This window comes from Apteryx rowi, unplaced genomic scaffold (assembly GCF_003343035.1).
Source record: "Apteryx rowi isolate R43461 unplaced genomic scaffold, aptRow1 scaffold_263, whole genome shotgun sequence".
Taxonomy (NCBI): domain Eukaryota; kingdom Metazoa; phylum Chordata; class Aves; order Apterygiformes; family Apterygidae; genus Apteryx; species Apteryx rowi.
Genome location: NW_020449008.1, coordinates 822,790 through 894,878, shown reverse-complemented (window position 1 = coordinate 894,878; position 72,089 = coordinate 822,790). Strand labels below are relative to the sequence as shown.

Genomic DNA, 72,089 nt, shown 5'->3' with positions numbered 1-72,089 from the left:
AAAGGAGAGACCCTCAAATTGATCCCTGTTTTCCAACCCAGTGAGGGAAAGACAGGGAGCTCTCAGTCGCTCTGCTTGATAACAGCACAGTAGCCAGGCTGGGCATACAGCCCATGACACATCACAACATGACTGTTTCTTACTAATGGCAGGAGGGAGAAAGGAGAGGGGGAGGAAGAAGAGAGAATTGTCACGTCGGAGAAAGACCTCAAATTCACAGGAAATCAGCCTTTGCTAGCTCGACTGCTTACAGAATAACTGGCCTAAAACTGAACTGCAAGTGTTTTATATGACAGATAAACATTTTCAGACAAAAAACACCTGTTTTGCTTTTGCTTATATTTACTGTGTTATTGTATAAAATGCAATGTGCTCAGGAAGAAATTGCTCTAAAAACACTCTGAATTTTATTTTTTGTAGTAAATGCATGCAATTCAAGAGCAGTGCCCTATGCTGTTATGTATTACTAGCATTGTCCAACTATTCAGAGTTACCCTCAGATCTTGRTTTTAAAGCATAAATGAAGTACCAAGCCAGTTAACAGCAAGATGCTGCCATACTACAAAGTTTAAATACCTGACATTCTGCTATGTTTAAACCCTACAAGAGTCATTCCAAGCGTATGCAAGTGTGGTATTCTTACCAAGTTATGACAAAAAACCCCCACAAAACCTGCAGTATTTTCTCAGCCTCCTATACACTAAAATCATATGACAATCATTGCAAAGGTCAAACGGATGTAGCAAATCCTTTCTCCTTTCCTCAAAACATGAACAAATACAGCATCACTTGTATGTTTCTGTAGTCTGAACTAAGCCTTTTAAAATAACATTGTTGTCTGGCGACAAGAACTCAATAGGCAGATCAGCCTGGATCCACCTAAACCTTGGATTGAGTCCAATGTCCTGTTTTCATAACACCTTTAATCTGAAAGAGTTTAAAGGGGCATACAAGATTTAGAAACGCAAATAAAGAAAAATCTTTATACAGTTCTAGTCATTTCTGGTTTTAATTTTAGCATGAAGAAGAAAATACATTTCATGGCTATCCTTGACCTTTTTGCACTTCCAATCAGCCTTGAGAACAGCCTGTAATAAGCCAATATTAAGGTTGCTTTTGAATTTTACTTCAATACTTTTCCCTTTTTCTTGCCTAAGGAGCACCAAAGTTGGAAGGAAAGCAAAAGTAAATTAATGCAACATCATAACAAAAAGTAATTAATGCTACTGCCTTGACATGACATGCAGATAGGCTTCCAGACCTGTTATTCAGAATACCTGCAACATATTACACTGTTTAAGTTTTCTGCAAGATGTTGCCCTTTTAATGGGAGAGCAGGTAAAACCCAGTATAGTAATGAAGTATTAAGAGGTTTTGTAACCAGTAATTCCTGGTAAGCAATGGAAGACACTATCACATTGATACTTCACCTTTAAGAAATAACCTTTCTTACACTGAATACAAAGGACAATAGCAGAAGACATTAAAAGGCTGATTTATATCTAACTGAATATGGAACTTTAATCCAGTTTTAAGGCAGACCTATCTACTGCAAAAATACACAGATATACAATATAGTCTCTTACAAGATTTTTTTTAATTGAACAAGTATTTAAGTTACCCTTTGTATAAATTTATGCTGGTGAAGAAGCACCACTATCTCTGTCTTACTTAAACATCCATCCTTAAAATCTCTCACTATTTTGCTAGCTTAGACTACCTTCTTTTAATTACTGCATCAGTAATTAGAGAAATTTAAGGGGGCATGTGTGCATTTCAGGGTGGGGAAGAAGTGTATAGAACAGATTTTCTATTTCCAACACATACAGTGTTCCCTTATCCTTTTGAAAGGCTGTAATATACAGCTGCAGTACTAAAAGCTCTGATAAACGTATTAATTTTATACTAGGAAAACAAAAAAAAGCAAGCACACTGTCTTTCAAATTTGTAGAATAGCTAGAGCTACTTTTAGATCTTAACAATAGAATAGAGACTTACCACACCTCTAAATGATGGTGGAATTAGGCCACAATAAATAGGAACAAATGAACTACAGATTAAAGCCTGTGAAGAAATGAGACCATATAAATTAAAGGGTAACCGTTCTATTATTGAAGTATCATCTATCTATGCTTTCCCATTTAAAAACTAATGGTCTTGAGAAAACACACTGTCAACATAACATTAATTCAAAAATGAACTCTGGAACTGTTTCAGATCTACACCTCTCTTCCCTGTCCCAAAATACTCCATTCTAGCACTTCACAGTATTATCTTCAGATGTTAGCAAAAACTGATCAAGCAAATAAAAACCTAAGTGTCTTTTAAATAGAAAGCAAAAAAAAAAGTTAATATCAATCATTATTTTAACATGGGGTAGGGTATTCCATTTTTTTTTTTTTTTAATATATAACCACACTCCATCTGAGTAAAAACAGATGAGACTCACTAAAAGACCATTTTAAGTAATGCTAATTAGCATGTCATTACAAAGGAGAAGTTCATAATCATTCCCTCAAGCTATACATTTTTTGAGTAACTAAAGTAACTAACTGGGGACACAGATCTTGGAACTCTGGGATCATATCACACTATCTTTTCTACTGATATTAAGAGTCTTAAAAACTATTTTTGATTGTTTCCTGATCGTTGTTCTTATAAGAATAACCTTAAAAATTATTTTATTCATAAAGATATAGTTTCATTACATATACAGCACATTAAAGGAGAAGTTTACCCTTTATAAAATTGAACCCTCACACCTACTCACTGACAGTTCACAGAGATATGTTAGCTGGGAAAACTAGTAAGTGAATCCAGCATAATGAAGCTTATCTTTAAAATACTGTGAAAGTCACAATATTCTAAAGTGTTTAAAAAGAAAATCCAATGGATGATAGTAAACAGACTTAAGATGACAGAATCTTTAAAAAGTTGTCATATACTGATATTGGAAATAAACATACCTGGACAACTTCTTCTTTAGAGTTAAAATTAGATATCAATGCGTTTTTACCATCTGACACTCTGGTTAGTGAAATGCACAGCCGGCCTGATGACAACTGATGAGTGTTTTCTGGAAGATTTCTCATTAGTCCATCTCTTATTATCTTTATCACATTAAAGGAAGGATGAAGGGGACCAAGATTTCGCTTTCTAGCTTCTTTAGCTAATGCTAGAACATCTGCACAAGCTTCGGCTGAAAGTAAAAAGCACATCATTAAGAACAGAAGACACTTCAGAGTGTCTTTAGACATTCTTAGACATTACTTTAGAAACAAAACAAAAAAACCTACACACTCCCAGTATGAGAACATCTCTAGAGCTCCAGTTTTTCTCTCCGATTACCAGCATAAAAATTCAAAAACTTTTTAACAGATTAAGAAACAAAACAAAAACCTTTAGATTTTCAAGCAGTTAGAACTCATTTTGGTGAAGATCCAGCCACTAAGTTGCTTACTTAAATTCATATGCTTATGATACATATATGTGACTGTAGGTGTAAAATATCTATATAAGATGCTTTCATTATCAAGCATTAATTCCAGAAGCATGTTCTTTAAGGAAAAAGATGAATAACCTCCAAAAGCATGAATCATCCATGCATGAATGTGTTCCATATGCAACATCCAAGAAACCTACAGCGTATAATAAACAGATTTAAGGCCCACAATATCTCTACTGAAGAAGCAAAGCACTTGGGTTTATCACAACTAGTGACACTTGTTGGATTTTAACCAACCTTAGGTTTTCAAGGCACTGTAGGATATACTCATCTTCATTTATATATAACCACAATAAAGGAAACAGACATTAAATAGGAACTTATTATGGTAGGGAACTTTAAGAAGAATATCCGTAACTTTTTTATGGGGGTGGGTGTGGGAGGAGAAGAGGGTGTTTTTGTTTTTTTGTTTCTTTTAAGTAGCATTCAGGGAACAAGGAAGAGGTCTAACACCTCTCACCCAAGTTTTCACATATATAGGTCTTTGATTATATGTTTGTTACAAATTGAGGGGAAAAAATTCGCTCCAGTTATATCATCATTAGCTTTAGGAGCTAGATCAAACCACTACAGAATAAATGGTTGTTCAGAATAGTTTAATTGCTCTTCAGGAACACCCAAACCATTTTAACAACCACACACCTAGTCAAAGTTAAGAATAACATCTCATCCACCTGCAATGTTTTGTTTAAATATTTAAAATTACTTTATCTCATCTCTCCAGGACATACTTTGGGGATATTGCCTAATAAACAGGTCTGCTTGATGGGGGAGCAGGGAGAGGGAAGGAAGGTCAAAGTAACAGGTCATTATCCAGACCGATATGCTGCAAGGTCATCCAAAAATATGTTCAGAACTTGCATATTTTAACTTACATAGCTGATTTCTAGAATAAATAGGATTCAGCTTACCAAACTAAACATGAACTAGTGGCACTGCACTGGAAATGACTTTGCTTAAACCTGGGAGTTGGGATTAATTTCTCAAAATACTATCTTTCTACAATGTTATTTTTTACTTAAGTGGCATTATCTAAAACTTTCTTTTCTTCCCTCACTTAACCAACATTCTGTGTTTAAAAGAGTATCTCCAAATAAATCCAAGGTATCAGACACGCTCCATTTTCACCATATAGGATTTTTTTCATTCTACCCTTGAGGAGTGAAGTCTTGGGCCATGACTACACTGACACCAATGGCCTCATCCTGCTTCCCACCCCAGAAAACAAAAAATTTAGATGCAGTTCACTGTTCAAGATCAAATATATATTTATGCTAGTAAAACATATTTTATGTATAGCTGAAAAAAAGGCACAAGTCACATTCTAGTAAGTGAAAAAGTTATTTTCAAAAGCAGCTACATAGACAATTCTAGCAATTCTRTTACTGTGCATTCAGATACAAGTCTTTTATATATTTTTTAATATATATAAAATAATTTAGCAATGTTCAATCTTCTCAAATGTCTAAAGATATAAATCAGGCCCATCTCAGAATTTTCAGGTGTTTGAGATATTAAATTACCAGAACTCTGGCCAGGAACAGCAGTCTTACTAAATACAGGATTTTCTTTTTGCAAAAATAAGTATATTTTTGAAAACTTCTGCACCAGCTACATAAGTTGCAGTCACTAGAAAACAGAACAAGAAACACTCAGTACATGGACACCTGACCAAACAAAACACACTGTCTCAGTTCCCTGCCAAAATTTAACCCTGTTTTTCTGGCTAGAATCCTTTGAAATTTAAGGGCAAGGTATGCTTAAGTATGAAACATGTTAACAACTTCACTCATCTGCACTGCAGTCCTATTTCTAAACAAAAGGAAATAAAGTAGGCCAACGTCCTCTACCTCTCCTGTGGTATGACTATTTATCTCCCTGTAAACAAAGTCAGGCAAGTATCAGTTCACTTTATTTACCCAATTAAATAGCTACAAAACTGATGACCTCTAACAACTTAGATTTGAACTTCCCTTCTATCAACTTCCTTTCAGAAAATAACTGCCTATCAAAGTGAGGTCTGATTTCACATCTGTTCCACACATAAGAATTTCTACTTCTCCCTCTCCTGTACTTCTAAAATCTAAAACTCAGGAGAAAAAAAAAATTTGGAATTACATGTAAGGTTTCCTTTGGGGAAAAAAGTTTTTTAAAAAAATTCAAGTCTGCATATTTTGTTTATTGTAATCTATTCTAAATATTAGAAGTATTCTCAAGCAGGAAAAAAAATGTTGTGTTCTTTGAGAGTATGTGACGTTACAACACTGAGAATTTAAAGCTTTATTAATTCAACAGTTGAAAGTATTCCACCTTCCTTTGCTTCTCCCTCCTCCACTCAACAGGACCAAAACAAAGAGTTACAACTAAGAGGGGTCTATTTGGAAATGGAATTTTGCCCTTCCATAGCAACGGAAAGGGACTGAGGGCTAGAGCTCAAGTCAGAGCAGAATTTTAGGCAGACCTTGGCAAATCTGTTTTATTTCTTGAAACACAACAGAGCTAAAGAGATTAATGTTCGCACTAAACTATTAGGTTTTCCATAGAATAAAACCTTAAGTTATATTTATCCCCACCACACACCCTTGTGCTTTTCAGTGTGACTTTAGAATGGATGAGCGCAGCACCAAAAAAATATCTTATCTCCCAGACATCTATAGGGAAGAGTGTATCTTAACAGTTTGAGTTTGGAGTAGCCTGGAACACGCATCATCCTCAAAAGAATGGCCACCTCTAAGCTTCTCCCTTCCCCTTCTCCTGAACTGAATGAAGGAAGTGTCTTCTTCCATCTAGAAAAGCACAATTTCTTTCTACTCAATGGCTAAAGTTCACATGAAGTCAAACCTGGAATTCTAGGCAGTGTAAGTTTACCCATCCAACAGGTAAGGAGAAGCACAAAAAAAGTGCTTTGCTTAAAACATCTAGCTACAAACCTCGAATAGATGAAATACTTAAGTCAATTTTAGTTAAAAAAATCTATACATATATATACATACATATGCACAATTTTGTGGGAGAAAAAAAATAAACTAAAAACTTTCTTCATGAAAAACATGAGATGAGACTCATGACCACAACTGTAGACTTAAGAAAATAACAAATACTGAATATTAATTATATCAATGTAAAGGAGTTGTACAATACCCAGGAACTAATGAAATATATCAAATTATTATACCACATAATGTTTCTTTAGAGCTTATTTATGATCCTCTGCTTTTATAAAAGTATTCTACTAACTCATAGAAAACTAACAGATAAAAAGATATGGACTTAACATGGGAATACCTTCTTTCTTTGATGACTTTACAATGATTCACAGGTTTCAGGAAGCAGCTGGTTTAAAAATCTCTTCTAACAGAGAAATAATTACAAGTTTTGCCCCCCCCTTTTCTTTTTCTAAGTTTCCAGAAGGAAAGCATTTGCCCATAAAATACAATATTTTGGGTAGTGATCACACACTCACTAGTAAATCTATTATTTACAGAAAAGCAAAAATCCCAGCTGGCATATAGAGAAAGAGTTGGAGTAATTTGAAGTCTGCAGACTTATTTAAAATTCTGAAAACTTAAAAAGCTGTTCATGTCACATACTCTCAGGTAAACAATATATACTTTTTCTGCTTAAGAAAACTTTGAATATTTAAAGCAGCTTCCAAGTCTTCTTAAATCATCTACAATTATTTAAGTCTAAAACTGGCTATATACTAAACAGTTACGATAGCTAAATATGCTTTAAAAGCCCGTATTAGGCTCATAATGACTCAAATAAGTGTATTATTTTAGTACATTTTAATAAACTCAAATTAAAAAGTCTAAGCAGTACAGACTTATTCCTAATGCTTTGAAGAAATTAAGAAAGCAAAGTGATAGAGATCAGTGGCTATGCAGCAGGGACTAGCATTTGACAGCATTACTCTCTTGCAGGTACAGAGAACTTTTCTTCATCTCATTTTAGTCAATGAGTAGTTCACTCAGAAGTTAAAAACAAACAAAACACTCCCTAAATTCGAAATAAGCTGTGTATTTTTCTCTCCTGATCAATGAATAAAGTAAAATCTGAATTTACAAGATCCTCTAGTTCTAAATCTGTCACGGGCACTGTGAAGAAAAACAATCAGTTTGAGTCACTAACTAGCCAAGCCTTTGTTCAGTGGATCTGTTTGATTTATAAGGCAAATCATTTCTATGTTTCTACACATATCTTGTACTCTGTTTTAACTATTCTAGTCACTGTCCTAAACGGCTGCATATTTTACTTGTATCAAACTGCTTTAATGCCTAACATGTCTAATTTATTAGATAAATGTATACTCTGGTTCTCTCAAGTCCTAAATAGGTGAAAGTAAGGTATACTTTTCCTATTGCTAGACAATAAATGCTTATTTCACCACAGAGACTATATTTAGTTCAAAAGTGACATCTTTCATAAAAAAAAAGTATAAATACAAAGCAAGATTAAATCTATTACCTAAACTATGATTAAAATCAATGATTTAAATCAATTCATTCTGTTTCTAATCATAGACCTAAGTGACCTATGGAATATACACTGTGCACAGATTAAAGAGGAAAAGCATGTTAAAGCTAACCTAAGCCCTAACTTTAACTCTCTAAACCCTACCCCAAGAAAGGAGAAGCTTTAGAGAAAGCAACTTAAAGCTAACTGAGACTGGGTGTGCAAAGATGACTACAGAAGAGATGCATTTATTATTTCTCAATGAAGCATAAGCATCTTATCTCAAACTGACAGCGTTAGTTTGCCTGCTTTGAAGGGTAAGATTCAGCCATTTCCTGCTCTCCCTACAGTTTTCAATTCCTCTACTTTGCATGTAAGTAAGAGCAATCAATWGTCATCAACCCAGTCTTGTAATCCTGAAGCCAGGAGGAAGGAGAGCTCCTCGTATGGACACACATATCTATCTTTGTACCTGGTAGTAAACCCAGAACATTTGACTACACAAGCGTTGAAATTTGGTGAGGTACAGTACTGACAAAATCACGTCTTGAGCCTGCAAGGTTGCTAAATATCCATCCAAGCTCAAGGCATACTAACTTCACCACCTGTCTCTTCCTCTCCCTTAAGCAGACACTCGTGTTTTACTCAGGCGTAAGACGGGCACGGGATAAGGATGAAACATAAGCAAATAAAAAAAAAAGTCCAGCAGCTACAGCCTAAGACCATGCCACCCTCTCAAGCGTAACTTCAGAAAAAAAGTCACGTTCTCCATTACGGCGGTAGTTTGAAAGCAAAGAAAAACAAAAATACCGGTCATCCCTGCAGCCGCCTCAGCCCAACACACACCAGCGCCGCAACCGTCACCCTCCCGCGCTCGCGCTCCCCTCACGCAGCAGTAACCACCGCAACCGTCGCCCCCCCGCGCTCGCGCTCCCCTCACACAGCAACCGCCGCCCGCAGCTCCCGCCGGAGGAGGAGGAAGAGGAGGGCGAGGCCGCTCACCCAGAGAGCCGCCGCCGACGAGTACGGCGCCGGCCAGCGCCCCGGCTGAGGCCCCGTAGATGTGCCGGGCGTCGCGGATGATGTGCGGGGCGTGCTCCTGCAGGCAGGTGGCCGCGCCGATGTGGTAAACGCCCAGGAAGCCGCAGCCGGCGAAGGAGACGCTCCAGCCGTGCTCGCGGTCCAGCATCGTCGCCGGCGGGGGGGGGAGGAGGCGAAGCGCCCGCGCGAGGGCGCGGCGCGGGCCGACGGGCGGAGGGAAGAGCGGAGCTGCCGCAGGTCGCGGGCGAGGTGCGCCAGCCGCTGCCGGCCAACCGACCGACGTCGCGACAGCGGCGCAGGCCGTTCGGCCGCTTACATGTCGGCCACGCCCAGCACCGCGAGCGTGCGAATGAGCCAATCCCACGAAGCCGCTGGCCACGCCCCCTCCCGCGTTGTGACGGCACAAGGCGCCCCAACCAATCGAAGGGGAGATGCAAACGAGACCCCTCCCCCGGGAAAGCCGCGGGGCTCGGTCGGGCAGGGGGCGCGGAGCGGCAGCGGCAGCGGCGGCGGGGTCGGCTAGGCTGGTGGCGCGGCCGCAGCGGCGCGGGGCTGCGCGCACCCGCAGCCGCCGGGAGGCTCTGGGGAAGGGCCCTGGCGGCGGGCCCAGGCCTCAGCGCGCTCCCGCGGCCCCGGAGCGGCCCCAGGGGCTCCCCCCGGTGCAGCCCGCGCTCGGTTAGAGGAATTTCTGACAACAGTGTTGCGATAACACTAAAATACATCCTTTAGTCGTATAGTAATACATAAAGGTAATATTGACTTTTGCATTTTACTTGTTTAGTGGTGACTGGCTGCTTAGACTTACACCTTAGACTGGAAAACACTCTACCACATGTAGCCCACACATGCTGTGAAAACAGGAAAGTGCATATTTAGCAATTATCCTGATTATCCAAGGCTATCCGAGGTTTAAAAAGTAATCCTGTAATAAACTTCATAAAGAGAAGAAATTTCATGACACTACAATGCTCATAAAAGGAAGATTATTCTATAATATGCTTTTCCTAAGTATTTCAAAATATTAACTTACACTATTTCTGTGTTCAGTGGGCATGTTTAATCAACATTTTGCAAACAGAAATAACAAGCAGAGCAGTTAAATGCTGTTCAAAGTCTAAGTATACACAATGGCATTTAATAGAGTTTTGAAAGTACCCAGTTGACTAAGTTAGCAAAATCAGGAGCCAGGTATCGATAGACTTTTGGAGGTCTCGTAATGGCATCTTTAAGCACCTGAACACCTTTACAAATCTGTCAGCACACTGACAGCTTGGTTGGCAGTAGCTGATTAATTTGATCACTTGCAGTCATCTTTACAGAATTCATACTGCTCAATGCAGTGCCACCTGATGTTTAAGCTAGCCCATATGTTTATTAGCACAGCACTGTGCAGCAATCTATCTGTGGCTACATAATATGCCTGCATTACAGTGGTGCTGTGTTTGTGTTAAGCAACACTGATTCTTGTCTGCATCCGTGTAGCCATACCATCATGCTTTCAAGTCTGTAGGCTAGTTTTTTCACAGGTAGCTCAGGTATTTCTACAGAGTGCTGCATCACAGGCCATAGATATGCCCTAAGCATTTCCCTACTGACATCCTCTAGAAGTTCTCAAAAGCCATCTGAACACTTCCAGGCAGGACTTAGCTCTCCGTAAAATGTACTGGTTTCCTCTAAAAACTGTGAGGAACTGGCAGTGGTACCTAACCCTGTCCCCATCTCCAGTTCTCTAGTCACCCTTCTGTTGCTGTGCCATGCACGTATTCATTCCTGTCATTTAGGCTTGTCATTTACAGAAGTGGAAGGTGTGAAACCAAACCCATTTCAGTTCACAGAGAAGGAGGGAGCTGAAAAAGAGATGAAGCCACATCCCACACTTCTTGATGAAGCCTATTTCATTAAAAAGGTGAGTGTGGCAACTACCTTCTTTCCATTCTCTTCTAAAGGAAAGGGCCAGCTCCACTGTATTCTCCATTATACCCATGTGCCCTCTCACACTCCGCACTTAGAGCTTAAGTAGAAGAGTGCCATTTCTTAATCCAGGCTCTTGGGAAAGGGACATTGAGGCACTCAGAAAGGGACAGTTCTGAACATCTGCAGAAATTTCAGAGAGAGACAGTTAAATAGCAGCTGAGCAGGGGATTTTAGGAACACTGTCCTGTAAATTAGTTTATCAGATTCAAACTCCTCAATTTTTCATGTAGAGATAATCCCATTTTAACAATAATTTTTATCCCTAAACTGTCACTGGAAGGCTGTTCCTGAACCTCATTTTTTTAATAGAAAGAATCTTCTCATTTTTACACTTAATCATATCTGACCAGTTCGTATCCATCTGCTCTTGTGCTAACTTTGTCCTGTTACTTTAGCAGCTCCTTGGTTTCACCAGCACATTCAGAGCTGTCAGCCGTATTCCCTGCCAGCCCTCATTCTGTGATACTCTGCTAGCTGAGCTCTTTAGTTTCCTCTCACAAGGAAGGTGCTACAAATGTTCCCTGATCAACACTAACCAGTGTTCCAGAAAAGGTTTCACCAGAGCCAAACACAATCTTTACTGGGGAAGATGAATCACTAATTCTGATGACTCAGAAGAAACAGGTTCTTCCCCACCTCATCTTAGATTAATTTTTTAAAAATATATTATTATCCCCAGTGCACAACACCAGGTTTGCTGCCAACACTGTACTCCCCTTCCTGCTTGATACCTACTCTTTTCTCAATACCAGTTTCTATCCCCTTAAGCTGCTCCCTAGCAGATCTTAGAGTTTCTCTAGTGCACATCCCCCTCTGTCTTCCCCATCTTAGTAAATAGCTTCTCAGGCAGAATATCAGCTGAAGCACAGACAGGATGGATCTCATTTCACTTGCCAGGAAAATCAGCTGTCTCATCAAAAAGGTAGATTAGTTTGACACACTATACCTTTGGCTAATCACCGTCTGTCTCACCTCCCTTTTATCTCCAGGCTTATGAAGATAATTATCCTTCCTCTCAAAACCTGTTCTAATCCCTTCCTTTTTTTTAATTCACATTTTTGCTTATGCACTTAATTCCAACTACAGGTTTGTCTGCACGGTACATAGCTGTTTAAGGTAAAGATCACTGAGCCAGCTCTAAAAAAGCCATCTAAGTTAGCTGATGCAATTTCATCACACCCACTACCAACCAACCCTATTGCAGTTATACAATATGCAATTTCAAGATCATCTCATTTATCTCAAGTATCACTACATATACTGTGCTGCAATCTGTGTTGCAGACATATTGTAAATCCTTTCTTGAATCCACTCCATAATCATTTCTCAATAACTACAGGGAAATGAAATGATGACCTCAAAGGCCAGGTAATGGAAATCAAGTGTAGCTTGACTGTGGTAAAACCTCCCAGTAAATCTGAATGCATCTTATAAAGTTCTGTAAACAGCTGTCAACCCAACCCCATGTCTGGCATGTATAGGTGTGCCATCTGTCCATCATTTAGTTACTGAAAGCTTCTCCCTTAATCCTTTCTATTTAGCTACCATGTTAATTATGATATAGGTGTGTTATTTTCTTAAGATATTGATTAAATCAAATCTACTATTGTAAAAGAACAGAGAAAATGATAGGGCATTTGTAAAGTGCTTTTAACTCCGTAGAAGAAAGGTATGTTTTAAGCACTAAATTTAATGAAGGCATACAATTGATAGAAAAAGGAACCACATACAATGGAGTACAAATAGGAACCCTACTGAAAAGGTAACTAATGATCAAGTCCAAGATCTTGGCCAGCTTTGAAGATCTGATGAGACCATTTCTCCAGAGAGGGCAGGATATGAGCTCAAGGAAGTGAGTGGTAAGCTCTGCTTGGAAACAGCGAACATTTTCAAACTTTGACTTTGAGGAACTCATGAATAATCATTGATCTCTCACATAGCACTTTTCATAAAGCATTTCACAAGGAAATGACATATCATGATATCCATTTTCACAGGAGAGGGGGAAAGTGACCCAGTAGCGAAGTCTGCCCAGCATCACTCAGTGAGGCCAGTTTCAAAGTTGGGAAGAGAAACCTAACTTCTTGAGTGCTAGATCAGATCAATAGCTTAGCACTTCTCCAAAAGGATAGCAAAGTACTCACTCTAGGATTCCTGGAGTTCACAAAATTCCCTTAACTTGCTAGTACAGTCTGTCGCGTGCGCATGAGGGAAAGGGAGACATTGGATTGGGCTGGCCTTATCAACTGATGATCTATCCACTAATTAGAAAATCAAATAAAATTGAAAATTATCTGTGCCCAAATTTTTTCTGGGAACACTATATTGTGAAAACTTTCTGAAGAAACACAAAGCTGACACAATTTAGGTGCCTTTGGTGAACAACCCAACCTTTTCTCATGATAGGAAGTTTCATTCTCATGTTCCTAAAAGGATTCAAAGAGCAAAACCAAAGAATGGGTTACATGCCCTTTGAGATTTCTAATGTGGGATGCTGTAGGTTCACCTCTCATTTCTACACATGGATAGACAATTACTGGCATCAGTGGAGAAAGAATATGATATCTTTGTTATTCAGGTTACTCCCATTTATGTACCTCTGAAGATGACAATTTGGAAGAGAAATTAATCATAATCAGTAACAGAAATGAATATTGCTCCTTTATTATTATTATCTTGTATTACTTCAGCACACACTAGAGGAATTCCTACTAGACCCATCACCAAAAGACCAAAGCCCTGACTATTCAACATGCATGAGGAACCACAGGGCAGGGAAGTAAAAGTGTTGGGTTACAGAGAGAGGTAGGCTGAGGACAAATACTAATCATGAGCTGGGCAAGGAATCTCTTTTCATTCCTTGCACTGGTACTCTACCTGCACATTGCACTGTTCTCTCTTCACCTACTTCTGCCATGAGCAGAGACAGAGAAAGAATATTTAAACTTTCCTGGCCAAAATGAGTTCTTGCAGTTTTTCCATCTGATTGCAAGACTTTGGGAGCTCCAATTCAAATGCCCTCACTACACTCTATATTAACCTTTACAGTAAAGCTATAATTGGCACAAAAGTTGTTCTTATTCCATTACTGGCTTCCAGTGGTATTAACCAATGACACAGGCAGTTTATGTGGGAATTTTTTTTTCCTCATCACATGTTATATCATGACCTATTAAGCTTGCAGTGGTCTCAAGTTAACTACTCTCAGGTTTCATTGGCAAGAGATTGAAAGTAGGTCATTTCTAATGAAAGACACTGACCTGCTTTCCTCTTGGGCCTRATCTTGTCAACCTTTGAGCAAGATTTTGGGGTTTAGGTCAATATTTTGGTGATTACATACCTGAGAGATTATGGTARGGCTTAATGAAACAGTAGAAGTGCAAGAGGATGATCTCAGAAATGGTTTGTAGAGGGCTAATGCAGCAGAGGCTGATAGTTTCTGAGTCATTCTAGTGCAGTTTCTAGACTTCACAGCATAATTGTAATGATTGCTTTGAACTAAGCTAAGAGAACTGTTCTCCTCTGAGTTTTAGTTGTGACTGTGGGCACATTTTGGCAAAAGGAAATCAATTATAATGATTTGGATAAGTTCAGAGCAATACAAAACCTAAAAGCACATAGGTAATGCAACCTTTGGAGTTTTCTCTGGGCTCCTGCCATAATCTCTTTTAAGAAGTTAAAAAGCACAGTCTTATCAAACAAACAAAAAAAAACCCACAACAACAAACAAAAAACCCCACCAGCCATTTCACATACCTATTGTTAGGATCCAACACTGTAAGCTGTTCTGTAGAGGTAGACCCCTCTTTTATCAATATTATCACTGAAGCACAGTGATAGTAGGGCCAGCTTCTGAAAATCTCTTTACAACCTGTTTTGTGCTGAATGCTTTCAGAAAGTTGGGAATTTAATTTTGGAAGCTACATCAGAAGTACTTCCTTTGGTTACTGTGGCTGCTATTGTGTAAACTATTTTGTAACTATTGCTGAATCTCAAAATATGTAGGAGTTCCTCAAATCTAAGAATATCCCATATTCTAAAAATTATCTGTTGAAATGTTAATTCTACTGCCAACCCTCAACCCTCAGTTACTCAAAGTGGTATGGGAGGAGAGATGTGGTAATCTGAACTTAAAAAAAGATAATACAAAACATGTGTTAACTAACCTATAAAACTTATTCAGCACATTCACCTTTGCCAAACTTTTGTAAACAGGCCTCTCTTAGTAACAGAAGCAGTTTTAAATGACAGCAGGCAAACAGCAGTGTGGTGCAAGGGGCGTATGTTACACATCATGTGCTCTGCATCACTATGCTCCTAGGGAAGCAAGGGTCTAGTTAATCCATAGCACATATAACCTACCCACTGTAACCTACTCACCAATAATCAGGAGCTGGCTATAGGCAGATACACAATTACCTCCCTTATGCTAAAGAAATGCAAAACAGTGACTGAGTTCTGTGACTAGGGCCTTGCTTGTTGTGTTTATTTGAAAAATTGGTAAAATACTCCAGCACTTATATTCTCATTCTTGAGAGTGGGTGGAAACCAGTTTAACTGGTTCTGGTAGGAGAAACAATGAATTTTCATATCTTGAATTTTTCGATGGTGATCTGTGTTTTTCATCCTCAGATAAATAAATCTTGAGAGTTACAATTTCCTTCTCAGTTCTGATATCACAATTGCTGCCTTTACTCTTCATAATTTCATAACTATTCCATAAAACAAATAGCTTAAAACTATTTTACATTAACATGATCTATTTTTTTCTGCTACATTTTCATGGCATTTTTGTTTCATAACTTTGTGGCCTGATATGTATGTGGCAATAATTTATTGCAAAAGACCCTTTGCAAACTAAGTTTTTTCAGTTAGTTACTTTAAAATGTCTTGGAATTCCTTAAGGCAGGAAACTAAGAAAATACTCTATAGCTAAGTGAAACTAAGAGGAATTCAGTTAGCCACTAGAAATATTTTTCAAAACTTGTCTTGCAGGACGCAAGTTTGTAATAGGCTATTAAAACATCTGTTTTCTGTCTTAGACTATGGTATTTCTGTTACCTATAATACTATATCCAGTAACTGCTGGGTGGCAAATAATGTTATGTCTTATAGACCTAATATCTTGGCATTAAAAGGCCTAATAATCAGTACTACTGAGACAGATTCTGCCTTTCAGGTGAGGCAAAGTCTCTTCTGTGGTCTTGGCCTAAGAAAAAACTTCAAACCTGTTACTGCTCTAAGGAGCAATATTTTTCTTCCTGAGTCTAAAATTAGTAAAATTCAGGGAATAATTCCACAGACAGATATGTAGATAAGGAAACATTTCTCAGGTAGAATGCTAACAGTTACCATGCATTTTGAATCTTGTATTGCAGTACAGTCATTAATCAACTAAGAAATACTCATGAAAATTATCATTTTCACCTACTTAGAGAGGTTTCCATTCTGTAGAGAAATTGTGGCTACAGAAACAGCTGATCCTGGGAAATTTCTGCTCATGTAAATAGTAACCAGCAACCTGCTTAGCATGCAACAGCCCCTTCTTAACATTCTTAACATTTGAGAATGTGGTAAGAAATTTTGGGGAGAGGATTAGAGAGCTGAACATAGGTGAAGATGTTGTCAGCAGAGTGTGTGGGTGAGATATAAACATATGCACTATGCATAAACATATACCCTTGTTATGATAGTTCTGGATCGTATGATTTATTTAAATATCAGAGATTTGAAATTTTAGGAGTTTTTTTCCTTCCGGTTAGAGAAAAATGAAAGAACATGGTACCAGACAGATGAACCTAGCAGATAGCTAAACCAAACCACAGGCTGGCCGACAGAGCCCTGTCACGTTAGCACAACAGGAGCAGAAACTTTGCAAGCACCACAGAAGGTTGCCCGAGGGAGTTCAGAGGGTTTTATTCTTTCAAAGCAAAAATTCCTAGTGACCTGGGCAGCAATGCCAGCCTGAGCAGTCACTGCCTGCCCTCTACCACCCTTCACTGTAGTCATACAAGCATCTGCGCATCATGGACTGGCTGGAGAAACTATTCTGATGAGAAATAACTGTTTCTCTTCTGAGTTGTTTCTCAGCTTAAGCAATAGTGCTGCTGAACAGCCAAACAGCCATGGTCTCAGTGTGGACACAAGAATAGAGGGCTTCTTCTTTTTGTTTATGGAGGAAGGATGTTATTCAAGGTCAGTGAGGAAGGCATCTAAGCCATGCATCACATTAGCTTAAAGTAAACATCCATCCTCAGCATTCTCCTATTAGTTATTTTAAGCAGCTAATTGTGCAATGCCCTGGTTATTGTGAATCCCATTTTGAAGGATACCTAATTCTTCCCAAGTGCTGCATAGGAAATTCAGGCATAGCCTTAACTCAAAGCTGTAAATTTTATCCCAGGGGATCAAGCATTTCAAGGTAGCTGTTGAAATGGCAAATATAACAACACCTACTTCCTTTTGTAGGTCTACTTCCCATTTCATTTCTACCTAGCTGACACTAGATGAGATCTAATTGTTTAGCTGTGTAAAAAGCAAATGATGTATACAGCAGAAAATGAGACTCTTAAGCTCGCAGCTTGATATAGAATCCTATGGAAGTTCACAATCAGTAAGAATATTACACAAAACTTCCAGTGTGACTGGTAGTGTAAGTGCCATTATAAATCAGCAACTGCCTATCCATTGGTATTAGCATTTAAAAATAAACGCCAGGCCCAGATATTCAATTGCTGCATATCAATGTATTCACATTTCAAACCTGCTGGTGAACTTGCATTTAGTTTTAGAAATCAGCAAACTGTTCTGCTTGAGAACACCTTTACTTTTTGAATGACCCTCATCTTTACTTCAGTGATGCTTTTCAGTGAGGAAAATAGTGTAAAATTTGTACCAGAAGGACAAAATGTTCTTCTATATCCATAAAATGGGACAGCAGTGATTAACCTAAAGGTGACATACTGCTTGTTTGATATGGCTGCTGGAGAACTCCAGTTGAGGTTGAGAGATGACTAGAAGAGGGGCTGCAGGTAGTTGTGGTATGGTTTGAAGTGAGGAGGGAGCTGTGATCCTGAGCAAGTGTGCTGCCCTGGGTGGTGAATGATAGGATGGGGACTACTGCCACTCCACTCCCACTAAAATATTCCCAGGGAAAGGGGCTGTAGCTCCATTTTCCCTCAAAGAAAACAGTAAGAAGGAAGAGACCAGAGGAGAAGGTGGGCAAGACTGAGAGCAGAAATGACACACATACATTATATGTAGTCATACCAGTTGTTCTCTTCCAAATTCACAATGCTAGGAAGTTGCCCAATGTTCACAGTCAATGATTAGGATCCTATTGTGCTCAAACCAATACAACACCTTACCCATATTGAAACAGTTGTACAACAGGGACTTTTCTCCTCCAGATAGTATTTAGCCTAATGCTCCAATCTTACAGTAACAGTTGAACTCAGTGAAAGTCTTTTCTTTGACTAGAGACCCTGGAGCACATCCTTTAAGCATGGGTATAAAACTTTGGAAGATCAAGGCCTAGGTTTCACAGGACAAGGTGTAGGAATATATCTTAAGAAAGTGAGCATTTGTCAAGACTTGCCACTTCTCTCACTAATGCATAATCTTATAAGTAGCCCTGCAGAACAAGTTAGACAGATTTGAGAGCATATAAGATGACAACTAAAAGATGGTCAGATTTCTTCTCCAGCCATTTATGTTTGTGAAGTGTAACTAAGGTTACTACTCTGGGTAGAGACAATATGCATAAGCAATGGTTGCATAGTCTGTGTCAGCAGAGAAACTTCTGTCAGCCTCCACAGGAACAAGTTAAAACATTTAGAACAATTTTGAGACCAAAACTAGATAAATTATGGAACTTACCAACATACATCTGCTATAATAGCTATATCTCATTTCCTAAGTTAACCAAATCATTTTGTAGCTAAATCATGTACCTGATCCAGAACTTTATGATGTTTTGTCTAGAGGGAATTAATTTAAGAATTAGTTTTATAGATCAGTGCCAACCACTATAGATTTTTTAAAGAAAAAGTTGCATAAAAGTTCTGATTGTACGTTCGCTGTTTTTCTACTTCCAAGTCAGTCATTTCAACCCTAAATTCATACTGCAAGGCTCATTGTATAGTGTTAAGTGAACAGCCTATGGCAAAACACATTTTATAATACAGATTTTACTTTGATCTATTTCTCTAATGTCAAATTCTGAGCATGTACCTTTATCAAACATAGTTTTGGCTAAATTCCTCAAGACTAAGGCAAATTTCCTAAACAGGCAGTGTCAGTGCACATATTGTGCTGATGCTCTGCTAAATTTCTGCTTCAGTGCAGCATCCGATCTTCCTTGAAATATTGGCCAATTTGGTTAGCTAAACTCAGTTACAGACAAAAGTAAATAGTTTGCTGGGTTAGAAAGTTGAAATGGCTTAGCAAAAAAAACCCAGATGAGTACCAGAGCTGGTCTTCCCTTCTTGGCAGGAGCAAACTGTCAGCTTGGCTCAGCCTGTAACATAACTTCACCTTAGGAAAGGGGTCAGTGCAGCAAGGCTGTGGATGGCAGACTCTGCTGATGCACGTTTTCAATAATCTCATGTTGTGACTTGTGGGTGGCTCCTCCTTCCCTCCCTTGGGCCATGTGAGGGGGAAGAGAGAGCATGGTGCCAGCTGAAGCTGGTTAGCGGGTCAGACAGCTGTGTCTGGCATGGGAAATGAGTGACCTTCACCTCCTCTTCACCTCCCTCTTCCTCCCCACAAAAAAATGTCAGGCAAACCAGACAGCTATTATATCCGCCTTCAATTCTTTTGAAAGCTAAGGAGTCTTTTGCACTTTCTCTGTCTCTGCCACAACAAAAGAAGTGTGTGCATGTGGGGGGGCCTTTCTTTGGTCCCTACCCCTCCCCAGATCTGCCCTCTGTTTACCTCAGGCACATAGATGCTCTCCTATGTACTTCTGGGGCTTGGATGTATGTGTTCTGAGGAACACTGAAGTGGACCACTTTGGTAAATTGGGATGGATTGGGGGGGGGGGAGGAAAACGATTTTGTGCCTTCCTAGTACATGTAAAAGGATTTAAGGTACAAGAAAAGGCAAAAATTGCTGTTTTATACAAAACTTAAAATGGTTAAAATTTAAACAGTCTAAGCCACTGTGCCATCCCCTCCTTCCTTCCCAGCTGCTGAGAGTTGGCTTAATAAAGGGAATTTGGCCATGGAGTGATATGTCAGTTATGTTGTGAAACAACCATACTCTGGTCTCAATTCCCAGTTGGTACCTCCAGAGAAGCTCCTAAGTTTAACTTTACCCCAATGATAAATCTGGTCCTGACTTGTCAGGTGGAGTGAATGATATTGCTTTAAAAAGAGGAGTAAATACAATGACAGTCCTGTCTTTAACCAAATATCACAACAGGGCTTTGTTCAACCCTAGAAAAAGGTGTGTTTTGCTTCAGTCGATTTGAAAAGCACAGATTAAAGCTTAATCTCACTGAAGTCAAGTTCTGAATAAGAAAATTCCCTACTTCTACCCACCCCTCTTCCAGGCAGCTCTGTATCTGTGTGGCAGTCTGCTTCCCACGGACTTCCCACTTCTTGTGGCATGCACACACACCCAGGAAAAGCACACAGTCAGAGAAATCCTTTACTCCACATCTAGCTGACCTCTACTTCTCATCTCAGCAAAAGATAGCATTCAGAGTAAGAAGCTGCAGTCTTGATAACCAGATGGAGATTAATCCCTTCTTTGCCACCTCAAAAAAAGAGATAATATGCATCTCATTGCACAATGAAGATAATGCTGATTATTCCCAGGAACTGGCAAAAATACCATACAGCAAGAGCATAGGAAGCTCATAAGGACAGCAACACATGCCAGGGTGAGGATTCACTCCCCTATAAAAGGCTCGTACATCTTTCTTCCTACCACAGCAAACTATTTTCATTACAGCTTTGGCCCTGCAGGAATGTTCTCTGTTAAAACACTGTCACCATCAACTGTTTGTTTCCTCATTTCTGGATGCTATGTGAAAAGGGTGAGCTAATTCTGGACTCAGCTGAAGAGACAGCACTGCTTTTTTCCCCAGCCACTCAGCAGTACAAGGGAAGATTAACTGGGAGACTAGGAGGAAGAAAAAGTACAGGTAGTTGGGATAAGCCATCTTATCTTTAGATGACCTCTTTAAATCTCTTTTGTTGCCAACATCAACATAAGCATATTCAGAAAACAAAACCCAACCCACTCGCTAGCTTTCATCATCTTGCATTCAAGTTGCCAGGCAGAACTAGAAGCTTAGCATGATTTCATTGAGTTATTTCAAAGTTCAGCTAGTTCCAAAAAATCATACTTTACACAAGAATTTTTAGTATATCATCAGGGTAACCTGTCTTTCTGGCATAATTAAGGCACACATTTTGATATCTCTTTACACATAGAAGACTTCCACTATGGCTTTTTGTACCTCCATTGTACCATCAAAAATAACACATTTATCTACAGAAGAACAGCATAAGTAGTGAAATACAATTTTATAACTTTCATTGCATCATAATTTTATAAGCTAAAGTGTTACTCAGTCACAAATTAATTCCTTCTGAACATTCAAATACCTGTATAAAATCTGCATGAAGATCTGCACAGCTTTGGCTGATTGGTAGCATAAATGCTTTAAATACACAAACACATATATACACCTAGTCACACACTTTAACCCTTTGCTATACAGTCAAGCATATAGGAGACTACTGCAGCCTAGAGCAGGTGTTTCCATATCCAAACCTCTATAGACAGACATTTCATAGTTGCATTTCCCATCAAATAGTTACTAAGGTTGAGGTATGCTTAGTAACATTGTAATTAACATTATAACAGAGAACAACTGAAGTAAGGGTCCCCACTTTTATCTGCTATCTAGACATGAGATATACTTTCCTAAAGAGGTGCTTCACAGCTGTGTGCTCTACGGAAGTCAAAGTCAAGTCATACCTTGCTGCATATAGGGTACAAGGAAGCTGGCTTAGGGGCATATCTAGTTGGACAAAGCTAGACAAGGGATGGGGTAAAGGACAGAGCAAGACTAGAAGTGGGGCAGACTGGGACAGAACACACCAGTATTAGGAGCAGCGTGCTTTGTAGACACTCAGCTCTGCCCTAGGCCCCTCCAGGCTTACAAAGCCTGTTGTAAGAGATAAGCCAAGCTGATTCCTCATGACCTCCAAAAGCTGTAAAAGCTGCAGCACGTGCTGGGGAGTCATCAGCTACTCTCTTATTAAAACAATTCCTAGAAGAGACAGCAACACTGGCTGGGCTTATGTTACCGGAACTATCATCTTGCAAGCCTTAGGACTGCTAACACTTGTGCTTCTGCCTGTCCTTGAATGCGGCTTTTTCCTGCCCCTTTGCCTTTGCCTTTTTACCCTTTGTAGACAGCAGACTCCTTGCTCTGCTGCTGTCACACCAGGAAGCAGTCAGATCTTTCTCCAGCACATGCTGTGGTTCTCTGTCCCTGTTAATCTGGACAAGAGGCTTTTCCAAGAGGAAATGATGATAAACATGGTACATTTTCCTGTTGTCAGGTGCAAGCAAACTATTTTCTTCACATAAAACATCTATTGGCAATGGGTAAGCTATGAAAGCTGACCCTTAAAGTCAATACTCCAGGAACCGTCTGCCCCATTGAAAACTGAAAATACTGAGGAAAAAAAAATTAACATGGATGCCTTCTTAAAGAGGCCTTAGGAGGTTTATTCAAGTTTATGGATAGAACATATTTTCATGGAGGTCACCACTGATGGGTGAGACAGACTTGCCAAAATTGAATGAACTGTCTGGTAACAACCAGTGGGCACAGACCAAATCCCTTCAAGACACAAATCACTCTGCCTGGAACCATTTCTAAAATAAATGCTCACACACATTCTCTTCCCACTTGGGCCTCAGGCAAAATATACAGAGAAGGCCATGTTCAGCTCGAGCTACCAAGTCAGTGGAGTGAACATTCTGTAACATTAAGATGTATTTTTTTAGTATAGGAAAAAAAAAAAAAGGCCAGTAGTTCTTACTACTTTTGAAGTTCAGGCTGCACAGAGCACCACTGCTATCCGTGCACACAGATCCACACGGCTGTTGCATTGGGGCCTCAGTTTGAAGGGGTCTCCAATACCATCAGACAAGTCTACAGTTACTGAACTTCAGTCCCAACCTTCTGCTTAATCTAACACCATTATTCCTTTTTCCTTCCTGAGGAATCAAATCAGATCAAAGCTGTCCTCAAAATATATGAAGTCTGCTGACTGAAGCAATAACATACCACTTCCTAGCTCTGAAGAAAGCATGAATACTTCAGATTCAGCTGCCTAAGAAACATCCACAGAAAAGGTGAAAAAAGGAAAAGAAAACTCTCCCCAGATATCATTGTGCCCTTCCAGCTGCAGCTGAGAAGCTGACTCCTCAGAGACACAATTCACCTTTAAGAAAGCAAAAAAACAACCAAAGGACCACTTGGCTGTTTTTAATATAAACCAAAGGACATTAGTTCAGTATTGTCATCATGGTCCCCATGTACTAACAGCCAAATATTCAACTCCTAAATCTTTTTATTTTCCCAGAACAGAAACACACGAATGCTGTTTACAATTCTGCCAAGTTCTCTGTTCACTCTGATATATTGTGGCCCATTAGTAGTGCACAGACTCTAGGTCAAATAAACAGTGCCCTGCAGTACCAATAGGAAATAGTTTTGTGTTGTATTGTTCTTAATACATACATATTTGGTTTTTTTTCTTGTAAAGAAAAATTTCTCATTCTGTATATAAATGACTCATTCATTCACTGATATTCTGCCAACCGGAAGCCTGACTCTGAAAACCATTCTCATTTAAACACTTACTGTCAATATCCTCTCACCATTCATTTCCTTCTCTCAGTAAAAACTCTGAATTCATACAGACACTGAACTTATCCCCTCTTCATGTTCTGTTTTGAAAGATGAAAGGGCAGCTTCACGAGCAGTTGAAATATCACAACTGAGAAGATAGCACAGCAACAAATAAACAAGAATAAACAGCTGAGGATGGGGAAAAGAAGGGGATGCGGAATTAACTGATCAAGAAAATTTATGGTGGAACTGCACTCTGAAACTGCTCTTTCATATGCTAAGCTTTTTGTGTGATTAGGGGCATGTGCTGCTTTTGCTTCAAAACAGGAATGGTTAAGTTTAATGCAGGCAAATTAGCGGTGTTAATACAGCTATGAAGAGACAGCCTAATTCTATTTAAAGATTTTATTTTTTGTTTAAGAAAAAATCCTGATGTCAACGAATGTTGAATTTGCAGTTTCCTATTTCCTAGAAGTTAAATTTTCATACACGATCATCTTTTAGGTGGAGAGTTAAGCAAACAATAACAATGACAAAGTTAGATCCTTAGAACACTGCACAGCTTGTCAAGGCAACCAAGCCTGTCAAATGCTCATTTGAGAACTGGAAAAGAGTATAATACAGAGGAGGACCATCTAAGATGACCTTTAAATCTGAAAGCATTTCTTAAAACAAAAAAACAAAAAAAAATCAAAAAAGATTATAGAGCAGAGAAGAACACTGCACTGCAATAAAAGCTGTTTTCAAAAGTTCCTTGAGGCATACATCTCAAGCATACATGAATCAGGCAGTTCAATCCACACAGCAATAAAGCAAAAAAATATCATTGTGCTTTTGAATAAAGCCTTTAGAAAAAATAAAAAATCCTAGCTGCAGCTGATAAGATTCAGTTACAATCTGAGTATTTCGTTTGACTTCTACTCTGTTCTCATTATTTTAATAGTTTGATTTCTCTATGTATGTAACAGCAGATTCAAAGGACCATAGAATGTTATTTCTGTACCAGTGATTATTCAGCAATGCAACATCATGCATAGAAAATAACTCTTGTTTTTCTCATTCTAACCACTTTACCCTTCTTTTTAGAGAATGAACATAGAGCAGATCTAAGACTTGCTTTGGGGCAATCACTTCTTGCAGACCATAAGAAATTACATCTAAAACAAACCTTTGTTTGTTGAGGCTTTGCACTTAAATATAGATTTGTTATGCTCTGATGGGGGATGTATTAGTAGACATTTACAGGAGGAAGACACAGTGCCCAAATATTTAGCCGATATAAATTGTCTCAGATCAGATAAAGTAAATGAAGTTATAGTATTTATGAGTAAATATCCAAAAAAATAGTCCAGTAACTATTGTTTTGCTTAATCCTAGTGTTTTCCTTTGTAATGCCAATAGGCATTACAAAGAATCTAGAAAGGCAGTGCAGCACAGATTAATGCAGTCCTATTCCCAAAGCTGAGTTTACAGTCTCAGGAGCTAAAGGCACCTACATAGGCAACTGGAGTTCTGGATTCTCAATTCCAAAGACATATTTATTAAGTCAAATTTTTCTTTTTTTTTTTCTTTCTTATTCTTTCTTTTTTCATTTGCATGTAACTTAATGCTGATTTATGCAAAGTGAGAGAAAAGAAAACAGGTCCAAGAGAACTAGAAATGGGTTTAGCCTGTTGTGCAAGAATGGACACTCCCTTTCAGATCAGATTTTCAAAATCTGGCAGGCTCAATTTCTTGCTAACTGAATGCATAAAGATGTTCTGATGGCCCCTTCAACAAGTTACTGGCTTTTGAAAATGCAACAGTATAATTAAAGGATAGTTTAAACAAGAGTTACAAAGGTATGATATGTGGAACTGGTGTGGAAAACAGACTATTACAGTTAAAATTCTATCCTTTCTTCTGTTTATTTGCTTTCCTCATTTATGTTATTTACTTAGACTAAGAGACATTATCTTTTAACAAAAAGACATGTAAATCCATATTTAATCCAAGGCTGCTTCATCCCTGTGACAGAGAAAAGATGAAAAGCAATGCAGTTTATGCTCAGTATGTCTCTAGTGTTGAGGGATGGCATCTGGTAGTCACAGCTGCAACCCTCAGCTGGAAACCATCCCCTTGAAAGAAAAAGAAAAGGATCTGAAGTTGCAATCACTGCATTTTCAGTCTGGGAATGCAAATTGCATTGTCTGAAATTGCAATGTATGAAATTGTACACATTTATTTTTAAGAACTGCCTGGAGTTACATTGCTATTGAATGTATTTTCTGCCATTGGAAATATTACTACCAGACGAAATATGAGTAGTGGATACATGCTTATGATATTTACATTCAGAAAGGTATTAATTTTGAAACACAGTGAATCTGACTCTGGTAATGACTATCCTAGAGCAAACCAAAAGCAGTGAAATCACTGAAGACCAAGTACCTGCTATTTAAACTGCATAACTATGAGCCTGGCCACAAGTTCATTCTGTAAGTCTACAGAGCAGTTCAGTGACTCGTTTGCCTCTCCACCCCATTTTGCTGGAGATCACTGCTCCCACTGAGTCGGTGAAAAGGAAAGGGAACATACCCTACTTGCTTCAGTGCAAAGTCACCCATTTTAGCTTAACCTCCTAGAGAAGAGCAACCGAGCTAGCCTAGATGACCTAGCAGTAAAGCAGATCACGCAGTGAGTGTACATTGTGACTGGGGAAACCTCTGGCTGGTGAAGCAGGGACACGCACCCAAACCATGACAACTTTCCATCATTTGGAAGTGAGGGCTCTTTCTTTAGGTGGTTGTTTACCCATTCCTGACATGACCATGATTCTGGTCAGGGACATAGTTTCTTTTGAAAACTAAATTTGACAAAAGTAATGCAGGCTACTTGTTAAGCACAACATGTAATAAATATTATACAGTAACACTTCAGAATCTGCACAGGCTGCCTAGGCTTTCATTGTGTTTCAAGGTGTACATACATAAATAGTTTAGGAAACATTAATATTGTCTGAGCATATGGCCTGCCATTATGAATAAGAAGCAAGTTTAAACTTGATAGTGGACTTGGACCTGCGTGTGAAAGGTAGAATAGACTTACCCAAAGAGTGTTTCTCACCCAATGGTGTACCACCATAACTGAAGCCTTTACATCCTTCCTTACAAAGGAAGGCCTTAATTGTATCCAGAATATCTCCTTCAGCTTAAACGTCTGAGGAGGAGAGGAAAAAGAGAAAAACAAACAAACAAACAAACTGTACTTTGGAAGATTATTGTTGAGCAAGAGAATAGCAAGAATTTAAGCTATTTCACTATTGTTAAAATTTTAGAGTCTGTGTGTTTTTCTTTTTTAAGAACTTTCTTAAGAACTTTCTTAAGAACTGTCATAAAGTGCAAGATGTTTGGGACATCAATGACAGTTGCACTGCACTACCTAATACCAATGTGAACTTCACAGCTGCAGTATTAAAAATTAAAGTGCTGTGTCTTGGTATTTAGAGATTTATGGAACAAATTTCCCCGTAGCAAGCTAGCTTGAACAACTTGGATTGAGAAGCTTATTGCACATTCTCCCATTTCTCTGGCTCTGACAGATCCCTAAGGGAACAGCAAGACCCTTGCAATTGCTTTTGCAGTTAGAAGAAAACCTCTTCAAATCACCCACCACAGCCTCCACAGTGAAAGTACTCCTGCCACTGCCCTGCAGAACATCCATCACTGTTTTGGTACTATTGGCTTGGAGTTAAATTGTCCAGGAGGCTTTTATCTGTACTGACAGCAACTAGAAGCCCTTAGTGTTCATCTGCATACCTTTTTTTATTTTCTTTTTTTTTTTTTTTAGGACTGGCTTCTACCTCATCACTTTGTGAGGATTTCTAATAAGTATCCAAAGAAATCTCCTTTACTACCTGTCTCAAAGTAGTGGCAAGGAAATTCAGTGACAGCTGAACCCTGCTTTCAAGCTCCCTGTTTAATGCTTTGCAGAGTACAGCATCACTCAGTCCATTAAACTATAAGGAAATAGGAACACAGACCCAAAATGAAGTAAACTAAAATGAAACTGAACAGAAAAGAAGGCCTCTTCATTGATTATGAATGGGACTGTATTCACTAGGACGCAGTGCAATTCAAGAGAGTCAGCACAAGGAACTCTGAACCATGATTTTAAAGGACAAATAAGAGAACTAGAAAAAGAGCGTTGCTTGTAGGGCCCTAGAGCTGTGTACTCAATCCCATCCTGCTCAGAATTATGTCACAAAACCGAACAATGGCCAGTGCTTGTTTCCCTGCATATATTCCCCTGATGCTCTGTTTGCCCAGTACCAGAGAAAGAAACCAAAGACTCCTGGGACACAGTTATGAAGTTCTTCCACAAAATCAGAAGCATTTTTCCTCCTCCTAGCCCCAAGAATTTTCAAGTCTATAGAAACCACAGGGACCATGGAAGGTCCTTCATTCTTGCCTATTCTATAATCTGATGAGTAGGCCACAGTCCAGGGAGATGGATGGTGTGGATCTGAACCTTTCTTACAAATGTGTTTTCCATCTTGTTTGCCCAAGGGCTTGTTCAGGTTCCTTCAGTATAAACACAAGAAAGGCTAATCTGCAGTAAAAGGAGACCTATTTCTTAGGCTTAATATAATAGGTTTAGATGGCATCAGAACAAAGGCAGACTCAAACATCATTCCAGGAGCAGTAGGCAGGAGTTCCTGCACAAGCCACATAATATTCTGGACATAAACAGAACAGCTTGCAGTACTAGGTCAAAAACTCCCAAACCTGTCAATGCAGAACTTCTTGGCCAATAGGTTCTTTTTAACAGCCTCTTTCCCTAACAATTGTCCTCTCTGTGTCAGTGGTTGATACAAATTTCACTTCCTCAAAATCATTTCCACAGAAGGCTTTAATTATGAGCTCTTTGCAGCTGCCTCTCTACCAAAAGGGAGTTTTTGCTCAAGCTTTCCTATGCTGCAGAGGTAGCTTCCCTGTACCTTAATTTTTCCTATTAAGCTGATGCACCTTTCCTGTCTTACATGAACTATACTAAACATGGGCATCAGGTGGGCCCTAAGTGACTGCATGCTGTTCATCTCACTAGGTGGTCACACATGCATGTCCTGGTGACAGAGATACTTGTGTGAATTTTAGAGGGAGGGTCAAAACTAAGCAACAAAAGACAAATAAGAGGAGGAAGAAGTTGTCATAATATTCTTGAAGTCATTGTTACTCTGCTGTGTAGCTGAAGATTGAACAGCTAGAAAGTACAGTGAGTTAGAGTTTGTGGTGCATGGAACACAGCACTGACTATGTGGTAAACATAYGCTCACTTTCAGCTGAGGAGGCTGCTATAAATGAGATGGCTATGGAAAATTCACCATCAAGACTCCTGAGACGCCATAAGACAATGACATTCTTTACATTTCATAAGTAGGGAAAGAGAGGTTGAAGAACTTGAGCAGAGAGGTTAGAGTAAAACTGGGATTAGAAACCAACTTTCACAGTCACTTGCTAGAACTGCAGGACAACACTATCTCCAATTTAGTCACTTTTTCTCATCTGGAATATATCTGATTTATATTGCTTCTCTTTTTAGAGACTAAGCCTATATCCTTAATTCCTATAAACAGTCCTACGGAAGTCAGTAACATAAGAGTCAGGATCAAGCATTTAAATTGTGCTCTTACTGTCTTTTACACAGCACTTATACTTTCTTAGCACTCAGTACCTAAACAACAATAAAGTTAACTATGAATAACACCAGGTTGCTATATTCCAAAGGCACTAAATTATATTTAGCAAACAGGTAGGCCTAACTACTGAAGGTATAATGTACAGTGTAAGAAAAACATACAAAGCTATTTGCCAGTCTAATTAATGAGTCTGGTTAAGACAAGAATCACAATTACACCTGAAAATATGACATATTCTTGAAACATTGTGACTTCTATAGTCATTACATGTGACTTCTATAGTCATTACAGGTCCACCCACAGAAGATGCCTGCAGCCATTTGCAGAAGACACATTATATCTGAACTATTCACAGATGCTTTCATGATGTAGCTGATGACGCATACAGTATTATGATGACACCTCCACCTGCCAGCAGATACTGCGCCACAGTCCTTGTGACTGGTTATCTGAGAAAAAGTATGGCTAGTTCTAAGTATTAGGATGGAGCTGAAGATGGTTTGGAACTAAAATCCCCATATTTTGCCAATAGTCTACACATGGAACTGGCAGCTGAAAGATGAACTATTTCATTCCCAAATACAGCAAGCAATCTAAACAGCACCAGTAAGACATATTCAGCCTGCTCTTCCATCTGTGTACACTTCAGAACCTGCAGGCAGAATGGTCTTGAAGCCTGGCATATAGTAATGCACTGTAATAATGTGGTTTCTTAGTTTCCATCACATATACCTGCACATGAGGCCACTATGAATTGACACTCCTATTCCCACTGAACAGTCATGGTGTCCATCCCTTACACAGAGTCAAGGTTCAGTCGGCTCTTTCACAGTCATTTGTGGGTATCCATGTGTTATTTTCCCAGTGCCTTGCACAATCTATGCAGGCACTGACGCAGGCATTGCGCAGGTCTTCCTGTTCCGTGGTGAGCAGATTCTTTGTGGTAGGAAAGAGGAAGGGCCTGGCTTCTCCTTCCTGCTCCACACCGAGCTTCAGGGAACTCGGCACACAGAGCAGCATGCAGGATCAAAAAGGAGGCATGTCATGAAGACTGTTACAGTGGTTGTTGCCACTCACACAAGCAGCCTTAGTGAGCTATAGGGAAAGCCCATAACCTAGCCTACAATTTCAAGTGCTAACAGCCATGCTGTCTGTGCTCCCTTTACATAAATAAGAAATGTAACTCATAAGAAAATCATATCTCCATCCTTTCAGCAGTATATGTCTGCTACTGTGCCAATGTCAGGGATAATCATGAGGGATATATACTTTGCCCTGTGTCTACCAAGCAGGAATATTATGGTCCACACCTGAGACTTGTAATCTCTACAGTCTGTGCTGTAGGGAAGACATTCAGTGCTTAGAGTAACTCTCCTCCCCAAGTCATCTGCCATCCAACTTTCTCTGCCTTTCCAACTGCTATGTTTTTCTGCTGCTGAGTTTAGTTTTTCCTCAGTGTCAGCAGTAATAGGTAGGTCTCCAGGATATTTGCCACTACAGAACTGGTCATCCTGGATTGCCTATGTTACACAAAAAGAAAAATTCCCCTAAAATCCCTCCTTCTCCACCACACAGGTAGGAACCCAATGAGCAAGTAAAACACAGTCCAGGATAGGAAATTTAGACTCAGACAACAAAAAACACCCAAAGCTTCCTCTGAGGATGTGAAAGAAGCATTCTAGTTATATGATGAACCATATATAGCACTATCTATTTCGTCCTGAGAGTGTGGCATGTTCAGTTGAGGGCTGTGTTGGATGGCAGTACAGTTGTATTTAATATTCCCAGTAACATGTATCAGGCCCCACCTGTCCCAAGGATGTTGGCCAAGCATAAGGAAGAAAGGTTGCACCAATGRTAGCCTGAGATTTGTAAGCATTATGTTCAGCTTCCTACTGCAGCACAAACAGGCTTTATACATGATACACACCTTTTATAGCTATTAAGTATCTCAAATGAAATCAAGAGAGTCCTTACCCCAGGGTTGGTCCAGAAGGCAAAAAGCAGAAATATTTGTGGGAACCATGCAAGTGCCATGCATAGATAAAGGTTTTATCATCCTTCCTGAAGTGCATGTTTTGAGGCTCAGGTGATATAACTCACCACACCAGACTGTGATGGAATCCTTTTGAGAATGAGTCTAACCTTGACAACAGTCATGATTATGTCTTCACCTGTGGACAAAATCTGAAGTAGAACAATAGCATGGTAAAGAAGAGTCAGGACAGAAACCAACAGTGACTATTTTCTTGATCATCATAGTTTGTATAATACAAACCTGTTTTGAATTAGTAGGTGACTAGCTAAGTGCATATGTAAGTAATAAATACATATATGTATGAACATACAGAACAATTATGTCAGTTGTGTCACTAATGACACTAGTTCCATCAGTTCCCACTTAAGTTTGCATATTTTAATGCTTTTATTATTTACACATCAATGCAACAAAGTACTTATGTACATGGTCATTTTAAGTATGTGAATAGCTGCAGCAGTGTTGATGGGGTTCATGTAATTCAAGCCCTGCAGGCTTCAATGTCTGCACCTTAAGCCCTAGCTGACACCCAAGTAGTTTAGTTTGAGATCACACTGCCACTTAAAGCTGCTCTTACTATCTTGTAGGCCCTTGGTGTGGTCACCAACTCACTGCCTTCCATCTTCCCCCCTTGATTTCTCTGTTTTATGTTTCTGGGACCTCTGATGCTCCTGACTGCAGCAGGCTCAGTGCCATACTATTGCCCACTATCACAGGTAACTTGACACATCCATTTCAGCATCCAGATCCTTCCATCTGGTACCTAGTAAGCAACTCCCTTCTTCCTATACTGGTCTACCATCACTGCATTTCTTCTTTGATGAGCTGGTGTCTTCTCTGCCATACTGGCTTGCTCTCCTCAATGGCATAGATCATTTCTTTATTTTTGTGCTTGACCCTCAGTCTCTCTAATCCCTTCCTTCTGCCCTTTCCTCTCCCAGAAATTCATTAGTACATGTATTCTGCATCACAGCTGTACATATCCACTCTCTTTTCTGTGCTGATGTCTGGTAGCCTTTGTAATGAATGTGTAGTGTAGACTCTGTTGTATTGCACCCATCTGAACTCATATGAGACTGCCTAGGATGATTTATTTAGTACCTTCTGAGGTAACTGTCCTTAAACCGTGATTAGATCATCAACATTTCTTTGGATGGTTAAAGCAACTCTGGACACTTCTGAAGTCCAGATGAGCAGCTCCCTTCTTTGTTATGACCTTTTGTTGCTATCTACATCCTCATTGTGAAAGTGACTGCACAGCCAGAAAAAACTAAAAAGGAGAGCACAAGCTGCCATCTCCTTCAACACATCTCTTGAACTTTCAAGTCTAGGACCCAGACTTACAAAGCTCTAAGTGCTAAGAGATGCTGATCAGGTATCTGAGTGGATTTACAAAAGTGCCTAAAGGGTAGGCATTGCACAGTGCAGTGTAGAGTCCCTAGGCCTATACCACTCCAAGCCTTTAAATCCACACACAGTTGCTCAGCAGCAGGCAGAAGGCTGAGCTGCTGTCTGTAAGCACTGTAGCTTCCATATCACCACACAAATCTGGCTACACAACTTCTTGAGCCTGGCTTGTGTGGAGTCAGCTCAAAGGTGTCTTTTCACATACACATGCTCCAAGCAAGTTATACAGTTAACCACACATTACATTCTGCAGCTGTTTGAACAGCTGAAAATTGATAATGAAAGCATGTATTTCAGAAGGTCCATTCAGGAACTCAGAGTCTTGAGTGATTATCCATCCTAATGTCTCCATGCATATATATATATATGAATATGAGAAGTTACTAATATATTTAGAAGAACATATAAGACAATTTTGTCACTAACTCTCATCAAGGACAACTGTACCATGCTGTTTCTAGAGCAGCTTGTTTTGAGAAATAATATCTCCAGACAAATTCAGAGGCATTCTGAAAGGAAAATAACTCATCTCAGCTCTAAAGCAGCCATATCCAGTTCATCTCACATTTGGCTGCAATTTCTGTTGTGTAACAACCATAACAATTGCAAAAGCTCCTGTAGAGATGATTTGTTTGAGGTACTTGATCACTGAGATGTTCAGATCAGGTCCCTCAAAAACAAGCCAACTGTATATGAGATAGTATATGCAAACCTTAGCTTGGAGGGATAATGAAATTAGTATATCTGAAGGTTATTCAGTTGTCTGCCTCACCTAATACACAGAATTAACATATAGTTATTGTAAGAATACAGTGAAAGACACACTAATTGCCACCTTGAATTGCTTGTCTGTCTCCCAATGCCCTGATCCTATTTAAGAGACCATTTAAATTAATCTCAATGCCATTTGGCTTCAACTTTAATAATAACCCAAATAATTAGCATAATATTACTAATTATTAATAAGCATCATTAATATCATTGCTATATATCACTATTAAATTTTAGTTTTTCCCCCATGAACAGACAAGTGTGATTTAACTATCTTTGTCCCCCTTTAAAATGAAGGGTGACTGAACCTAACAGTAGCAAGGTAACTCATCCAAGTTCGTCTGTGAAAGTAGCAAGAGAGTCTGTGATGGAACCCAGGTACACTAAGCCCCAGGCCAACAATCCATCTGTAAGGCCACATTGCTTCTGCGAGCACTTCCATAGCAACCTAGAGCAAATTAAGTCAGCATTTTTCTTTTCCTAATGGCTCAGTCCCAGACATAAACAGTCATGCTACAAAATTATCCCTGGTGGCCTTTTTTGAATACAAGTTGCTCTTAAAAATAGTCACAAGTTGAAATTCTAGGAGGATGGAACAGAGCTGAAAACGTGCTGGTGGCTAAAGTAATCTGCAGTCCACTGGGAACACTTACAGTGTGGCTAGCTGAGTGATGCAAGCTATCCCCTGCTCTCTTGTCTGGAATTATCATTGCAAAATTTGTGTGGAGGATTACAAAACTGCAATTCTGACCTTTCAGGAAAGCAAAGTCATTAATTTCCAGCACCAAATTGTCTGCTGCTCATCTCCCTCTCATGTGACCTTTGCTTTGACTCACCTGAAATATTGGCATTTTCACTWTTGAAGGTGATACCATAGCTTACTGGTTATTTTTAGTCATTTGCCTTTTGTGTCCCTGCCCTCATTTCATGCTTAATCCATAGGATGTATCAGCAAAGTGAGCAAGTCTATCCTTGCACTGCTCAGTCTGGTGCTAAGGCAAGCTCACCTTGTCTAAAAGTTTCTCCCTACACAGCCTGCTGGGAAATGTAGTGCTAAGAATAAAAGTGATGCATGAAATCTCCATGCACTCATGATCCAAGTGTGTTAATTTGAAACTTTGTATGTTACAATTTCAGAAGCACTGTAAATTCATGAAAAATATTATATGGTGATGTCCTGCCTCTGGAAGTTGGAACATGGGTCTTTACACTGCTACTGAATTTAATGCTGACTGGTCTTCTGAGGTCTGGGACACTGAGCAACAGGGTCTTTCAAGTACCAGTTACGAGCACTTGAGAGAGAAATATAAGCCCTGGCATTCTGACCATATCAATCAGGATTACATCAGAGAAATACATGATTTGCATCAATCTTGCCTCCTAGAAGGACCATGAATCTTGTGCTTGGGTAATCACAGGTAAGAGATGCATCTTCAGATAGCCTTGTGAGGTGGATTATAGTTCTTACCCTGTTTTAGAGGGGGAAATGGAAGCAGAGGGAGATTGAATTAACTAAGGCCACACAGAAATCTGTAGCAGAAAAGGGATCTGATTCCTTACTGTCCTGGATATGAGACCAGATACACTCATTCCTCATGCCATTGCAGGTACTGGACACAGAAAAACAATGGTGAGTGCAGAACAAAGGCTTGATCCTCAGCCACATTCTCTAGAAGAATTAGGATGCTGTATTAGGATCCTGTGCTCAGACATCACAAAGCTACGCTCCTACTCCGGTATATAGCCTCTGGAGGGCCAAGAGATACTTGGGCTACGACAGTAAAAAACATTCCTGAAAGTTCACAGGTATTCCCTGAATAAATGTGAACCCCTAGCAGAAAGCAATGTATTTTGTAAGTAATGTTTCTTGCTGCATTAATATAAGACATGCAGTCATTTGCACATCACAACAGAGGCTTCATATAACATTTGTGGTAGCATTAACAGATCTCATGTCTAAAACCAAACTGCAGTTGGCATCCTAGCATGCACAAATAGTCTAGCTTCCTCCGAGCCCTTCCCTCCTAAATAATGTCCTCCTTCCTCCAACCTTGATGCAGGTTGCTGTAACAATGGTTTAATAAAAAGATAAGGCAAAACGCTGCCAAATTTCCCTCTTCATCAGATAGATTTTTTGAAAGCCAAAACTCCATTTTTATGTTCGTAACAGGGAACACATTTCTAGACAGAGACATTCTTCACAGTAGCTTCATGTGGTAAGTAGGCAAATCTGAAGCAAAGACAAGGGAACACCTTCTACCACTACAGGAATACAAAGGTATAGGACTCCTTTTTGTAGTGAAAGATCACAAAAATACAGACATACCTAAACAGCATAGGAACATCTAGTCTGCTTCCAAGGTTAAATCCTGCTTTCACTGATCTTAATTACAATATTTTCATAAGGTCAGCATTTCATTCCGTTTCTAGGATCTTCTTTTCCCAAGTACTATCCAAGTTTTATACAGAGAGAGCTCTAGTGACTTTTGCGAAGCTGGTCCTGATTTACATCATTGTGAGAGAATCCAAACTTTTTCACCTACATTTCTTCCTACTACTTCATGGGAACACTGAATAGATAAAAATTCTGAGATCAGTTACATTATGAAAGGGTCTAAGTGTTACAGAAAATGCTAGGAACATATCCAAATAGTCTGAGATATGGTTAAGATTTTTCTGTTAAAAATAAAAAAAGACACAGAAAAAGCAATCTATCAGAAAGGACTTTGTGGATTACATATTCTGTCTCCCTCCACAACTTCTCACCAGTTTGAGGCTAAGTGAAATATTCCATCATGGTTCATCCCATTTTACCATCTTTGATTTTTTAGTTAGCTTTAATACTCAGGTCATGTATGTATACTCTTGAGTGACTGAATGTAGGTCTACCAGCTTCACTAGTTTTGTTTTAGATTACCCTGCTTGTGAGTAATCTTTTGCCTTACTTTGTGAACTACCGACTGCGGTCATTTGTCAGGGAAGTCCTAAACAAATGGCCTTCATGCATTTTGTAGTTCCACTGTCTTCAAATTCCCAGTGAATCTGATGCGTCTCAAATATGTCAGGTCTGAGTAGCACTGAACAAGTGATCTGTACATGTGCAGTAAATCCGGTATGTTTAATATCCACAGGCATATATCAGCTATGCAATTTAGGTACTATAGGTCTAATATGCCTATATTAGGTCTTACTGTACCTGATACAGCAACAGCTGCTGATACAGGGCTGATCTTTCCAAGTGTAGTTAATCCAGGACACCTGGTTTCACAGCCACATTGGGCTCCAATTGCTCTTCCATTTGAAATGTGAAATTTGAAAAGGTTAAGTGAAAGCATTCATTGCTAAAGAGACAGCTCTAATTGTTGCTATGTCCCTTGTAATAATGTCTATCTGGCTTTTTACTCTACATAAGCTGAATTCTACCCTGAGATATACTTGTACAATTCCTATTAACTTCAAAAGGAAAACAGAATCAGAGGTTTTCTGTTATCAGATCCCTCCACTTGCTATATTGAACAAACACCATACGCATGCCTGAGGGCTAAGTTAGCAGTTCCAAAAATGAAATTAAAGTAAGTAAATGTAACAGAGACTAGAATTCAAGCCGTTGTCTATTTGGTTGGACTTTTATGTCATTTATTACTACTTTATGTTTTTAATCATAAAAAAGAGCATTGTAATAAAAATGTTTTGCCTCTAAGGTTGGCTAGGAAACCTACGGTTCTGTTTTCCAATGGAAATTAGTTTTAAAATCTGTTTTTTATTTTATTTTGTCTTTTTGATGCTGGGTGCGGGGGTGGGGAGATGGTGCCAGGGACTCAGACATCTTGAAACATTACAGGAAAGAGAACAAGAGGTGCCAGTCCCAGAATTCTAGTTGATTGCAAGTTTACAACATTCTCTTGAAATATAGAGTTTGTTATTCTTGTTAGCCCACTTGGTATAACATACATACATCTATAGTATGTATAAAGTTGGAAAAATTGCTTCAGATGTCAAGAGCTAATTCTAATTTCAGAATCTGAAAGACGTAGGCTCAAATCTAAAATTAGTATCACATGGACTTGAACTTATCAGTTTCTTGGGCAAATCTTGTTAGCCAATCACTTACTCAAGGGTGAATTGTGTTCTCTTTAAATATCTTTTGAGACTGACACATTCCTGCAAGCCACCTTCACTCCATGAAACAGTATTTTTGATAGAAGTTTTTGGTGAACTCTTCTTACTGGCTCTAATTATAGTTTGAGTGTCTGGAGTTTATTACTGGTAAGAACAAATATAAACAAACCACAGTAAGGGCATTGATTTATGCATGCTGGTAGATTGAAGTGTAAAGGCTGAAAGTAGCTACTGACCTCAACGGTCCTCACTGTTGCTTTCCCAGAGGTTGTTCCTGTAGAGCTGACAACTGGACAGGACACACAACTTCCAGATGGTTGATGTTCACAGTTCAGTATATTAAATTGAAATTAGCTACCATTTACTGATATTTAGAGGTACCTATTTCCCTGTCATTGCAATCCCCCTTCTCTAGCACACACACACACACTTTGCTGCTACTTTATACTTATTATTTTTCATTTCTTTTTCATTTTTTGTATATGAAGCTTTCAAAGAATTTGTTATACTTTAATATCATTACAGAAGTATACACAACAAAACACACAGTAAAGAATCATTACAAGCTAATAAAAGCTAGCAAAACCAAAACTCTTCATTGACCTTCCAGAAATTAACAGAGGTTTAACTTTGTTGAATTATTGATGACTTTCCATTCATGTTAGACCAAACTACCCCAATATGCTTCACTACAGGTAGATCTTAAGGGAGGTTAGACCCCTTTTATGCCTTTTACGCCTTCCTGTGAGGCACCAGTAGGCCTTACCTCCCCTGCATCCTCTGCCTGTGGGCTCTCCACCCTGCACCCTCTGCCTGTGGGCCCAGCCAGGAGTGCTATTCAAGCTCCAGCCTAGTCCTCCAGGCCTTGTTGAACTAACTACCAGGAGCAGCAGGATCAGGGCTGCTCTACAGGAAAGGATGAGCTGGGAGCCAAGGGTGACCACAACGCAGGCAGGGCTGTGCCCTTGCCAAACAGCACCCACAGCACCCAAGCAGGGTTGCTGATAGGAACAGGTTCTGTTTGCTCTCCAATAGCCATCAGACAAAGCAAGGTAGTAAGTCAGATCTGAGGCCAATCTAGTCAGTCCAGTGAGCAGCTCAGAACTGTTTGGGGACATGCTGGGCACAGCTGTATCTGCTCAGGCAGGGTCTGGGCGCTCAGGCCTGAGCCATCCGCAAAATGCCCCTGTGCTGCTATGAAATTTCTTAACCCTACCAGATACAGAGAGGAGGCATCCCATGGATCGTGAGGAGGGCACCAGGATGAAGGGTTTATTATGCCCTAGCAGGGATGGCATTAAACCTGAACAGTAAAAGCCAACCATGGCGCTGTTTCTTTTTAGGGTCTGTGTGGATGAAAAAAGCGGTGTGTGCCTCCCAACACAGCGCGCTTGGCATGGGGCTCGGTGCAAGGAGGGGGGATGGATCCCCTGCGCACCCGACTGCCAGTGTGCTGCCCCACGTCTGCCCGCCTCCATGGCCCGCTGTCCGTGCTCCTCCAGCCAAGGCCTCGGCACCAGCACGGAGTAGGCCCGCGCCATCGCAAAGCCGTGTGCCACGCGCTCAGCTGTGAGGCTAAAGCGGAGTGTGCAAGTCCTCCCTCCATCCTTCACCCCTGGCCCCTCGGGACCCAGCGTGGAAAGCACGTGTGTATGTGAGTGTGAGAGACGTCCTGCCCGCGGAGGAGGAGGAGGACAGAGGGAAGAAAAGGGCGGGCGGTTAGCGGCCATTAGCGGCCGTTGGCGCCGCGCGCTACGGCTGCCGCGCATGACATCACCGCGCGCGGGGCCCATGCGCCGCCGGCCGGCCGGGCCCCGCCGCCCCCGCGCCCCCTCCCGTCCCCTCCCCGTGCGTGCGTGGGGCGTGCCAGGGGCAGGGGCTGCCGGGGCTGCCGCGCACGCCGCCGCCGCCGCCGCTTGCCCGCCGGAGCGCCCGGGGCCCCACGCACCTCCCGCCCCCCCCCCGCCCGCGGCGGCGGCAGCAGCGGCAGCAGCAGGGCAGAGGATGGCGGAGAGCGAGGCCGAGACCCCCAGCACGCCGGGGGAGTTTGAGAGCAAGTACTTCGAGTACAATGGGGTGCGGCTGCCGCCCTTCTGCAGGGGGAAGATGGAGGAGATCGCCAATTTCCCGGTGAGGGACAGCGACGTCTGGATTGTCACCTACCCCAAGTCAGGTAGGCGGGCGGGCTGGGAGGGGGTCGCCTCCTCCCTTCCCCCCCTCCCCCCCCGCGGCGGCGGCCGTTGGGCGGCGGCGGCGGGGAGAGGCCTCTGCTACCGCCCCCGGGCCGCTGCGCAGGGGGAAAAGTTCGCCGCCGCGGAGCGGGGGTGGCCGGCGGCGGCGGCCGGGTGCAGCTGGCGCCCCGCGAGGAGGGGAGCCTTGCCCTTGCCCTCCCGAGGCGGGGCAGCGGAGGCCAGAGGCGGCACGTCGCCCGTCCGCGGTGCCCCCGCTGCCTTCAGCTGACCTGCTCCGCGGTAGCGACGGTGCTCGAGGCGAGGGGGGTCTGCAGAGGTGGGGACGCACGCGGCATGCATGCGTAGGGGTTTCGGCTGTGAGACGCAGGTTTGCCGTGTGCTCCGCCGCGGCCTGTGGTGCGCCCCCGCGGCGGCCAAGCGGGTCCTTCTGGGGCAGCATGTGTTCCAAGCGCATCCGGCCGCTCGCCTTCAGCACCAGCAGCGTCTCCCGCTAGCACTGTGTTTCTCTCCTCAGTAAACGCATCGCCTGGCTGTTCTATACCACCTGGGTATCCGTGCTTTTAATATCATATTTCTTGATTTCTTATCCTCTCTGTTTCCAAGCGAAATGTTCAAACTGAATTAACCTGGATATAGTGCTGTCTGCAAAGAGACAGACAATATGGTAGCTTTGTAACCCACCTGGTAAAACCAGAAGCAAACAGGGATGGACAGACTCTTTTTTTCTCTTTAAGCACATTCTGAGTGACTTTTTTCCTGGCAATAAGATGATCTCTTTCCAGAAAATTCAAAGTCCATTGTACAGAGATGGCATATGTTTGTTCTCTCGGTACCCTTGTAAAATGATGTTTCAGTATCATAGGTTACTGACTAGCTCTTATCATTTCATTGTTTATTGTATGTATGGCTAATGCCTTTCTAGTTTTTCTTGGTGTGATAACACAAAATTATACACTTCTCCCACAATGCAATGCCTACTATCTTATTTCTCAAGGAGTTTAAAATATTTCTACAGTGTTTTTTAATATTTCATTACTAATGATGCAGTTAGACTGGCTAGTGCTTGATAGATGCATACATTAGAGAATAGGGACAGTATGTAGACAGATGGATGACCCTCAAAATGCTAGGATTCAGACCAGCCAGCTACATCTTTATTGCTCTTTTAAACTGTCTTCTTAAAGATTTATAGCGTGCAGGAAGCTGAAAGATCACAATTTAATTATTTCAGCTTATTAAGATTTCAGTGTTGCAAATCTGTGTTTACAACACTCGTGTTAGTATAGCACCCCGACTTCATATTGGCAGATCATTAAATATCCTCAGCTAACCTTGGTTTCCAGTGGCCCGGCACAATAACTATGCAGTCTGTCAGCTGTCAATAACTTAGTTGCCATGGCTATACAATCAGCCATAGAAAGCCAGCTTGCATAGTCCTATTTAATTTGCTATTATCTTATGAATGCAGCAGCACTATACTAGGTCTCTCAGGGCCCCAGCTGAGATCAGTGACAAGGCACTGTCCATTTACAGAGTTAGTGGCATAGCTTACTCCATGAGGGTTTACTATCAGGCAATGTGAAACCTAAGACTGAGAACTGAGACACCAAAACTGAAGGTTCAGTGCTGTGTAGATGAGCTGTAGATGAGCCTCAGGACCACAATAAGTACCAATGTGTTTTACTTGCCAAGAAAGAGGGTATTTAGGACAGATCTGAGGAATCTCTCATTCCCTTCATGGGAACAGGCTCTAGAACACACTAACAACCTCTGCAAGACCACATTTAGGTGGCCTAAATTCTAGAGACCCTTGTAACTTGTTTTGTTGGCTGACCCTACGTGGCTTACAGTTCGGTGCCTTATTTAGGGCTTCTGAATCAATTGTCAAAGGCTCTGTTGATTTGGGACAGGAATGCCAGTGGAAATTAGGCAGCCCAAATGTGGTTCCCATTGATTAGCCAAGGTCATGCAGGAGGTCCACAGTAAAGCCAGAAATTGAATCCAGAACTCCAAGCTCTTCTCCATTACCTTAACTACAGCTACATCCTTCTGTCTTTCAGTAGCATTGATAAAGATTTTGCTGTTAACTGGAGCTATTCAGAATTTTCATAAAGTTGCTGTAATCATAAAGTAGGCTTACAAAAGGTATTTTGCACACAAAATGAAATTTGGGGAGAGTAAAGGACCTTTGAAATCTCAAAATTTTTTTTGAAATCTTTAAACAAAACATTGGGATGAAATTACAAGAAAATTTTCAAGAATATTTTTGACAGTAGAAATTATGAAAAAAGAAAAATACATCATTTTCAAATAGTTTCAAGGGAAAACTTTTTTTGTTGTTTTCTCAAAAATCAGTTTTGTTCAGTGTTTCACCAGCTCTCCATCTGCTCAAATTGTGGAAAAATATACAAACAAGCCCTTCTGCTAGATGTGAGAGGCCAGAGCTTCTAGCTGTTACTGAGCCCTATGCTGCAATCTAATAACAGAAGGCTCCATCAGTAGCTGTTGACCATCTGTTGATTTRTCTGGTGAAGAAAATACACAAATGGCTTATAGGCCCGTGTTTCCTGGGGGTCAGGGCTGGTACAGTATTCCTAGTGACTGAAGAAGTACATACGCCATTTTGAAGACGTGAGATGGAGATAATGCTTGGAAATAGTTACAGATATTGGTGAATTGGGAATGACCCAAGGAAGAGCTGGTCCAATAATGGCAGAAAATTGAATGCACCAGTGGCTTTACTGGGAGTAATGTAATAAGCCTAATGGAAAATGACTCTGCTTTAATGTGATTTCCGCTGATGGATGCCTAAATAATGATACTCTTTATATCTTTAATTAATCCTAACACCTGTGTCCAATCAATGATAACAACTTTTGGGAACTGCTGCACTAGGGGAAGCTTGTGCCTAAAACAGACTCATTTAAACAAATATATGTAAATATGTGGGAGTGCATATATGTTTATATGTAAGTATATATTAGAAAACCTTTTTGTCATGCTACGTACTGTAAAATCAGGTGTGCTTCTGCTCTACTAAAGAAACAAAGTCAAAAGTTTCATCTCTCATGTAGCTCTATTTGTAGCATAGAATGGACAAGATGAACAGGATCCACTGAGATTTACAGTAGTTGCAAATGTAACATGGAGTACCATTCTGTATAGCATTAAATAAATGGAACACACAAGATTGCTTCACAGATGAGATTAGGATGCAGTGTGCCACAGGAAACCCATTGTACAGTTTGTCAAAACTTTCCTGGAACCCTCTAGTTACTGTGGGCTTTTTTGTACCCTACTTGGAAATTCAAATTCTTCTCTATAGACTCCAGAATTAATGAATAAACAAATTCTTTCATGGTATTTCCCCAGTCACTGTGCCAAGAGATAGATTGTTCTTCTGTTAATGTTAATGATTTCAGTGGAATTAAACCAATGAAGTATAGTATTGACTCCGAGTTCACTTAGGTATTTTGCTGTGTCTTCTGATGCTAACCCCTGACTGTACATGATCCATCCATTTGCTTTACTCATTACTGATGTACAATAGCTTTCTTAATTGTTGCTCTTCTTGTGTCTGTCAGAACAAATGTGCATTTTGCATTCTTGGATCAAAGCCCACAATAATGCATTTTTCAAAACTGGTGATTTCAGAAAGTAAGCTATTTACATGGATAATAAAGTTGTCTGTCCCACTTTTTTTTTTTTTTTTTTTTGCCAAATAATTTTCGGAAGTTCTGTGTGGGAAAACGTTGGTGTTGGGGAAACACCAGCTTTAAGTCCAGTCAGTTCATGAGAACACTTGCTCTTCTGACCTGTTGTCTGATGTCAAATTGAAGTGCTGTGTATGCCTTTTTACTGTCCGGAGGTCCTTTTTTACAGCATTTTGAATTTTCTCTCCAGCATTGGATTTCTGTAACTGTCCATGAGCTTCTAGGAAATATGATAGCTGACTTTGGGCCTTTGGCTTAAATAAGTGCCAACAATGAATTTGCGGATCCATTCAAGGATGGGTATGTTCACTGGACTTTCCTCTTTCATATTCTTTCTCAATCCTTACCTCTGGTATTGTATGAAATCAGCCAAAGAAAATTCACTTGAGTTAGTTGTCCATCATTTTATTTACCTAAAAGGTTCTATACATAGAGAAGAAGGTCATGCTTTTTATTGTATCTGTTGACAAAGTGCACTGCACATGTTGTGGGTTTTCTGCATCCTCCTGTTGTGCATGCCTCTTCCAGTGCATGCATACCCTTCTCCTATCCTCTGCTGTTTCCAACACTCCTGAATCCAACATCTGCCTCTTGCTGGGACCCTGGTGTCCCCCAAGCCTTTCCCTGACTGATGGGAGGAGTTGTGTTTACGGTTTTCTCTCCCCTTTCTCTGTCACATGCCAGGGCTCTGACTACCTTTCCCCATGGCCCGTTTCCCTCGTACTATAATCCCTTTTTTTTTTTTCCATGCCTTGTGATTTTTCTTCTGTTATAGGAGATACAGTTCTTTGATCTGATTTTTCTTCTGCTATAGGGGATACAGTTCTTTAATCCATTGACAGTTATAGCAGTGGAAGAAGCTGCTAGGCTGTAAATCAAAAATAGGGGATTCAATGTAAACCTCGCTTTTCTCATTTGTGTGATTTGCCACTAAAAATCAACAGGTTTCTGCTTATCATCTAGAATATTCTCTGAATCAGACTTAGCTATCAGAAGCTATTATATTTCAGGCAAAAGGATGCTTGAACTGCTGAGGATGTAGGTTCATGTACTTTCTTTGGCTGTGAAATTGGTTTAAGAATTTCTTAACTCTGGCCTCTTGTTTCTTCCCTTCACCTTCTTATCAGTCTCAGTTGCGGGATCATCTTATAAAAACATATCAGTGAAATGGCCTTGATTTAAGAAATACGCTTTAAAGAAAATATACCAAATGACTATGCCTTGTGTGGAAATCTTGCTTTGTTTGTCTTGTGCAATCCCACCCTTTGTGTTTTTTCCTCAGATTATAAAATCTTTTGGCAGGGATGTTACGCTTATTCAGCAAGGTTGGTTTCTGGTTGAGGTCTTAGAGGATTATTGTACTGCACAATAATATCCTTATTATTCAATATTAAGAGTATTCCTGCTTGACTTAATAGTACATGGCTACATATGAACTATGCTTGCAGCGGTGTCTTGCAGTCAGTAGACATCTAACTCACCAGCTTACATATCATCTGCAGTTACCACAGTTATCCACCATAGCAATCAGTGGGCGATAAAGGTCTGCACAGAGCTACAGTGATTATGTTGGGGAGTCACGGCATCTCTTTCCTCTCTTACCCACCCATAAGCGTTCCCAGCCGCTGCTTGGTAAGTTGTACTTTCTCTGTGCCTTGGCTTGCTTCCTAACTGGTTAACACTTGCCAGTAGCCTCTGCGTGATGTGAGAGACTAATAAACCTAAGCACAGGGAATCTGATTCTCTTCCCACTTGCCCAGATTTACACGGATCCAACACTGCTGACAGTCAGTCCTGATTTGTGCAGACATAACTGAGAGGAGAATCAGGCTGAAAGGCTGCCCAGGGATGTGCCCAAGCTGGGGAAGTTTCTAGCCTGGGAACTGTCAGACACAGTGCCGTGAGTCAGCTGTGGGCTGCAGTGGTTTATCCTGGAATGGCAAGACTGAGGTGGCCTCACATAGTAGCTAAGCCTCTCGGGCAATGAGAGTATCTGCATGGACATTGGTGTGTTAAATTGGCTGATTGGCCTTAATTTCCAGAATTCCCATATGGAACCCCCTCACCCCTGCCCAAGAGGTTTTATTGGTATTATTTTGTAATAACAGTTTCTCCTCTTGCCAAATAGCCAGATTCTACTGTCACCTGGGATTTATAAAGGCCTGTTCTCTTTGCAGGATATTGTTGCCTTGAGTTTAACCAGGTTTCATTTAAAAAGTGAATTCAGGTGTCACTGACCTAGAGGCATGCCCCGAGAAATCATGAGACTGGCATAAAATCAAGAGATTTTTGTACACAAAATGCAGTTGGTATTCTTTTCCTTTGCCCTCTGCTTTGTGAAGCTGTATTGACCCATGGAAATATATATATCTGGAAAGATACCACGCTTCTGTTAGTTTCATGAATGTGGATGAATGTGATAGTTAATGGCTTAGAAATCAGAATGGTAGCATTTACCTTCATTCAGTTTCTCCATCTTAAGTAATTYATAAAGCCCTGATATCACATGACTTTGATGCAGTATGAATGTACATCAGTTCTCATACCATCTGGCCAAAAAGAATGGACTTCTTAGGCAAAGAACAATGGAACAGCAAACTGGGTGATGGAAATGTGTTTTGTGAGCTGTCATTTTAGGTATTGATTTGCGGGGTTCAAATTTGAATCCATTTTCATGCTCTTGGTTTTTGGTGACCAATGTCATATTCCTTCCAGAAGTCAGAAGAGTAAATATCTCTGCTCTTTTAAGTCACTCCATTGAGTCAACAGGACCACTCTGCTGCAGAAAGTAATGCTTGTACACAAGTGTTTGTGGGTCAGGGCCTTTGCGATCCTGTGATTTGAAAGCCCTTTTGAGATGGGACTATCTTTTGTTTTATTTATGTGTAGCTCAAAAGGCAGTCTGGTATTGACTTGGAGTCTTAAATATTATTGCAAGGTGAAGAAATGATAAATTAAAACATCAAATAATAAGTAATTGAAGACTGTGGGAAGTTTGCCACTCATGTGTTTGACTGATTTCGGAGTGAGTGGAACTGAATAGGTCCATATGTGCCTCAAGCAGGAAATAATGGTGGAGAAGGGAAAATCTGTAGATAAAGAATACTTGTTTTTGTTATCTAGCTAGCAGTGTCTCTCTTTTGAGCCTTTTATCAAACCAGTGAAGAGATGTTACTAGAGACAGAGAGAACAAATGGTACAGAAGAGGAAGAATTCTCCAGTTACTTGGTGGGTTTCGTTGGGTCTCTTGCAAATGTAGCAAAATTGCTTTTCTACTCTGAAGTAGTATGAAACTCAAGTGAGTTGCTTTTGAAAGCAGGCTCAGGAAAAAAAGGAAAAAAGGTTTTACCCTGTTTAAAAGGTATTTCCTGGATATATGCAAAATCAGTATTGACTGGATTAGACAATAATGACCTCAAAGACTAAAGAATTAGAAAATGCCATAAATCATCCCTAACCCAACAGCCAGTTGCTCTTGTTTCATGTTAATGTTCATCTTTCATACAGAAGATATTAATGAAAGGAAGCAAAATGCTTGAACATTGTACTTAAATTAGATGAAGCACATGCCATTCTTCATTCTCATTATGCAATCTTTTATTAAAAGAAGACTTTTCTCCTTTTTACTTCAGTGGGGATTCATACAATCTATCAAAAAACTGCCCTCTTTGTTGTCCCATATAAGTTGCTTCAGAAGGGATGCTAGCCTTGGGGCACTGGACATATGATTTGACCTCTTGGCTAGAGAGTCCTTGACCTTGGATAAGTCATTTAATCTCTTTGTCTCCATTTTCTGTTGGAGTCATGTGGATGTGTTTCATCTCTACTAGCATTTTTGTGTTTTATTTATGAAGACAAGAAATCCTCTGGGCCAGAAGATGTCAGCTGCCATTTATATTTTTGCAGAGAAACTTAGCAAATTGTGGCTCTGAATTTGAATTAAGCATCTAGGTATTAAAGCAGAGCAAGTAGTAATACTAGTATGTAGGAAAGGTTTTTTTTTTTTCTCCACTCAGTGGGAGCAACCAACAAAGGGCTGAAAACATAAAGCCTGCAAGATCTCATTACTTTGACCCTGTTCAAATTTTCTGTAACACTTTGGAGAATCCAGAGGGATGTGGCATGAGAGCTGAAATACTTATGGTTCTGTATACCAAAGTCCTTTACGGACTCCCACAAAACAAATTAAATCAATTTATGTCATGTATTAATCTTGTAACCTGCAGATTCAGTAGCAGTGAAGTGTTTTGCTGTATGTGTGCAGACAAGACAGCTAGCAGAGGAAACATTCAATTATTAAACATTTCAGCCAAATAGGTCTGCAGGCTGGGGAAGCCTGCTGTGAGGGGAGTGACAGGGTACTGAGGAATGTCAGGAAGGAAGCATAGCAAGGGCTGAAACTGTGTAAAGGAGGTTTAGCTAGGTAAGCCTGAGGCAGTAGCTATGATAGAGAGGGATGAAAAAAGGAAAAGGAAGAGCACTGGAGAAACAGCTGAGGAGAGATTTTTCTCACTAATGCCAAAATCCATCTAAAATTTAAAAAATGGGATCTGATTTCATGTCCTCTTAAACACCCACCATTTGTAGTGGAAGATGTGAAGGCCATCATCCTTCATAAGGCTGCAAGTTCTGGACAGTGTATAATGAAATTAGATCACCATATGGGATGTAGACAATAGTGCTGAATTAGCCCTTCACTGCATCCAAGTACATGAGTAATAAATTYGTCTAAGCCAACAAAATGAGGAAAGAGTGAAGCCAGTGAGATGAGAATCATGTTCAGTAGATACACAGTGGCTATGCATGAAGCAGTGCAGGTTTGTCAGTACATTGGCTGCTTTGCAGTGTCCTGTTGATGCAAGTGTCCTGCTTGACCATAAACCTGGTTGACCATAAACCTAGGCTAACCATACAGTTAAAAGCCTGTTTACTGTTGATCAAGGCTGCCAGAGTAGCACAAAACAGCTAAAGGCATTGCTAAAATTGGATTGCTGTATGCATATATAGCTGAGGTGCACATTAATAACGATCAATGTCAGCGCTGCTATTGAATCACCAGTGCTTTCTATTAGGAATAGTGTACTCTCATCAAGGATTTTGCTGCAATTCTGAGAAAACCCACGGTGATATAGATTTGCCGATCCTCTTTCATACTCCCAACTGGATCTGTTTCCGTTTCTAATTTTGAAAAGCAACAACAGAAATATTTGTAGCTTGCCTAAAATTGCAATTCAGCAGACAGAGGTGAAATGATAGTGTGCTAAACATGAGTGAGGGCATAGGTACCTTGCAAAGGCTGATATTGCATAGAGCAGCTATTATGATGGATAGCCATAACTTGAGGGGGATTCTGTTTGAGACAAAATGGTTTACTCCCTGATCATAGACAACTAGTAGCTGACTAAAGAGGCTATGCAGTTGCATGCACAGAAGGTAAACAATGTTTCTTGAACTTCCAAAACACAAATATGCTTCTTTTCCATTTTTTGCACRTGTGACTCTTACCTGCAGCGTTCTCACGTGATAGTATCAGTGTGCTGCCTTGCAATTTAACCACCAGATATATGCAAACACACATTAATGTGTAGGCAGGTTTTGCCTAACAATTTTCTTGCCAGGGATTGAAACTGGGGCATAGAATTCTGTTTTGGATCACTACACAAGTCTGAATGTCAAGCAAGGCACTTTCAGAAGTGACAGGTATCTTCCCAAATATGCCTAGCCTATGGGCAGAGGAGCAGGTTCATAGCAAAGGCTAGGAGAACTGCCTCAGCACAGGTTTCTAATATGGACACTCTACTGTCTCTTGCCTTCTGATGCTATTTCAATCAACAGAGCTCATTACAAGGCTCTGCAGTTAGCCACAGACCATATTACAACTCTGTACAACAAAACCCAGAAAGGCAGGCAGGCAGTTCTAGAAATCAGTGGTGCTGAAGATAACTAAGCACTTCTCTTTAACACAGTGAAGTCCTGGAGGGTGATTTTAAAAAATAATGACTTGTCATTATGGCAGAGTTCTTTTCTGTATTGTTATCCTTGGTACAGTGTTGTCACCTGTATGAAAATGGAAGGGAATTAGGCACAGTGGGAGGGCTTAGATAGTGTTGGAGATGAAGTTCAGCTCCTGCTGGGGTAGTACGATACAATTTGGGCATATTTTTGGTATAGGCTCTGAAAGACTATGGGAATGGGACTTCCAGAGGAAGCAGGGGGGCAGGATACAAATGATATTAGCTGGAGTAAAGGCATGTACCTTCCTATGTATGTTCCAGTGAGGAGGTGAGGTTTGAAAATCTGGTATTATCACCTTTGATGCATCTGCTGTGAGGAATTACTATTATTATTTTATGCTTATGGCCCAACTTTGCCAGATAATTTTCAGAGGTTTGAGACAGATTCTGCCCTGTAGCATATACTGGCTAATAAAAGCATTCTTTTGTCCATAAATTACTGTCCAGTTTGCCTGCCCTTTTGTGCGACTGCATGATCCTGCATGCTCACATTATTGTTATGGTGRGGTGGTGTCTCTGATTTGGGTCGTGAGGTTGTCCATGAAATAGAAAAGCTCGGGAAGAGAAGGTAACAGCTGAATGTACTGGGTAGACTTTAGATGGGGTCAACTTTGAACAAGTGTGGGAAAAGTAAAAAGGGATGTGATTCTGTCCATCAGAGAGTTGGTGAGGTAGCAAACAAGCTTGGAGCTTTAATTCATTTATCTACTGTTTTCATATTCCTGACATCAGGTATTTGTTATACATTTTTTTGTTTGTTTGTTTTAACATGATAGGTGTTGTGCTCTCTTATGCTGTGGGAGAACGTTTCGTTTGGAGAGCGGAAACTGAAAGAAATAATCTAAGAGTACTAGTAGATGTCCTCTTTTAAAAGCATCTGCACTGGTGCAAGTTGTTAGTGCCCTTTACCTGCTATTTGTCACYGTTCTTACAGAACTGCCCACAGAGCATTTTGTGTGAAGACTTTTTAATTTGCCTGAGGTAAAATTTGCCAGGTGAGTTTATGCCAAAAATATAAACTCGTTAAGCTAATTTGGCTGACTTAGTCTTAAGTGAATTGAGGCAACTTCACACAAACTGTTCCACTGGTGATTACATCTGGTGCAGATGTGATGAGCATCCATAGACAGGCACATATTTTACCAGCCCAGCTAAAGCTTAAAGAGAACATCCATGAGTGAGATACTTTCCCCTTTGAATATTAGATACCAACCTATTCTATCAATGAAGGACATGTAACAAAATCTGGGAGACCTAGATACGATAAGGCCATGGATGTGGAAACAAGCTTGAAAACAAATCCTTACTCATCAATCTGAAGGCAAATAAAAACACACTGGTATGTAGTTATTTTTAATCCCTAGATTTTGAGCAATCTGGGGACCTGGCTCACAGTTCTTTGTGCTATTAGTATTATTTACCTGGTTCTTGCTGCAGAGCCAGTGGCTATGAGGATGTTGTGACTTAAGAGGGATAGAAGAGAAACCCTTTTTGCTTTTGCTGTCCTCAGCAAGAGGCCTTTGCCTTGTGGATCTCTGCCTGCTGGGGCAGATTGGCATAGCTATGGGTTAGATTCAATGTTAAGGGAGCAAGTGACTCAGACTATTTTTCCTTTTTGCTGGTTTTCCAAAGTCTAAACTAAGCAAAGTAGACAATCTGGATATCTATACCACCATATCTGCACTGATAAACTTAACTAAGACAGAGAAGCTCATGCAGTGGCAGGCCATCATCTGTGCTGTTTTACTGTTAGCACATTCCCTGACACAGCTGTGGTCTGTGCGGTTCAGCTCTCTCCCTGCCAGTGCGCTTCCCAGCACAGAGTGGGAGATAGCCAGAGCCAGGGACTGTTCCCAAGAAGCTGCATGGAGGAGGCTGTCTTGTCTGGGGAATTTGTCTCAGGGGATGTGGGTTCTGCTGTGTTCCATGTCCTCAGGGCCAGAGAACAGGCCCTGGTGTGTTTTATTTACTAGTATTGCTCTAGCTTTGGGATCCAGCATGCACAAAAGTCCCAGTAGGCCTTTTTCTCTGAGCTGCTTGTGTTGGTGTTCTGTGAGAGACATACTGCATTGTCTGCCTTGCTGTGTGAAAGTGGTGAAAGCCTTTGCGGTCCGTGCCTTGTCTGAAATGCACTGTGGCTAGTTCTGCACTTTCCATTCTATTCTCTACGGAGTAGTTAGCATTCTAGCATAAAGGAGAATTAGCATTCAGGCCATTTTTTAAAAATAGAACCAATACGTTAGCTGAAAATAGCACTGTTTTGTAACCAGCTTGTTAAAACACTGCTTTAGAATACGATGTTACATATAGTAACAATAATTCTATGAAAATGAAAAATAAACTGATTAATAAGTCCAAGAAGCCGAGACACTGCTTACTGAATGTTGTCAGAAATCATGCAGTTAACTCTTCTTTTAAATCTGGTCTTATTTATGCTGTTGCCATAAGTTTCAGAAGATCTGGATTCAGTTTCTTCATGTCCCATAGACTTCCTTGGCAAGTGACTATTGATTTTAGGGGCGTTTAGGCCACTTAAAAGGGGCATAAATTTCAGAGGATGAGTACTCGGCCCTTTCTGAAAATCAGGCCCTCCGTTATGTATTTAATTGGGCACTCAATATTGGACAGATAACACAATTTAGCCTTTATTCTGAATCATAAGTTTCACCTAGGAACATCGTAACAGAAGAATTGGGAAATATGCTGTCAAGGTGTATGCCTTATCTTTATTATTAAAAACCTCATTGATAACAATAAAGGTCTTTATTCTTAAGCCTTTTGGAATTCCAAGGTGTAAGAGAAACAGAACATATGGAACTGAAGAAGAAATATTTTTAAGGTTTGGGATTTTTTTTCTTCAGTGGAAAATCTAATTTTTCCTCCACTATTGTAGGCTTAAGATGAAACCGTCGTACTCACCTGCAAATACACACTGAAATTGGTGAAAGAGGAAGGCGTTTGTAGGCAATTAGGAGAACTATATGGGGAATTGCTTTACAGCACTTGCTAAGCCAATCTATAACAGCTCTAGCAGCCCTTATTTTTAATGAGCACTTATATCTACCAATGCTATAAAAAAATTATGAGTCATAATGGGTCCATTGCATTGTATTAGCTGAAACTCGATCAAGCGCTGGTAGATCAAATAAGGTGCAACTAATTGAGAGTGCTAGAAAATTTTTAATACTAACATTAGCATTCCTTTATTATGTTTTTCCAGATGACTTTCCAAACAAGGGGGTGAGTAAAAGGAATATATCAAAGACCCTCGCACCCTTGAGCTGCTGGTTTGTCCCATGTTAGCTAATATGGAGGGGAGAAACTCTTGAAATAAACTGCATTAGAAACAGTGGAGAGAAGGAAAGTTTTGCAGGAAGCACCCTGCTTTATAGCTGCCACTTCACCTTGAACAAATCTGTGATACTTAATGGTTGCACAGGAAAGCGTGCCAATGGTCAGAAAGTGGTAAGAGGAGCCAGAAGGCAGCTGCACAAAAGAATAGTTCTCCTAAAAAGACTAAATTTGATGTTAAAAGTAATAAATAAATAAAAAGGAATAACAGTGAGGCATTTGGAAATATTATTGGCTGTCTTGCTATGCTGTCTGTTTGCCCTTGGAGCAGTTACATCTACTGATAAGCAGAGGCTGTATGGCCATGAACTAGCTTTGCTAGTGTTGCTGAGATATTGGCTATGAAAAAGGGCACAAATGAAGAGTTCTTGTTCATCACAGGGGCTTCTGTAGGGCTGAGTGTGGGCTGGAAGGGTTCTCAACGAGTCCTGATTTCTGTACATCATTAGGTATCACTGAAAAGGACAGTGCAGCCCAATCAGTTCACTTTCAGACTGCTCTGACTGGGCTTTGTTTGCACATGCTCTTATGCAGCATGGAATTGTAGGTTCAGAGATCATTTAAAAGACTCTCCTAAAAACCTACCAGTTCTGGCAGTGGCTTATCACTACTGTTTCCCATCCCATCTCTTTCCAGATGTTCTGTGATAAATTGGAACACTTTATTTTCTCCTGAAGCATTATATTGACATAACAAATGAGCCTGTCAGGGAAGAGCATTTCTCAGATAAAGTGCACTGAAGTTCTCCAGATCCTGACTGGCTTCCTTTTAATTGGATTTGGATAGACCTAAACAAATTCCACATCTGTTTTGGCATATGACCTTGGATCTAGCAGGGCCAGCAGTCTTCCTCCAGGATGAAATGTGGATCTGCAGTCAGCAGTGGCTGGAAGAAGGAAGGGTGGATTGCTGGGTACTTACAAATATTGCATCTGGTGCCTCATGCCTAAAGACTGACAGCTTAATCCTGTTTTTCTTTTTTTTTGACTGTTTACTCTTTCTATACCATCCCCAGTGAGGGATGCACATACATGCACACACTTTCAGAAACATGGGGCAAAGATGTTGGAAAATATAAGAGATGCAAAATGTGATGTTTGGTTAGGGCCAAGTTTTGTGCTAGATTGGAATTATCAAAGGGGATTAAATTCAACTCTGACACCCAGTTTTCATATTTCCTTTAAAAATCTCAGTTTCAGCAATTTACTCTAGCATCCCTCCATAAAATGGTGGTTCTCACACATCTCTGCAGACATCATTTTAAGCCACTTGGTTCAAATGGTCAGTTTTGCTATGCTTTGTTCCGAGATGCAGAATCAGGGGCCACACCAAAAGACTCACATTTACCTCACACAGTAGCTAATTTAATAAACTCTCCTAACCCCAGTCTAGGCTTGGGCCTCTCATCACATGTGTATATAAAGTATCCCCAATTTGTTTGTCTTTCCCACCAGCTGATGTTCTCAGGGACCTGCCCTGGCATGCAAGTCTGATATTTGGATTGCTGTGTTAAGCCATCATTTCTGAACCGAAAGCACGTTCAGCCTTTTTTATATCTGTAATTTAGATTTCAGTTGTTTTTACTACTAATAGAGATGTAAGGAGGTTATATGTATTTCATTATATATAAAGGCTTTATCTGTTTTTTCTTTTTAACCACATAACCCTGGGGAAGGGGGCTGTAAAACACAAAGAAAATCAGGTTGATGACTGTTTTTAAATGAGGTTTCTAGGGGTAGGGGGGGATAAATTGTAATTGATTAAGGATGACAAGTAAAAAAATCAGAGTTCCCTCAAAAGGGAATCCCACTCGCATCAAGACCCTGAAAATCCTGAGTGGAGTAACTGAGTGCTAATGTAGAAGAAAATTGGCCCTATACACTGGGCGACAAAACTGAAAAGTTCATGAGTGGGAAAATTCAGGATCAGTGGTCCTCACGCATGTGTAGGGAGGAGAAATTCTAGCCTTCTGGCTGCCTGGAAACCAGAAGTTTAAACTGTCAGTTTGCAGTCTTTCCCTTTATAAAACACATATCATAGAAATACTGTTTGCTGTATGAATTGGAATAAGATGGAACGCTGGATTATGTGTAATTTGTGTGTGTGTATATACATATGTGCATGCTAATAATTAGCACCGAGGTTCAAAGGTTTAAAGCACTGTTCTAAAGAAGCTGCACTTGATCAAGATTTTTGTTTTTCTGATGGAAGCATATTTAGATAAAAACAATGAAGTCCTTTGAGCTTCTAAAGGCCCACTTCCTTCTGAATCAGAACCCTGCTTCCCCGTGCCTCCTACACACTACATGGATCACAGGCCACCTCCTCTGTCATCTCCTATCTCTGCAGTGCTCCATGGATCTGCTAGCCAACATGCAAAGCTAAGTGCATGGCCTAGGGTCTGAATTCAGTAAGGCCATGGAGGCTGCACTGCCTGGCTCTCACTCCTTAGTTATCTGGTGACTGTGAGGACATGCTGCACTGGTGATGTTTCAGCCCAGTGCTACCTCAACCCAGCATCCCTCCTGTATTCATAGAGGCACAATGAAGATGGTTTCTTTTTGCCTGGAGAGTAGCTGAGCAAGAAAAGACTGTGTGTCGATGTTTATCCCCACACAGTTATTCCTTTTCCTTTCATGGAATAAGTTTGCTGTAATAGCATTTTTCTTTGCAAGCAAAATTGGAAATACAGAAATAAATTACAGAGAACCCCAATGTCTCCTGTCAGAATAAATTTTTAATGAGAACAAGGGTTGTGCTCATAGAGTCACAAGGACTGATCCCGACTGGTACTATATGTATGTTAATTTTAATGTATAAAATACATGCTTGGACTTTAAAATGCAGAGTGAACAGCCTCAAGGGCCGGTTTGTATTAAGTCTGTGACAGCTGTCTCTGTGGGTGATGATAATGTAGAAGGTTTTTTTTCAAGCCCTTTTCATTTACCCACCCATCCATTGGTAAGGAAACAGGAATTTTATTCTCTAAAGCAATTCTCAGAGATGTACGTTCTTTTACACTGTGTCCAGACTATATTCCCACTAACTAGCCTCTAAAGTACAACAGATTTCTTTTCTCTTCTTAGCTCAGATTTAAAAAGTTCTAAATAATGATACACCAATTTTATGTTGGAACAACATGCAAGAATGTGTACAAAATGTGCCTTAAGTGCTACTTGCTAATTAACGTGAATTAACTGCGGACCGATTTTCAAGTTACAACAGGACCAAAAGGCATGATCTCTGAATTTGCAGCTAGTCTTTCCAAGAACATGGGGTTGTTGAAGCAGACAGGCATGGCCTTTATAAAGAGTTTTGAAACAATTGCTTGTTACTGTAGGTAATGCAAGAGAGAGAGAAATCCCTGTGTCATTTTCCTTACCGCTCACAATTCTTAAAAATTTGGTCAGTCCATCATGGTTCCATCCAGGATTTCCCATCCCCACATGATTTGTCATTTCAGCCATGGGGTCCTTTCCCTGTTAGCTCATTTTGACCTTCCCTCATTCTGTCCCTCCACCTCACCAAAAGCCAGTGCCCTTCTCTTCATAAGCCTCTGAACTTTGTTTGCCTGTTTTGAGGGTTTCCTACCCTCCCCTCCTACCTGCCTGAAGGTAAGGTCAGTTGAAATAATTCCCCTGTTCAGACTTCCTTTTGGAATATCTATTAATTTTCCAAAGAAGAGTCATTAAGGCTGAAATATCTATTGGTTGCTTTGTAAATTTCTTCAAACTGGACAGAGAGACATACCTGCGGCCTCTTAAGCTTATGAGTGACTTGCTATGCATTGATGTATTCAGCGGTTTATCCAATCCATAAAATGGAAGTATAAATAGATTCTCAAATCATTACATAGCAGTAGAATTGCCTGCAATTGAGAATAGAGGAGATGGTGTCAGTTTCCCAGTATTGCCACTAATGTATTTTGTGAACTTGGATGATCTCTGATTTGCTTTTTTTATTTCTAAAATGGAAATAGCAACATTTACCTAACTGGCATTCATAGTGAGAGATTCAGTGTATGCAAAATGCTTTCCAATTCATAGAGGAAAGGCTTGGGAAACAGAAACATGTTTATAGTTAAAGTGTTACCGAAGAAAAGTCTTGGATATTTTGAATGAAAGGAGATCTTAGCATGTTTAAAATAAAGCAAAAGGAACCGACATACTACAGTAAACACAGTAGTTGCGAACTTAGTTCACAGCAGACTCTCAGGCATGAAAGTTGTCATTATTTCTATGTCTGGGTCTCCCTTCATATGCTTCTGTTTAGATAAGGACTATAATACAATCTGTTCTCTTTCATTGTTTGGTTTATGCAGGCACAGGCTTGCTACAGGAAGTGGTATATCTAGTGAGTCAGGGAGCTGATCCAGATGAGATTGGACTAATGAATATAGATGAACAACTTCCAGTCCTAGAGTACCCTCAGCCTGGTCTGGACATCATCAAGGTACAATTTATTTCAAAGAAGTCTTTCAGCATTTGGGTATCTTTTTCCTAGGCTCCGTATTTGTCACTGCATCTCATCCTGTGTCCTTGTCCTTTTCATCACTGGACTTGCTCAGTTTGTTGGAATGATTCAGGGTATTATTAGGTTACTTTGAAATTGCTTTTATTAAGCTTTATTGTACTTTATTATGTTTTAAAACATGTTTCTTGATGTCCTAAATGCCTTGGCAACATATTTCTGTAGCAAGAGTCCTGAATCTCCCTTGCTTATGTAAGTAGAAGGCGCCCAAATGAGACAGATTTGATTTTATCCCTTCCCTGAATTTGCAAAAGAGGAACTTCAGATACAGAAATCTATAGACCCACTACTCTCTGGATTTACAGATTCAGATCCTTATAGACCCAGGATCTGTGGATCTACAGACTCTAGTGTAGTTTGAGGAGTTTGGAATATGCTACGTGAAATTACTTCCACACTATTCACAGAGAGACTAGTGACATGGCATATAACTGTGATCCTGTCTTTGCTGTAGCTACTTTTGATACAAACATATCTTGGAATGATTAGGCAAAATACTGGGCTCCATCCTAAAACATCTACAATGTTTATAGAACTGAGCTAGCTAAGGCTAGCATGGATAGATCTAAAGTGGTTCCAGTCACCACCAGCAGTAGCATCAGCCTACCTTGGGCTGAGAGTATTTGGGGCTCAAAGATTGCTTCTCTTTTTCATCTATGTGAGGCCTAGTGCAATGAGACCCTCAGTGTTACTTTAATGCAAATAAATGGTGGCATAGTGAATGGGCTTAGTTTGAGGTTACACATTGTTATCTATATGATGTGCTAGCAACTTGATCCAGTATCAATTTATACAGTTTTAACTACTGGAAGATGATTTGTGTCATAAGACAATTATTGTCTCAAAGATTACGATAGAAAAATACTCTGTGTGAAAAGTGTTTGCATACTTACTCAGATGAACCTTTGGATTGTTTGGCCTAAATCTGAGGATAAAATAAATTGCAAGATTAACATTTTAAAGTGAAGAAATATAGTATAGGGTTTTCTGAATCTCTGTACATTCAGAGCTTCTGAGGTTTTTCAGAAAATTTCAGTGGGAGCATCACTGGGAACAAAGTTAATCTGATACTAAGAATTTTCTTACAAATGGAAGCAGTTTGAAAAACACCAATTTTTGCACATTCGCATTCCTTTTGATATTTAAGAAACAGATGCAACTCCCTGACCAAATTCCTAGTCCCAGACCCCTATTAGTTTAAGAAGTGAATTTGTGAATGTGACACAGTACAGTAAAGGACTTTAAGTGTGATGGTTCAGGAGGACTCAGGACATGCCAAACACCTAATGCTCAATAAGAAATGTTTCTCTTTTTGTTTTATTTTAGGAACTGACATCTCCTCGCCTCATAAAAAGCCACCTACCATATCGTTTTTTGCCTTCAGACCTCCATAATGGCAATTCTAAGGTAAAAATGAATTCACATTTGATTAACTGTACCAGCAGCAGGTGTTTAAGTGCGGTGGGAAACAGGGGAAAAAACTCTTTCAATAAGATGGTTTTCCCCCCTTTCATAGGTAATATACATGGCTCGCAACCCCAAAGACCTGGTGGTGTCTTATTACCAGTTTCACCGCTCCCTAAGGACCATGAGCTACAGAGGAACGTTTCAGGAGTTCTGCAGAAGGTTTATGAATGATAAGTGTAAGAAACTGTTCTCTTTGCACAGGCTGCATTCCCTCTGCAAGTGCAGAAATGAACTGGATAAAAGTGCATTTTTGTTTTCCATCTACAGCAAGGAGATCACTACAAATGCAGGGCTACAAGTATTTAGATTTGTCCATGCAAACTGTGGCCATACCTTGTAAATAATTGCCTTACAATATTTGACCCCATGGGCTCAGTGGTGTTCCACTTCATTCAAGAAAAACTCTGGTCTACTTTCAAAGTTCAGTTTGCAAGATACCAGGTACCGTGTGGAAAGTACTGAGTGTTGTCAGAACCTGTTGATTTCCATGAGAGCTCATTGTGCTTAGCCACTTCCCTGGAGTCATTCCGTTCCTCAGGGCATTTTGTGTGGCAAGTCTTTTAATGTTTTTATTTCATCCTAAAACTCAAGATTTGTCCCTAGCAAGATACTCGTTAATGCACAAAAATCTCTAGCTCACATGAGACTGATCTGGACTGCATCAGTAAGTTGCTGTCAGCCCCTGTGAGTAGGCAGTTGGGCAAACTTGTAGACTGTAGCCTTCTGAAAATACACCATTATAGTGAGAGTACAACAACTTGCATTACAACAACTCATCAGCTGCTCACCCAGCCTTTTGCCAATGGATTGCCATACTTTCTAGCCAGCAAGAGAAAAAGTTTATTACCAGTTTTTTTACTGCCTTCTGTTTCTCTAAAAAATCTTCTCTATGATACCTTAATGTGATACTAAGAATTCACCAGAAGCCTTGTTCTCTGCTCTGAGACCAGGATCTCCTCTAGATCCTGTGCAGCAAACTTTCCTTCAACCTGGAATTTGGAGAAACTGATGCTAAAGGAACTGTGTAATACTGAAGGGGAAAAAAAAAAGTAAAAGCCAGCCAGTGGTGGTTAATTAACAGTCTTTACAAACCCTTGCTATTTTCTTCTGCAAGTGTGTGCAGAAAGGGTAAATGCTCTCCCTCCTTTCCAGCCCACCATCAGCTCTTTCTGTTGCATTCCCTGAGAATGGGAAACTTGTCCGAAGCCCCAAAGCAGGGACTTCAAGAGTAGAGACAAGAAAGACACATTAGAAGGCCTTCTAAGTTGGGAGGAAGGTTCTTTCCTCCCTCATGTAAGTGTACCATGAGTTATTGATATCTTCATCTTGTAGCAGGTAGCTGATTTATCACAACCTCCCAGAGTCAATAAAACATTACAGCATGTTCTGTGTGTCCATAATTGTACAAATGGAGTGTTTTATAATGCAATAAATTTATCATTTAGCTAAACATTTGCATCTCATGGAAGCAATGCAAGGAGCAGAAAACCTGCTTAAGAAGTCAAAGTAGTGCTGGAGGGAGAAGCACTGAGCCCAAATGACACAATCCCACTCTCTTTATCCCTCCTCAAACCTGGTCATCTTGAAACAAATTCATTGCATGTTAGCTCTGTTGTTTGAAAGTATACAGTTGGATGGGCAGGGGATTAGTCTTGAATATGCTAATTCTTTGGCATTATCCTCTAAAGCTTAAGGGAGTTTCTCAAGTAAAATGTAAGTAAACTCTGCTAATGCAATCTTCTATGGATTCTTGCCCTCTACCATTAAGAGCAGCTGGGAACATTTTTTTTTGCTTGACCAGTGTGAAGCTTCTTCCATGATTTTCTTTAGGAGCATATGGAACAGAAAAAACAAAAATGGAGTTTTTCACATACCTTGATAAAAATTGAAAACGAGTCAGCTGACTTAAAAATGACCTACAAAATATGACTTTTCCTATGAAAACTGACCTCTTTGTGTAATGAGAGTGTGCCATTTACCAAAATAAAACAGTCTTTTTCCAGGGAAAAAGGTGGCTTCAAAATACAAAATTAAAAAAATTAACACTTTAACATTTTTGTTAGCTGCTTTGCTGAAAAAATATTATTTGGTGGCAAAACATATTGAGGAAGAATGTGAAAAACTGTTTGCCATACTTGCTTAGCTCCTGCTTTGATTATCTGAAATACTTTGAGGCAACTCATCACTGATAACAAATGAACATTCAGAATGTATTTCACCTTGGGTTGTCTTTCTGGTAATACTGACAGCAAAAGATATTCCTTAAATTATAAAAAACAGTGCTGACCTGTGCTAGACCCACACAAATTGATTGAAATCAGGGCAAATGTTGACTTTATCAGACAAGTGGAAAATAAAGGAGGAAAAGTTATAAGGGTAGTGTTAGGACTTCCAGTAACCACTGCTTCCACAGTGCTAGGGGCACAGGTCCTCCCCAGGCAGCACCTCCGCTTATCTTTAAGTCCCAAACCCCACACAGCAGATGTGGGGAACTGAGGTCAAAGCTGCTGGTGGTGCACAGCAGATAGGAGGCATAAGCTTTTCATCACTGGCAACCCTGCACCTTGGGCCTGCTCACAACTTGTAATACATGGGGAGTGCCCCATCACATCACCCTATGGTTGCAGGGGCAGTCAACACCCACCATGGATATCTGGTTGTAGCCCAGATTTACTGTACTTATACTAGAGATACTACTGTATAGTACTGTATCTGTACCGTAACTGAGATAATTGATAACAGTATAACTGAAACCATGTTCTGGCGTATCTACAGGAATGTTTCTAGCTGCATGGATGTGTTCAAAAAATAGCAATAGAAGAGAATAGACCTAGATTTTAGAGGGGGCAAAGATGTAATGATAAATAGAATATTCTGCCAGTAGATCTTTAGTTTTCTAGAAACAACAGCAAAGCATATTTATAGGTCTGTTTCCTCAATACTTGTCTAAATAAGAAAGGACAATGGTTGTTAGCAACTCATTGCCCATCATAGAGGATGCTCTATCCAGCTGTCCACTAATGCTGTATCTAGCTTCTAGGTGAAGGAGGCTGCAGTATATGTTAATTGCAGGAATTCGCACAGGTTGGAGTCACTGATGATTTGGCTTCTGCAAGGATATCTTTGCAATTTTTATGTTGACTCAACTTCTGTTCAATAGTGAGGCATTATTAATACTGAGCTCCAAAGAGGTCCACCGTGAAGTATGGTGCTTTTTTCAGTTGAATATCTTTAGTTCTTCTGAATATTCCAAATTGATAGAAACTTTACTGTTTTTCAACAAAGTTCCTTGCTATGCATGGCAATGGGGAAAACCAAACACAGTTCACCTTGGACTATAAACCACTTCAATTAATTTATTTTTCTCCTTTGTTCCTTTCTGAAGAGGGATTAATAACAAGTTTTCATAGTCCTCATGTAAATCATAATATCTTCTGTATCTGTAGTAGGATATGGTTCGTGGTTTGAACATGTCCAAGAATTCTGGGAACATCATATGGATGCCAATGTACTTTTCCTCAAGTATGAAGATATGCACAAGGTAGGTTAGATTTAGCAAAGAGATATTTTGTTTACTTCAGCATCATAGCATTTAAAATATATGAAGTCAAAAATTTGGTTCTTGTGTCCATATTTGTGCTCCCCAATGTTTGATCTCATTTGTAAAGCACAGGCATCCAGTAGCTTCCATGGACTTCCAGCACTTTTGAAAACCCAGTAATGTRCTCAGGAATCTGCCTGCATTCCAGAGGCACTTAACTACTGGCACAGAAGGGAGAGATGCGTAACTGCTGAGCACTTGCTACACTCAGCCTTGGGCATTCACTTAAAAGAAATCTCTTACTCTGTGTGCTATACCAATGAAAAAAAAAATATTTCTCATAAGTGTTTTGTCTTACATATTTGGCATTTATTCTGATTATCTGGGTGTCTGTGAACCAATCTTGAAAGCAATTAGGGATGAGAATTTGGCATAAGGTGAACATAATTCTTATAGTATATTGGCTAATAAATCCACTTTATTGTGAATCAGAAATTTATTGAAAATACTATGTAAACTATGTAGATTTCCATTTCCCATTGCAATAATATACTTTTGAGAATTAATGATAATATTCAAAATGCAGATTTGACTAACAGTTGGCAAACTAATGCAAATGTAGGAAAAACCCAGCTCCTATGTCTAAACCTGCAGAAAGGCAAAACCAGGATAGAACTCAATAAGCTGGGTAAATTATAATTTGAATTTGAACTCAGTAAAGACGGGCAAATTATAATTTGAATTTATTTTTATTGTATTTCTGATAGAGTAGGATTCTAAAAGAGGGTGTAACATATCAGGAATAATTTTAAAAGTTTTGTAGCAATGATTTCAAAGCCGTCATTCTGAATAATAAAATATTCTTAACTGTCCACTGAAGGATGCTGCTGAAAGTTGAGAGCATCACAGTACCTTTCTTCTTCCTATTAAACATTGACATTTTTTTCTTGCCATCCCAGAAGAGTCTTATTCATATATTTCTGAGGGACCCTCTTCAGGGTTCTGGATACATAAATTAATGACTGCTCATTCTCAGAGACCCCATTCACCTCATCTTTTCCTTTCAATCTACATGAACACATTTCCAGAAGCTGACAGTGAAGGAGGAGCTGTTCTAACATTTGTAGTCATGTRTTTTACCCAGACCAAAATGCAAATAATTCCTATTTGCCCCCCCAAATATGCTGGTATTCCAAAGTGATCTCTTAAGGGTGAGATGTTGTCTGAAATGGGAAGCATCACAATTACTTTGCAGTTCCCCGTTCTCTAATATCTGAAGAAGCAAGCTTGCTCTCCACCCATCTGTCTGCCTTCCCTGAATAAGTTGGAAGGTGTGGGTTTGTTTTCAGCAAATTTGAAAGGTGGTAAAAATTTCAGATACTGATGTTTCTGCAACTTAGGCATTTGTATTTTTCATCTTCAGCAGAATGCAACTCATTTTAAAATTAATGTCATTTAAAAAATAAATTCATTTAAAATATTGTAAAATAAACTCATTTTTAAACATTCTCTTACAGGATCTAGCAACAATGGTTGAGCAACTGGTGAGGTTCTTAGGAGTTTCTTACGACAAAGCACAGTTGGAGTCCATGGTGGAACACTGCCATCAACTCATTGATCAGTGCTGTAATGCAGAAGCACTTCCCGTTGGCAGGGGTATGTTTAAAACCCACAGTATAACTCTTATTGTGGAAGTTGCTGGAGGCAGCTGACAGACTAGTAACCTCCAGGATGTGTTAAGATGTTGGCAAAACACTGCTGTATAAATGATGGGAGGAAACTGTTAGTGCAATAGAATGTTAGTGGCTTGTTTGTTTTGAGATAAAGTTAAGTAGAAGTGACTAGAAAAGAATGGAAATATTCAAGATCAATGGTGCATAATTCAACGCCACCCAAACCTGCCTTGTAAAAGAAGAGGAGATGTCTTTGGCTTACTTCAACTGATTGAACTGATTTGGCTTACTTCAGCTATTCAGGCTGAGAAGACGCTTGGCTCCTTCGGACCTTTTGCATGTCAAAGCCCACAGAATTCATACAGTTCATCCTGGGCTGAGCTTGTGTGTTTCATTATATCAGACTTTCTAGAATAGCAGATAATACTAATTTGAAGGCATCAGATGACAAGAACCTGCAGTTTTCCATATGAGCTTTTTCTTTTCATTGCCTACTTCAGTTGTTTGAACCATGTACCATATTTCTAGCTTGAATTTGTCCAGGTTTGGCTTCTAGCTGTTTATTCTTGTAAGGCCTTTCTCTAGGAAACTAAAGGGCCTTTTGATGGGCTGAAACATCTGTCCTTTGAAAATGGCAAGAAAACCTATCCTTTCTCAGTCTTCTTTCTGATAAGCCTAACAGAATGAACTCAGTAAGCGTCCCTCAAATTATCTTCTGTAGGCTGCTTTACAGCACTTAACAGCTCTTTTTAAAAATGAAGGCATAAGAGCTAGATGGAGAATTCGTGTCAGCCTCACAAATACCTTATCCAGACATAAAATGACTTCAGAACTGGAATTTTCTCCCCCCCCCCCACCTTGCTTTGTTTGCCCTTCCATGTCAGCAATTTTTGCTACAGCATCATATATGAAGCTTGTGTTTATCATGACCACAAAAGCCTTTTCAGAGAAACTGATTTACAGGTTATTATCCCTTACTATGGGAGCATGGTCTGAATATTTTGTTCTTAGGCTTCTGTGTGGGAGCCTTTTCCACACAACCTCTCAGCCATTCTTCTTGTTATCTGCAAATTTTATCAGCTATAATTTTATAATTATTTTCAGATCCCCGATAAAAATAACAAATATCATCAGACCTTCTTGATTACTAATTTTGAGTTAGCCAGTTGTTTATTCATTTAATATCCATTTTATTGGGATTATATAATTCTATTTAAAAAACCCCACTAAAATCAAGTGCCTTAGGAAAGTCTATTGTGTCTTTGCATTCACCTTTAATCAGTCAGACTGTAATCTTATCAACATTTAATCAGGTTTGTTTGAGAAGATCTTTTTCCCATGAAAGCAGGTTCACTGGTATTCATTACTACTGTTACATCTTTTTTGGCAGAGCCTTATGCCAATTTTCTCTTCCTTTGCCCAGATTATCATCAGAGTAACTGACCTGGGTAACTTGTATTGTTTGTACCTTGGCATAAACTTTTCAGAAGGTCAGTCTTTACAAAGAGCCATTGTTCAGACCTCCTTGTTGTTACTTGTGACTGTGCAAACCTAATATGGAAATGTTCTTAATACATTCTAGGAGGGGGCTGTACACTCTAGTTCTTAGAGTAAGAGCTGGAAACCAGACTCCTATGGGCCATTTTCTGTCATAACAGTGATGTGGCACCTCTTCTTGCCCCAGTTCACTTATGCTATGGTAAATGATGAGTTCTTGAAATAAATGCCTCAAGTTTACTGGCTTGAGGTAAAATTCCAGTGAAGACAATGACTTTGCAGTTTCATTGAAAGACCAAATATATTTCCTATAATTTCTGGTAAAGTCTTCATTGCCAAACATGCTGTGTTCTTCTGCTATTAAATATCTTGCTTTAAATTCCCATCCTTCCCTCCCCCTAGTTTTTCAAAGTAAAATTCGACATGTAACATAATGTGTGTGAAGACAACAGACCATCTCATTTTCAGTAGGATTTTACTGCAGGTTCCTAACTCTAATTATCAACTCAGTTCTCTGCTGTTAAGACAAGATCTCCAAATAATGAGTCTGGTAAGATATCCTGAGGGCTTGGATGAAGTGTGCTAGATTTTGCACTTACTAAAATAAGTGCAAGATTGTACAAACAACAGAGCTACATTTTCCTCAGTTCACTTGGATGAAGTTGCACCAAAACCAAAGTTTGTTCCTAAACTTTATGATTCTGAGATCTGTGGAGCAGTAGCACAGCTGCATGCTATGCACAGCCACCATCCTGCCTTCTTGCTCAGTGAAAATCAGAAAGGCGGTTGCAAAAGAAAGGTGAGATTGTCATACCAGAGAAACCCAAGAAAAGAGCAGAGCTGCTGATGGGACCTTCCACAGGGCAGAAGGGGGAACTACTGTTTCTACTGGCCAGTTCATGTCCATCCAGATAAACAGGGTGATGCCCACTTTTGCTGCATGCACCATTCTGTAGCAGACCCCCAGTCAAGGATCAAGGGCCTCTTTTTACTATCTTCTAGAAATCTTTCCAAAGAGAAGACTCCAGTTTGTATTAGAGAAGGAGGGGAGCTACCGCAGTTAATTTAACATTTTGTCATTTGTTCATGGTATGCTTTTTTTWAAAAAAATCCTTATTTTGAATTTCTTTTGTTCACTGTCTCTGGCTTTTACAATATTTTGTTACTTCAGAATGCAGCTTCATTAACAGATGCTTTTTTCCTCTTCTGTTCATTTATGCGACAGAGAACTGTGGCAATAACATGATGGCTGTAATTTGTTTCAAATATTTTAATTTGTCATTAGTTGCATCTACTTTATTATTTTGCTTTATTTTAGTTCTTCATTTTTTTTTCTTTTAGCATATTTACTCTGAAGATAATCCTGAGCTGCTGTGAAAGCAGAACAATGATTAGATATGTTACTTATATTTGACTCATATCACATCATAATTTACACAGTTGCATGATTCAAATCATAAACCAGGTGGGTGACTTTTTGACAAGTTATCAATCCGTATGGTAAAAAAATGTTACAAATACTCCACTGCTTATGTCCTTTATAAAACTTGTCATCTGTCCTTAGGTATTGTTAGGGAGATTCAGAAAAAACATGCTTATCTTTTCCAAGCAAGGGAAGAAAATGTTTTATCATTACTGCAAGGGAAATACAGGTTTTTATGTTTCATGCTATACTTTATGCTAATATAGTTGCCAGAGCAAAACTGAAATCAGTATCAGATGTTTATGATTGCAAGAATTTTCTTAAAGGTCTGTTGGATACAGGAGAAATTTGACAAAAACTTTAAATCACACCTTTTCAGTCAGTGTCAAGTTCTTTTGATCTTTGGATCTTGAATACATGGTGGACACTATCATATCTTCAGGAGTTCTAGGAGAGTCCTGATTTCATAAAACGACCCTTGCCACACATACTACTTCATCGTGTTAATGTGTAATTTGTGGAGATTTCAGACAGTTTTGTCCTTGAACTCAATTATAGACTTGCTGCACAAAAGCAATGGTAATTAAATTAAATGGGTATTCTTCATATGCATCAAATGCATAATTAAGCTCCCTGCATGTAGTTTTGTTCTTGCTGTTATGATTAAACTCTGTAGTAGCATGGTCCCAATTCTCCTTTCATTTATTCCAGTTGCACAAGCCTGGATTTTATCTTTATTTATACTCAATATAAATGAGAAGAGAATTGGGCCTCTCAGTCTGGTTACTCCACGGGGCTGATTCACCAGCAAGTAACCCTGGCTGACTTTGGTTAGGTTAAATAAATTTAAACTGTAGTGAAACAGTGGTGAAGAAGGCTGCAGCATTTGACTAGTGACTTCAGCGCTGTCAGGCAATATTATTAGTTGGGTTCAGTAGAACATAAAAATTTTCCATACATGAAAACGTGTTCAGTGTCCATAGTGCAGCCTCCAAAATCTTCCTATTCCTTGTGCACGAAATTAAAATTTATATGGCACAAACTGGGTACATCATGGACGTTTTCTGTATATGTAATCTAGGCACTCACTCATACTTGACAAATTGCTTTTCTCCATTTTGAGAACCTTAAATTCATCTGTTGAACTTCTTATATTCACCTTTAAACATAATATAATAGAAATTAATGATCAATATTTTATATCAATAATCAAAATTCAGTAATCAGTTTAATACTCAATATCTGACATTCCTTTTGGATGTGTCTCCAACCAGTGTATGCTGAAGGTATATTAATCTTGAAATGTATACCTGTTGATGGCATTATTAAACAACCATAATTTGCATGGAAATCAGAAATCCCCAATTAAATTAATATCCAAAACAAAATCTGTATTTATTATTGCTGATTAAGGCTATAGAGCACAATCTCACAAAATTCTAAATTCTTCCTATATAATAATCATCCCATGCAGATGGTAAGGCGTATGGTACCTATTTTAAGACTTCACAAGGGTTGTAGCAGGGTGAATTGGGGAAGATACTAAATCAGCCTCAGGTCTCATTAAATTTCAATGAAAGTTAAGGCTTACTAGCATCTCACAGATGATACTTGGTACCCTGCACAGTTAGACTAGAAATTTGGTGTCCTGTCATGTCAGCTGTCTAACCTGTGTTCCTTCTCTGTGTTTCAGGCCGAGTTGGGCTATGGAAAGACATCTTCACTGTTTCAATGAACGAGAAATTTGATTTAGTTTATAAACAGAAGATGGGAAAATGTGACCTCACATTTGATTTTTATTTATAAAAAATGCATGCATATGAAATCCAAATATAGCTAGAAGTGCTTTATGCATTCATTTATTACTTGCTGGACAAACTACTGTAGCTATTATGTGTAACAAGATTTAAAGAAAGGAGAACAATCTAAGTAAACCATAGCAAATGCAATTATCTTTGATCCTACACAGCTGTTTATCTTTTAGTATTTTAATCTTTTGTCCACATGCAAGAACTTCCTAGACAATACTAGAATACTCAGCTGTTATGGAATGTATTATATGCGTATAAGGTATGTATCATATATGCAACTAGAATGTACACCTTTTCAGCCCCACATTGATTATTTATGTGTTTTATAGAAGCTTTTCACTAAAACCTAAATAAATGTCCATAAACCAAATAAAAATTATTTCAGAGGGAAACAAGTAACAGGTCAAAACTGTATGCTAGAATGATCTCAGGGGTTAATTGTCACATTTATTTTTATAGCTGGTATATCAAGTACAAATAAATCCCATTCCAAAATAGTAACTGATCAAAGTGGGGTTCCCATTAAGTTCTGCACTCCTTTATCTGTATGACTTAAGAGTGGGTTCTGTGTACTGCCATACTCTGCAAGTCAGGCCTTGTTATGAAATATAGCTGTGATTGTCACTCCAGTCCAAAACCCACCCATGCTTTCATGGATAACAGCATGCAGCTGTTTTTGTGGTGGGTAAAGTTCAACTCCATGCAAAAGGTCAGCAAACAGGAGTCTTTCAAGGCTAGTCCATGCCCTTAAAATGCAACTTAAATGCGAGGCATCTAGTGCAGATGTCTCTCTTCGCAAATACAGTGTCTCTGACCCATATCAGTTTCCTGTGTAGATCTGAACTTCACCCAATGGGTACAGTAAGAGAAGGCAAGGTGCTGGGTATCCTCTAGTTCTACCAAAATCCTGAAAGTTAAGGGCACTCAGCACGGTTCACTGTTTGTACTATTGGATCCCATCACACCTACSTGGAAGATGGATGCATGTTCCAGTGTAAGCAGGCAGAGAAAACAGCAGCACTGAAGGAGAAGAGTTTAAAAATATGCCACCAGATGGGAGTATTGCACAAATATTCATGCAGAATACAGTCTCAAGAATTATTAGCCATGAACAGTCTGGATTATTATCAAGATTCAAGTTTATTTCTGTACCTTTATTATGTTCTATGACAGTTGCACAAACAGCCTGAAACAGGCTACTATCACAATAAAATTCTCCAGAATTATTTTATCATTGTTCCTTTACTTAATGACATCTATGTTTTTTAGGTTCTCAGCTGCAGGAGGCCCATTTTTGCTAGTCTGCTATTCTGTTGCACTAAAAGCCGTGAGGAAGGACTAGCATATATTTAGTGTTTTAGTTATGTTGGGAAACAAACTGTCAGTTCAGCAACTGGCAAGTGGTGTAGCATGATGTGGCTTGACAGCACTTTTCCTTGTATATTTGTGAGTGAAAATGCTTTCAGTGAAATTTTATTTCTATTTTTATATTTTTAGTACTGTATGAATATTAAGCACTACACGTTATACTTCTGTGCTTGCTTGCTTATTGAATAAAAGATGTGTTCCATGCATTGTGGTTTGCTCATTTCATAGACCTCTTATACAAACCACGTAGGCTTCCTACAAGCCACTGAGCCTCTCCTCTGCACACACCTCCTAACTTAAAACAGAAGGGCCAAAGAATGATGGTTGTCAGATCAACCCAACGATCCATCTGACCCAGTGATCTGTCTCTGATAATAGCTCGTAAAGAATGACTAGGCAAGAGTATAATAGAGAGCAAACCTATAGTGATAATGCCGGAGTATAGTCTCCCACCCAGAAGCTGTAGCTATGGGATTTTGTATCTTTGTGTTTAATAGCCCTTCACAGGGTTTTTTCTCCCCCCTCTTCCTGCTGGTATTGACAGCATCCCATGGCAATGAGTTCCTCATCTAAATACACACTGTATAAAAAGTGGGGTTTTTGTTTGTTTAGATCCTGCCACCAGACAGTGTATTTTGATGTCCCTTTTTTTCCCTTATGTAGATGATGGACAGGCACTATTCAATCCATTCAAGATTTTACAGAATATTATCTTATACCTCTTAGGCCATTTCATGCTGATGAATCCTTGTCTGTAGCATATAGGAGATCAAAACCCACAAACTACAATGAGCAACAAGAAGAGGAGAGAGAAAGGATGTCTCCAGTGTCTTGCTACAGAGGAAGGCAAAATCTTCCAACAGTTCCTACTAGAGTTAGAGGAAAATTTCATTATCACCAAAACTCTGCTGTCTCGCTAAATCCTGAGAACATGAGCAATACATCCTTTCCAGCTGCCTAAAAGGCTTCTTGTATTTCTAAAGACACCAGTGAAYGCTACTCCCATTACTAGGCACAGCTTACCTCCTGTGTTGCAAAAGAAAACAAACCCCTTGTCCCCAAAGCCATTGGGATCCGAAAAGCCATGTTTTTAACAGCCAGGTGTATACACATAGAATCACAGAATTGCTGAGGTTGGAAGGGACCTCTGGAGATCATCTAGTCCAACCCCCCTGCTCAAGCAGGGTCACCTAGAGCACACTGCACAGGATTGCATCCAGGCGYGTTTTGAATATCTCCAGAGAAGGAGACTCCACCACGTCTCTGGGCAACCTGTTCCAGTGCTCTGTCACCCTCACAGTGAAAAAGTTTTTCCTCCTGTTCAGATGGAAGTGTCTGTGTTTCAGTTTGTGCCCATTGCCTCGCGTCCTGTCGCTCAGCACCACTGAAAAGAGTCTGGTCCCATCCTCTTGACACCCTCCCTTCAGATACTTGTACACGTTGATAAGATCTCCTCTCAGCCTTCTCTTCTCCAAGCTAAACAGGCCCAGCTCTCTCAGCCTTTCCTCATAAGAGAGATGCTCCAGTCCCCTAATCATCTTTGTAGCCCTTCGCTGGACTTGCTCCAGTAGTGCCACATCCCTCTTGTGCTGGGGAGCCCAGAACTGGACGCAGTACTCCAGRTGTGGCCTCACCAGGG

The 72,089-nt window shown here is 39.9% G+C and overlaps 2 protein-coding genes across 3 annotated transcripts in view; one reads left to right on the top strand and one right to left on the bottom strand.

Moving 5' to 3' along the window:
• Positions 1 to 9,251, bottom strand: part of LOC112967076 (patatin-like phospholipase domain-containing protein 2) — a 23,482-nt gene extending 14,231 nt beyond the window's left edge. Inside the window, exons 1-3 of one of the 2 annotated variants that reach the window (XM_026067826.1) lie at positions 8,963 to 9,251; positions 2,967 to 3,199; positions 1,999 to 2,064 (exon numbers count right to left, since the gene is read on the bottom strand). In XM_026067826.1, coding sequence (XP_025923611.1) covers positions 1,999 to 2,064; positions 2,967 to 3,199; positions 8,963 to 9,149 — 486 coding nt within the window. In that variant the 5' untranslated portion in view covers positions 9,150 to 9,251. The remainder of the gene's footprint in view (positions 1 to 1,998; positions 2,065 to 2,966; positions 3,200 to 8,962) is intronic. The other variant, XM_026067825.1, reaches the window with a different exon arrangement.
• Positions 9,252 to 39,849: 30,598 nt separating this feature from the next.
• On the top strand, positions 39,850 to 71,620 carry SULT4A1 (sulfotransferase family 4A member 1). The gene is made up of 7 exons (XM_026067827.1): positions 39,850 to 40,043; positions 57,462 to 57,592; positions 58,997 to 59,077; positions 59,187 to 59,313; positions 62,584 to 62,678; positions 64,196 to 64,334; positions 68,965 to 71,620. The coding sequence occupies exons 1-7, from the start codon at positions 39,875 to 39,877 to the stop codon at positions 69,075 to 69,077; spliced, it is 855 nt and encodes a 284-aa protein (XP_025923612.1). The 5' UTR covers positions 39,850 to 39,874; the 3' UTR covers positions 69,078 to 71,620.
• Positions 71,621 to 72,089: the final 469 nt, after the last annotated feature.

What these genes read in the sequence shown, in the direction of transcription:
- SULT4A1 (XM_026067827.1), top strand. Translation starts at nt 39,875, where the DNA reads ATGGCGGAGAGCGAGGCCGAGACCCCCAGCACGCCGGGGGAGTTTGAG. An exon ending in TCCATAATGGCAATTCTAAG is followed by an intron (nt 59,078 to 59,186) that starts GTAAAAATGAAT and finishes CCCCTTTCATAG; the next exon opens with GTAATATACATGGCTCGCAA. An exon ending in AGTATGAAGATATGCACAAG is followed by an intron (nt 62,679 to 64,195) that starts GTAGGTTAGATT and finishes ATTCTCTTACAG; the next exon opens with GATCTAGCAACAATGGTTGA.